This window comes from Hemiscyllium ocellatum, chromosome 1, assembly GCF_020745735.1.
Source record: "Hemiscyllium ocellatum isolate sHemOce1 chromosome 1, sHemOce1.pat.X.cur, whole genome shotgun sequence".
In the NCBI taxonomy this organism is placed as follows: domain Eukaryota; kingdom Metazoa; phylum Chordata; class Chondrichthyes; order Orectolobiformes; family Hemiscylliidae; genus Hemiscyllium; species Hemiscyllium ocellatum.
The window spans coordinates 30,503,637-30,575,725 of record NC_083401.1 but is presented as its reverse complement, the minus strand read 5'-3'; the positions used below and the strand labels follow the sequence as shown (position 1 = coordinate 30,575,725).

Below are 72,089 nucleotides of genomic sequence, written 5' to 3'. Positions count from 1 at the left end.
TGGTAACATCGTCGTAAGTCTTTTCTGAACCCTTTCAGGTTTCACAACATCTTTCCGATAGGAAGGAGACCAGAATTACACGCAATATTCCAACAGTGGCCTAACCAATGTCCTGTACAGCCGCAACATGACCTCCCAACTCCTGTACTCAATGCTCTTACCAATAAAGGAAAGCATACCAAACACCTTCTTCACTATCCTATCTACTTTCAAGGAGCTATGAACCTGCACTCCAAGGTCTCTTTGTTCAGCTACACTCCCTAGGACCTTACCATTAAGTGTATAAGTCCTGCTAAGATTTGCTTTCTCAAAATGCAGCACCTCACATTTATCTGAATTAAACTCCATCTGTCACTTCTCAACGCATTGGCCCATGTGATCCAGATCCCGTTGTAATCTGAGGTAACCCTCTTTGCTGTCCACTACACCTCCAATTTTGGTGTCATCTGCAAACTTACTAACTGTACCTCTTATACTTGCATCCAAATCATTTAGTAAATGACAAAAAGTAGAGGACCTATCACTGATCCTTGTGGCACTCCACTGGTCACAGGCCTCCAGTCTGAAAAACAACCCTCCTCCACCACCCTCTGTCTTCTACCTTTGAGCCAGTTCTGTATCCAAATGGTTAGTTCTCCCTGTATTCCGTGAGATCTAACCTTGTAAATCAGTCTCCCATGGGGAACCTTGTCAAACGCCTTACTGATGTCCATATAGATCACATGTATTTATCTGTAGTTCATGTAATAGGTCAGTTTGATGGTGCTAATTTGGTGCTCAGAGCATCTCAAAATATACTTTGTTGACTGCTAAGTTAATTTTGAAAGTTCTTAGTACATAGTTAAAAATGATATCAATGACTCTTCTGCACAGTTTATGTATTATTCAAAACTGAAGTCTCGATAATCTTCATCGTAACGAGAAAAATATGTCATTTCCAATATCCATCCATACCAAAAAGTCTGGATGTAGAGAAAGTGATGTATAGAAATATGGTTTGTAACTGCTTTCTTGTTGGTTTAAGACTGAGTAATTATGTCTTTACTCCTTTATGAAGATAAAATTCTAAAAGAAACAATGTTATCCAGTTGATTGCATCTTTTTCACCTTTTAGACTATTTCACTGCTTCAAATATTCACAGTTTAATGGTGGAATCAGAAAGTTCTTTGGAAAAAAGTACTTTATATAAATTAATTCTTCACTGTACATTAAACAAGCATTTTGTTTAGTTGGCAAACTGAGTGAACAAATTGCTTTTGTAGTACAGTAATGGGTTACTTTAAGGTTTAAATGGGAAGAAGAGTAATAAACTTTTTATAATATTTTGATCCAGTAAAATTTCTAAATTCTGCAAGTGGCCTTCATGTTTCTAAACTCTCTTTCTGTGGAATATTGACATTTCACTGGATCTTTCATTAAAAATCAAGATATCAACAAACATACAAATTGTGCTGAAGTAGAAGCCCCTCAATTCTCCTCTGCCACTTGATAAAACCACTTTGGGGTGGCATAGTGGCTAGCACTACTGCCTCACAATGCCAAGGACCCTGGTTTAATTCCAACCTCAGGCAACTAGCTGTGTAGAGTATGCACATTCTCCCCGAGTCTGTGTGGGTTTCCTCTGGGTGCTCTAGTTTCCTCCCACAGTTGAAAGATGCGCAGGCTATGCGGATTGGTCATGGGAAATGCAGGGTTACAGGCGTTGGTCTAGGTGGGCTGCTCTTCGGAGGATTGGTGTGGACTCAATGGGCTGAATCCTGCTTCCTTACTGTAGGGATTCTTTAAGACTAATTTAAATTATGGCATTTTCTCTCCTACTTACGCCTTATACCTTTGACATTTTGACAATCAATAATCTAGTAAGTCAGCCTTTAAAAAAGACAACCTCCATTGCTCTCAGGGAAAGAGAATTCTAGAATCCTCTGAAAGAAAGTATTTTTTTCTCATGTCTCTAAAATGGGAGAACTCTCATGTTTGAACAATGCCCCTTAGTTTTAGTGTCAGTCATATTGAGAAATGCTGGAAACTGCACAACCCATTCAAAAATGTTTCTATCAATTTCAAGCTGAGGGACCTATAAAAAGTTGAATCTGTTATAACTGATTTCTATCAACAGCAAATGAGTGCAGATATATAACTTTTAAAAATCCAGTGTATTTATAATTTATACTTTCTCATGATTAAAAATGAAGATTTCTAATCACCAAAGAAAGACTCCTCTTAAAAACCCAATGCACTTTACTAAAGCTTTAATAAAACTGAATTTGGAACACTGGCACAAGAGGGCAATGTTTTATACATCCCTGTGAGCTCATTAAATCAATTGGGTTTCTAATTAAAGTGCTGAAATCCATTACTTTGCACTCGCAGTAAAACCTTACTCTGAAATCCTTCTGCTAAATCCGCATTTGATATTTTATAAGAATTAAGAAATATAATGCTATGCTAAAATGTAAAAGTTCCCCAAAAATGTTGATTTATACGGACATCATTTCATCTTATTTCAGAGCTGATGTATTCAAAAGAAAATGGAAAAATACATTGTTTAATTAGTAAGAATAGCTGTTGTCAAAAAAAATCACCATCACGTTTCTATCCCTGTAAAACAGTGTATTAAAAATAACTAACATAACTGTCTACAAAAACAAATAAGGGTGGTGTGTGTTATTATTTTAAAGTCTGTATAGTTCTTAGGCATGGGGAATAGTTGACATAAATTCACAGAATCATAAAGTTCTACAGCACAGAAAAAGGTCCCTTCGTCCAATAAGATTATAAAAGAGAGGATTTCTGGACATTGAGAGAGGAAAAAGTTGATCAGGGATAGTCAGCAAGGTTTTGTGCAAGGAAAACCGTGTGTCATAAACTTGATTGGATTTTCTGAGGAAGTAACCAAAAAGGTGGATGCAGTCAGAACAGTAGACATTGTTCACTTGGACTTCAGTAAAGCCTTTGACAAGGTTCTACATGGTCGACTAATTAGTAAAGTTCAGTCACGTGGGATTCAGAGAGAACTTGCCAATTGGTTACAAAATTGGTTTAATGGCGGAGACAGAGAGTGATGGTGGAGGGATGCTTTTCAGACTGGAGGCCTGTCACTGGCAATGTTCCACAGGGGTCTGTCCTGAGCCCTCTTTTGTTTGTCATTTATATAACTGCATGCTGCAAGTTCACACATGTACTTAGGTACAGTGAAAAAATTTGTTATGCATGCAGTACGAGCAGATCATACCATACAAAGTGCATAAATGTGATAAAACAGAGGGAGGAATACAATGTTACAGCTGCAGAGAAGGTGCACAGAGAGCGAGGTCAACATTAAATTTAAAATTTGAGATGTCCATTCAGAAGTCCAGTAACAGCAGGGAAGAAATGGCTTTTGAATCTATCAGTACATGTGTTTAAGCTTTTGTATCTTTTGCCTGATGCAAGAGGTTGGAAGAGATTATAGCCAGTCCTGCTTCACTTTGTAGCCCGTTATGTCATGATGATGTTAGCTGCCTTTACAAGGCAACAAGAAGCATAGGTTGAGTCAATGGATGGAAGGTTGGCTTGCGTGAGGGACTGGGCTATGTTCACAACTTTGTGTAGTTTTTTTATGGTTCTGGGCAGAGTAGTTGTTGTACCAAGCCATGATGCCTCTGGATAGAATGCATTCTAGGGTGCCTCTATAACAATTGGTAAGAGTATTTACAGACTTGCCAAATTTCCTTAGCCTCTTGGGGAAATACAGGCATTGTTCTGCCTTCTTGACCATCTATTGAAGCGAGTGGACCAGGACTGATAGTTGGTGATCATCACTCCTGGGAACTTGACGCTCTTCACCATCTCAATCTCAGCTCCATTGACGTAGATAGGAGCATGCCCTCCCACTGGCTTCCTGAGGTCGATGCTCAGCCCTTTCATTTTTCTGACATTGAGGGCAGGATTGTTATCTTTACACCATACCACCGATCACTCTATCTGTCTCCTGTATTCGGTCTCGTCATTGTTTGAGATCCAGCTGACAATGGTGGTGTTGGGAGTGAACTTGCAGATGGAATTAGGACAAAATTTGGCCCCACACTCATCAGTGTACCAGAGGTATAGTAAGGAGCTGAGTACGCAGCCTTGCAGGCCACCGTGTTCAGGATTGTCATGGGGGAGGTGCTGTTGCCTATTGAGACTGATTGTGGTCAATGGGTCAGGGAGTCAAGGATCCAGTTGTAGAGGGTGAAACAGAGACCTGGCTCTCAGAGTTTGGCAATTAGTTTGTTTGAAATTGTAATCAATAAGTAGTGGCCATTGTTATTCAGATGTTCCAGGGATGAGCATAGGGCAAAGGAGGTGGTGTCTGTGTAGACTTGCTGCAACAGTAGGCAAATTGCAAGGAATCGAGGCAGGCAAGTAGGTTAGAGTTGATATGAGTCATAACTAACCTCTCAAAAGACTTCATAATTATGCTGGTCAGAGTCAGTGGTCAGTGAGGCACGCTGCATGAATTTTCTTTGGTACTGGGATGATGGTGGTCTTCAGATCACAGTAAGGATAGGTTAAAGATGTCAGCAAAAACTCCCATCAGCTACGCATAGGATCTGAATGCTCAGCCAGGGACGTCATCTGACCCAGGTGCTTTCTGTGGGTTTACTCTGAAAAAGGCCAATCTGGTGTTTGCAGCAGTGACTGAGGGAACAGGTGCATCCAAGGCTGTTGGGGGGCTGGTGACACCGTTTCACTGACCTTCTGTTCAAAATGAGCATATCAGGGAAGGATGGCTTTGTGTCCATTATTCAGTCCTGCTTCACTTTATAGCCCGTTATGTCATGACATTACCACAAATGGCAGGCGACTGTGTCGTTAGTTTGGGGTCCAGCTTAGTCCAGTATTGACTCTTGGTGTCTCTAATGACCTTACTGGATTTCCTGTAAAGGTCAGTATCATCAGTCACACACCAGGACTTCAGTTGGCAGCGGATGTCCCAGTTCATCCATGGTTTCAGACTGAGGAATGTTTGGATGAACGTCTTTGGCGTGCAGTTCTCTATGAACTTGCGAATGAAGTCTGTATTTGTGGTGGCATTCTCGTTTAGGTTGGCACTGAGTTCTTGAATATTGTCCAGTCCACTAAATCCAAGCAGTCTCAGAGAAGTTCTTCTGCTGCCTCAGACCAGCACTGCACGACTTTTCATACAGGGTCCTCATCTGTCAATTTCTGCTTGTAAGCTGGGAGGAGGAACACAGCGTTGTGATCTGATTTTCCAAAATGTACATGAGGTATGGAGTGGTAGGCATCTTTGATAGTTTTGTAGCAATGGTCAAGGATGGTCAGACATCTAGTGGGACAGGAGATGTGTTGATGGTATTTTGGTAACATTGAGCTTGGCCTGGTTGAAGTTACTGCCTACAATGAACAAGGCCTCAGGGTATTCTGTCTCAAATCTTTTTGTAGTGGTATAAATTTTATTAAGTGCACTCTTCATGTTCGCACAGGGTGGGATGCAAACTGCTGTCAGGATGGTGGAGGTGAACTCACATGACAGGTAGGAGTGACTGCATTTCACTGTTAGATATTCTGGACCCGTGGAACAGTAACTCACCAGGGTCACCATGTCAAAGCACCAGGAGGTGTTCATTAGGAGAGGGACCTCACTGCCATTTACCTTACCTGATGACACTCGGCGGTCCATGCAATGTATAGAGAAACCTTCAGGTTGTAAGGTGCAGTCAGGTGTAGCAGGAGTGAGCCATGTCTCTGTAAAACAGACCACACAGCAGTCTCTCAGTTCCCATTGGAAGGTAAGTCTGGCTTTAAGGTTATCTCATTTGCTTTCAATAGTTCGGATGTTTGCCAGGATTCAGCTGGGGTGAGGTGCAGTGGTAGTGGTAGGGACGCTTGAAACACTTTGTTTCATTCTCATCTGCAGGCCAGCATGTCTCCCACATTTCCTGGTGAGGTGTCTGTTTCTGGTCGATCTGAGGCATTGATGATGGACATCTGCTGCACCAAGAGGTAACTGTGTGGGGTCCTTAACACCACTCCCCCCATGACCTCGGGCACCCAGGGGGTGTCTTGGAATCAATTCCAACAGTCAGTACGTGGTGTCAAACTTTTGTATTGTCTGCCTGATGTCACGATAGGAGAGAGCTTGCTTTTAGTTATAGATAATTAAGGATTGTTTTCAGCTCAGAAAAACACAGGGATAGAAAAGTGTTCGGTTTAGTTTGAAGGAAACCTAACTGAAATCAGGTGTAAGTACAGTGACTCCCAGAAAAAGGACTTTGTTCAGAGCAGTTAAGGGAATAAGCTCCCTCAGTGCAAGGATCCCATTTGTGTCAATCAAAAGGAAAGATTTTACAGTTTGTAGGATCAGAACTGAGAAGAAACAAAGTCAAGCATACAGATGTGACAGGGAAGGAATGTTTCTCTGGAGTTTTGAGTAATCGTGAAGTGATGATGTTGAGGAATAGATGGGAATTTGCTTTTAGAACATAGAACATAGAGCAATACAGTGCAGAACAGGCCCTTCGGTCCTCAATGTTCGGCCCTCAGCTCGTCCCTTTACACTATCCCATCATCATCCATGTGCTTATCCAAGGATTGTTTAAATCTCCCTAATATGACTGAGTTAACTACATTGGCAGGTAGGGCATTCCACGCCCTTGCCACTCTCTGAGTAAAGAACCTGCCTCTGACGTCTGTCTTAAATCTATCACCCCTCAATTTGTAGTTATGCTCCCTCATACAAGCTGACGTCTTCATCCTAGGAAACAGACTTTCACTATCCACCCTATCTAATCCTCTGACCATCTTGTATGTCCCTAGCAAGTCCCCCCTTAGCCTTCTTCTTTCCAATCAGAACAGACCCAAGTCTCTCAGCCTTTCCTCATAAGACCTTTCCTTCAGACCGGACAACATCCTGGTAAATCTCCTCTGCACCTTTTCCAATGCTTCCACATCCTTCCTGAAATATGGCGACCCAGAACTGTACACAATATTCCAAGTGTGGGCGCACTAGCGTTTTGTATAGTTGCAGCATGATATTGCGGCTCTGGAACTCAATCCCTCTACCAATGAAACCTAACACACCGTATGCCTTCTTAACTGCACTATCAACCTGGGTGACAACTTTCAGGGATCTATGTACATGGACTCTGTACATCCCCACTACCAAGAATCTTTCCAATGACCCAGTACTCTACCTTCCTGTTATTCTTCCCAAAGTGCATCACCTCACATTTAGCTGCATTGAACTCCATTTGCCACCTCTCAGCCCAATTCTACAGTTTATCCAAGTCCCCCTGCAATCTGTAACATTCTTCCAAACTGTCCACTACTCCACCGACTTTTAGTGTCATCTGCAAATTTACTAATCCATCCACCTATGCCTGCATCTAAGTCATTTATAAAAGTGACAAACAGCATTGGTCCCAAAACAGATCCTTGTGGCACACCACTAGTAACCAGACTCCAGGCTGAATATTTTCCATCAACCTCCACTCGCTGCCTTCTTTCAGAAAGCCAGTTTCTAATCCAAACTGCTAAATCACCTTCAATTCCATGCCTCTGCATTTTCTCCAACAGCCTACCATGTGGAACCTTATCAAAGGCTTTATTGAAATCCATGTATACCACATCAACTTACCCTACCCTCATCTACATGCTTGGTCACCTTCTCAAAAAACTCAATGAGGATTGTGAGACACGACCTGCCCTTGACAAAACCATGTTGACTATCTGAAATCAAATTATTGCTTGCTATATGATTATAAATCTTATAATCCTTTCCAAAATTTTTCCTAAAACAGAAGTAAGGCTCATTGGTCTATAATTACCTGGGTCATCTCTCCAGCCCTTCTTGAACAAGGGCACAACATTTGCAATTCTCCAGTCCTCTGGTACTAAACCTGTCGACAATGATGACTTAAATATCAAGGCCAAAGGCTCTGCTATCTCCTCCCTAGTGACCCAGAGAATCCTCGGATACATCCCATCCGGCCCAGGGGACTTGTCTACTTTCACTCCTTCTAGAATTGAAAACCACCTGTTTGTAACTAACCTCAATCCTTTCTAGTCTAATATCTTGTACCTCATTCTTCTCCTCAACAATATTCTCCTTTTCCTGAGTGAAAACCAATGAGAAATATTAATTTAGCACCTCTCCGATCTCCACAGGGTCCACACTCAATTTCTCATTTCTGTCTTTGACTGGCCCTATTCCTACCCTAATCATCCTTTTATTCCTCACATACCTATAGAAAGCTTTAGGGTTCTCCTTTATTCTATTTGCTAAAGACTGTTCGTGTCCTCTCTTTGCTCTTCTTAACTCTCTCTTTAAATCCTTCCTAGCTGATCTGTAACTCTCCATCGCCTCATCTGAACCATCTTGCCTCATCAATACATAAGCCTCCTTCTTCTATTTAAAAAGAGATGCAATTTCTGTAGTAAACTATGGGTCTCTTACCTTATCATTTCCTCTCTGCCTGACAGGGACCTACCTATCAAGGACATGCAATATCAATTCGTTAAACCAGCTTCACCTTTCCATTGTCTGTATCCCCTGCATTTTGCTATCCCATTCTATGCATCCTAATTCTTTCCCCATTGATAACTCTTGACCTGTGGCATGTACCTATCCCTTTCCATCGCTAAACTAAACATAACTGAATTATGGTCACTCTCTCCAAAGTGCTCACCTACAACTAAATCAAACACCTGGCCTGGTTCATTACCAAGCACCAGATCCAGTGTGGCCTCCCCTCTTGTCAGCCCTTTAACTCACTGTATCAGGAATCCCTCCTGTACACATTGGACAAAAATTGATCCATCCGACGTTATAGCATTTCCAGTCAATATTGGGGAAGTTAAAGTCCCCCATACTGATCACTATATTCCTTTCACTCTTACCCAGAATAATTTTGCTAATCCTCTCTCCCACCTCCCTGAAACTCTGCGGAGGCCTATAAAAAACTCCAAGAAGTGTGACCTTTCCTCTCCTGTTTCTAACCTCAACCCACACTACCTCAGTAGACAGATCCTCATCAAAAGTTCTTTCAGCCACCATTATACAATCCTTGACTAACAAGGCCACACCTCCCCCTCTTTTACCGCCTTGCCTGTTTTTAATGAAAGATCGAAACCCTGGAACCTGCAACATCCATTCCTCACCCTGCTCTATCTATGTCTCCGAAATGGCCACAATATCAAAGTCCCAGGTACCTATCTATGCTGTAAGCTCACCTACCTTATTTTGGATACTTCTGGCATTGAAGTAGACACACTTCAAACCAGCTTGCTGTCTGCCAGCACATTCCTGTGACTCTGAAATCCTGTCCATGTTAAATCCATAAGACATAGGAGTGGAAGTAAGGCCATTTGGCCCATCGAGTCCACTCCGCTATTTAATCATGGCTGATGGGCATTTCAACTCCACTTACCCACATTCTCCCCGTAGCCCTTAATTCCTTGTGACATCAAGAATTTATCAATCTCTGCCTTGAAGACATTTAGTGTCCCGGCCTCCACTGCACTCTGCGGCAATGAATTCCACAGGCTCACCACTCTCTGGCTGAAGAAATGTCTCCGCATTTCTGTTCTGAATTTACCCCCTCTAATTCTAAGGCTGTGTCCACGGGTCCTAGTCTCCTCGCTTAACTGAAACAATTTCCTAGCGTCCACCCTTTTCAAGCTATGTATTATCTTGTAAGTTTCTATTAGATCTCCCCTTAATCTCCTAAACTCCAATGAATACAATCCCAGGATCCTCAGCCGTCCCTCGTATGTTAGACCTACCATTCCAGGGATCATCCGTGTGAATCTCCGCTGGACACGTTCCAGTGCCTGTATGTCCTTCCTGAGGTGTGGGGACCCCAAAACTGGACACAGTACTCCAAATGGGGCCTAACCAGAGCTTTATAAAATCTCAGTAGCACATCTTTGCTTTTATATTCCAACCCTCTTGAGATAAATGACAACATTGCATTCGCTTTCTTAATCACGGATTCAACCTGCATGTTTACCTTTAGAGAATCCTCGACTAGCACTCCCAGATCCCTTTGTGCTTTGGCTTTATGAATTTTCTCACCGTTTAGAAAGTAGTCCATGCTTGTATTCTTTTTTCCAAAGTGCAAGACCTCACATTTGCTCACATTGAATTCCATCAGTCATTTCCTGGACCACTCTCACAAACTGTCTAGATCCTTCTGCAGCCTCCCCACCTCCTCAGTGCTACCTGCCTGTCCACCTAACTTCGTATCATCGGTGACTTTTGAAAGGTCTCAGCCAACGCCTCCACTATCTCCTCAGCCACCTGTCTCAGAACTCTAGGATGTAGCCCATCAGGGCCAGGAGATTTATCAATTTTAAGACCTTTTAGCTTTTCTAGCACTTTCTCTTTTGTAATGGCAACCATACTCAACTCAGCTTCCTGACTCCCTTTAATTGTTGGGATATTACTCATGTCTTCTACTGTGAAGACTGATGCAAAGTACTTATTAAGTTCTCCAGCTATTTCCTTATCTCCCATCATTAGGCTTCCAGCATCAGTTTGAAGTGGCCCAATTTCTACTTTTGCCTGTTGTTTGTTTATTATGTATTGAAAGAAACTTTTACTATCATTTCTAATATTACTGGCTAGCCTATCTCCATATTTGATCGCCTCCTTCTTTATTTCTCTCTTTGTTATCCTCTGTTTGTTTTTGTAGCCTTCTCAATCTTCTGATTTCCCAGTGCTCTTGGCCACTTTATAGGATCTCTCTTTTTCTTTAATACATTTCCTGACTTCCTTTGTCAGCCAAGGCTGTCTAATCCCTACCCGGGTAATCTTTCTTTTCTTGGGGATGAACCTCTGTACAGTGTCCTCAATTATACCCACAAACTCCTGCCATTTTTGCTCTACTGTCTTCCCTGCTAGGCTCTGCTTCCAGTCTATTTTTGTCAGTTCCTCTCTCATGCCCTCATAGTTACCTTTATTTAACTGTAACACCATTGCATCCGATTTTGTCTTTTCTCTTTCAAACTGCAGACTGAACCCTACCATATTATGATCGCTGCTTCCTAAGTGTTCCCTTACTTTAAGATTTTTTTATAAAGTCTGGTTCATTACATAGCACTAGGTCCAGAATAGCCTGCTGCCTTGTTCTCCCTCTCCTCATCCTCCTGTGTACTGCAACTGCACAGTTTTTCCAGCTGTTTAAATTCCTTTAAACTGTGTTATATACAGATAACTTGGTTTGTTTCATTCTATTTTTCTTTCTTTTGCATATTAAACCAGATCTACAGCCTTGTGTCTTTATGTTTTAGTGGATGGCCAACATGTTAAATTTTTAAAAATGATCTTTCAAGCTAAATATCTGGATCCCACTCGACCAGTTTTGTCATCAGTTGGGATCATAATAGGTTTGAAAGTTCAGGATCAGGACAGGATAGTTACAATTCCCACAGGATGTGACCATCATCCTCTCTAGATGTCATAGTCCTCATATGCATCCTGTCCATATTCCCAACTTGTTCTTCATGAATGAAGCCTGGCCCTCCACACTGAGCAGTTTAATTGCTGATATCCGTAAATGGAAATTCACAAAGGTATCCAGTGGAGAAGACAACTGTACCTGCCTGTTAGCTTAGAGTGCCTCAGTGTTAGAGCAGTGAGAAGGATACACTGAGGATGCACATGACAGTATGAAATGCTGTCATTGATGTGTAAATGATGGCAGAGGCTGGGTTGGTAATGGCAAATAGAGTAGTAGATCCAAAGTGTAATAATCCAGAATATTTGAGACCACGTTATTTCTGGATTTCAAATTATCTGATGTATACAGAATGACATTAGATTGTTGAATGGAATATATTTTAATGCAAGGGGCCTGAAGAGTGAGATTGATGAGCTAAGGATAGGCACATGGGAATATGCTATCATAACTTTAAGTGCTAGACTACCTCCAACATTATTCGAGAAGTTTGATACCATCCAGGACAAACAGCCCATTTTATTGGCACCATATTCACAAGCATCCATTCCCTCCATCATCAACACTTAGCCTTATTGAAATTCAAGTCTTTGACAGCACCTTCCAAACCAACAACCGCTTTCCTCTAGAAAGACAAGGGCAGCAAATACATCAGAACATCAACACCAGCAAGTCCTTCATTGCCCTTGAGAAGGTGGTGCTGTGTTGTCTTCATGAACTACTGCAGTCTACATGCTATAGGTACACCCAGAATGTCCATATGGAGGGAATTCCAGAATTTTGAGTCAGCCATAGTGAAAGAATGGTGATATACTTCCAAGTCAGGATGGTGAGTGGCTTGGGGAGAACTTTTAAGTAGTGATGTTCCCAGGTATCTGCTGCCCTTGTCCATCTAGATGGAAGTGATCGTGGGTTTGTAAGGTGCTGCATATGGATCTTTGGTGAATTTCTACAATGTGTCTTGCAGATGGTACACACTGCTAATACTGATTGTCAGTGGTGGAGTGAGTGGATGTTTGAGATTTGGTACCATTCAACTGGGCTGCTTTCTCCTGGATGGTTTCAAGCTACTTGAGTGTTGTTGGAGCTGCACCCATCCAGGCAAGCGGGCAGTATCACTTTGCACTTCTAACTTGTGACTTGTAGATGGCAGATAGGCTTGGGGGAATCAGGAGGTGAGTTACTCACTGCAGTATGCCTAATATGTGACCTGCTTTTGTAGCCTTTGTGTTTATGCAGTGAATCCATTAGTTTCTCTTCAAGATTGTTGATAGCAGGAAATTCAGTGAAGTGACTCTTGGATAGGCACATGAATGATAGTAAAATGCAAGATATATATGTTAGTTTGACCTTAGAATAGGATAAAAGGTCAGCATAACATTGAGGGCCGACGGGCCTGTACTGTGTTGTACTGTTATATGTTCTGTGTTCTATGAAACGCATTAAGTGTAAAGAGGTAGTGGTTGGATTGTCTCTTATTGGAGCTGGTCATTGTCTGGTATTTGTTACGCAAATGTTACTTGTCACTTGTCAGTCTAAGCCTTGATATTGTCCAAATCTTATTGCATTTGATCATAGACTGCTTCTGAGAAGTCATGAATGGTGCTGAATGTTAAGCAATCATTGGCAAACATCCCCACTTCTGACATTCTGATGGCAGGAAGGTCATTGATGAAGCAGCTGAAGATGGTTGTGCCTAGGGCACTACTCTGAGGAACGCATGCAGTGATGTCCGAGAGCTGAGATGACTGACCTCCAACAACCACAACCATCCTCCCATGTGCCTGGTATGACTCCAACCAGAGGAGAACAACCACCTGATGAAGAAGCAGCGTTCTGAAAACTAGTGCTTCCAATTAAACCTGTTGGACTATAACCTGGTGTTGTGTGATTTTTAATTTTGTACGTCCCAGTCCAACACCAGCATCTCCAAATCATGACAACCAAAGGAGAGATTGCCCTCTGATTCCAGTTATGCCAGGGCTCCTTGATGCCACATTCAATTGAATGAAAGCTTGATGTCAAGAGATGTCACTCTCACCTCTGGAATTCAGCTCTCTTGTCCATGTTTGAACCAAGGCTGTAATGAAGTCAGGAACTGAGTGGCCCAAGTGGAACCCAACCTGGGTGTCACTGAATAGATTATTGCTGAGAGGTGCTGCTTGGTAGCACTGTTGGTGACACCATCCATCACTTTATTGATGATTGAGAGCAGACTGATGGGGTGGTTATTGGCTTGTTGGATTTATCCTGCTTTTTGTGTGCAGAACATAAAGTAAAGGAGAACCAATAGGTTTTTTTTTCAATTATAATGAGCAAGAAAATAAGTAAGTGTTGGAGAAGTTAGCCCAATAAAGCAGAGACCACACAAACCAGATTCGGTGAAAATGACAAGCTGTTTATTACAAGAGAAATTGACTAAGAAACGGCGCAGACAGTCTTTTGAGGTAGCTGAGAATTCTCTTCCTCAAGCTGAGGATGAAGCCAGGGTTTTATAGGAATCTTGTACAATGAGGTTAATTAAAATGTGGAAAGAGACAATGTATTTGGAAATTGAGTAATCCAGTTGCAATGATGATAATTGAAAAGCAGTTATCAGAAGAATGTCCTGATTGTCGATACAATGCAGCATCCTGACAGTATCAATGGGATCAGCCGATTCCAGTTCTCTTTACAGGTAGGTGAGAATGTCTCTTTTGAAACAGCAAGGTGCTTCCATTGTTCCTGCCCTGGGAGCGAGGTCCTTGGTGGTGCCTCTCAGTCTGATCTGCCCTTTGTGTGGCTGTGGTATTGCTGTATTATGAGGCTGCCCCGGGGCTTTGGGACAGCTGTGTTGACCTGGCATTGTTTGTGTGTTTTGGGAAGTGTATTCCCTTGTCTGCGCGTGCTGTCTGGTTTCACTTGTCAGTCTGTTAGGTCACTGCTGAGGCATTCTAGGTGTTTCTGATATAGTTTGGCCAAGTTTGCTTTCCTATGTTCTGTGTGGAGGTATTATGGGTAGGCACGGTGGCAGATCTTTTCCCACAGCAGGGAAAGATTAGGGTGCATGAGAGACCATAGATGTGATTGTTTGTAGACTTAGAAGACACCAACATAGACCTCAATGAATACTTTGTGTCATTCTTCAAAATGGAAAAAGGATGATGCAGGTGTCAGGGATGAATGCCAATTAAATATTAAAATAAATGAATGGAGGGAAAGAGAGGAGGTACTAACATGTTTAGCAGTCTTAAAAGTGCATTAATTTGCAGGTTTGGATAAGATATATCTCTTTTGATGGAGACAAGGGAGAAGATATTGGGGGCCCTGGCAGTAATTTCAAATCGTCTCTGGCCAGAGATGAGGTGTGAGAGGACTGGAGGACAAAACGAGAAAGAGATAGACCAGGAAATCGAAGGCCAGTCAGTCTGACCTTGATGGTGTTAAAGATACTAGAAAGAATTCCGAATGTATGGAGAAACACCGATTAACCTGGGATAGTCAACGCGGATTTGTTCAGGGAAGATCATGCTTGATTAATGTGATTGAATTTTTTGATGAGGTAAGCAGGAAGTTAATGCATTTGATGGGGTCTAAATAACTCAAAGTTTTGATAAAGTCCTTCCTGGCAGATTGGACAAGAAAGTAATGGATCCAAGGCAAATTGGCTGGGAGGCAGGAAGCAGAGGGCGATTGTTGAGGGATGTTTCTGTGATCCCTATTGGGGTTCCTTAAGGCTTGGTGTTGGGGTTATTGCTGTTTGTGGTGGACATCCATGATTTGGACAGAAAGGTAGGGGTGTACGATCAGGATGTTTGTGGCTGACACAAAAATTAGTCGGGTGGTAAATAATGATATGGATAGCTATGGACTGAAGGAGGAGATCAACAGTGTTGTCAGGTGGGCACAGAAGTAGCAAATGGAATTCAACCTGGAAAAGTGTGGGATGATGCACTTGCGATAGGTTAACAAGGCAAGGGATCATACTAAGAATGATGAACCCTGGAAACTACTGACAATCAGGGAGACCTTGATGTGTTCATCCATGGATCCCTGAAGCTAGCAAGGAAGGTAGATATGGTGTTAAGAAGGCATATGGAACATGTACCTTTTTAATTATTAATTTTATCTTTATTACCTGAGGCATAGAATATTGTGGAAGGGAGGTTATGTTGGAACTGCCTAAAATGCTGGTTAGGCCACAAATGGTAACTGTTTGCAGTCCTGGTCACCACATTATAGGAAGGATGTGACTGTAGTAGACAGGGTAGAAAGGAGAATTATCAGGATCCTGCCTGGACTGAAGGGTGTGAGTTACGAGGAGAAATTAGAAAGGCTGGGATTGATCTCCATCCAACAGCCAACTTTGAGAAGGCACCTGATGGAAGTGCATAAAATTATGATGTACATTGAAAGATTGGATAGGAATGTACTTTTTCAATAGTACAGTGTCAATAATCAGGAGCATAGATTTAAGGTAAGAGGTAGAAGGTTAAAGGAGAGTTGAGGAGAATTTTTTCATCCAAGTCTGGAGTCTGGCTGTGTCAGAAACTCTCCTAAGATTTAAATGCTACTTACATATTCACTTACATTTCTGTTGACTCCAAGGCTATAGACCAAAAGCTGGAAAAGAAGATTTGTGTGGTCAGATCGTTATTGGCCAGCATGGACACAATGGGCCAAATGGCTTCCCTGTGCTGTAAATGTCTACAAGTGAAAGTGAATAAAGTGATGCAGTCTTCATCAAGTTCGCTGACATTAATTTGCTTTATTAAATGCGTTCCATTGTCCAGGCATATAGAGAAGAAATTGTGCATCTGTGCAAGTATCCAATGGAATGGAACTCTCCTCCCCTCCGTGAGACATTTTTTCCCAACAAAACTCTCTGTGGGAGCCATCTCAGTATCCAACAACTGATAGCAAACTATTCAGAGGTAATTGCTTAAACGAGAACTTCACTCTCTGCATGTGCCAATCAAGCTCCAATTGGAAGTGACAGTCATGTTTGAATTACTGGAAGTTGGGGGGGGGGGGGGGAGGAAGAGAGAGAGAGAGAGAGAGAACATGACAGAAAAAAGTTTGTTGTGTGATTTAAACACATTCCTTCAGAGAATGATTCAAACCACTGTTTTACCTTTTATGATGCACTTTGATGGACTAATCCCCTTCTCTGTAACTGGTTCACTAATGTCCTTTATGGAAGGAAATTTGTCACCCTTAGCTGGTCTGGCTGATATGTGACTCCAGACCCACAGCAATGTGGTTGACTCTTAACTGCTCTCTGGACAAATAGGGATTTGCAATAAATGCTGGCCTAGCCAGCGATGCCCACAACCTGTGAGTGAATAAACAATATTGTACTTGTGGGCTTCAAATATGTGTGTGTACGTATGGAAGTTGGGAGAATATTTTGCTTAGATCAGTTTAAGAATACATAACCTAATCTGAATTATGGTTATCCCAGAAAAAGTGTCTGATTGATTTGTTTTACGATTACAGTATGTAAACAGTTAATTAAACATTAAACTGATAAAGATATCCTTGTGCAAAATTAAAAAAAAGATTGTTACAGTCAAACAAGGAAGGGAAAAGAGGCAACTCCTTCACCTATTGTCTTCTCTAGTTGCAACATCATCCAAATACCGTATGCTCCTTTTTTTATTTCTCAAAATAATATACTAAAACGAGTTGAGTTGCTTGGATTTGCTCAATACATTTCCAGACAACTGGTGTTTCCAGACTTTGGATTTCTGGATTGGAGAGGCTATTAGGAGATGAAAGTGATCCAGTGAAGTTTGTTGGAATGATTGAAAATTGAGAGAGAGAAGTGTGCTGGATACTGAAGCAATAGGTTGTTAAGTAGAGCAATAAGAGTTACAAGTTGGAAAGTTTACCTGGGTTATCTTGGTTATTAAACATTTCCCTGACTTGCAGTCATATCCTGGAGGGTTATGACAGGGAAGCTTCTGACAGGGACTAGCTTTGCCACCTTTGACCACTCATACCAAGCTGCTTGGAAACCTTATCCTGCCACCTGGTGGATACCTGTATCTCCTCTTACCGACCTTCTCGATCAATAGGGTGTAGCTTTGCTCGCTGAGCTGTAGGTTTGATATCCAGACGTTTCATTACCTGGCTAGGTAACATCATCAGTGGCGACCTCCAAGTGAAGCAAAGCTGTTGTCTCCTGCTTTCTATTTATATGTTTGTCCTGGATGGGGTTCCTGGGGTTCGTGGTGATGTCATTTCCTGTTCGTTTTCTGAGGGGTTGATAGATGGCATCTAGATATATGTGTTTGTTTATGGCGTTGTGGTTGGAGTGCCAGCCCTCTAAGAATTCTCTGGCATGTCTTTGCTTAGCCTGTCCCAGGATAGATGTGTTGTCCCAGTCGAAATGGTGGTTTTTTTCATCCGTGTGTAGGGCTACGAGGGAGAGAGGGTCGTGTCTTTTTGTGGCTAGCTGGTGTTCGTGTATCCTGGTGGCTAACTTTCTTCCTGTTTTTCCTATGTAGTGTTTGTGGCAGTCCTTGCATGGAATTTTGTAGATGACGTTGGTTTTGTCCATGGGTTGTACTGGGTCTTTTAAGTTTGTTAGTTTTTGTTTGAGAGTGTTGGTGGGTTTGTGTACTATTAGGGTTCCGAGGGTCTTAGTAATCTGGCTGTCATTTCTGAAACTTCTTTGATGTATGGTAAGGTGGTTAGGATTTCTGGCTGTGTGTGGTCTGCTTGTCGTGGTTTGTTCTGGAGGAATCTGCGGACTGTATTTTTTGAGTATTCGTTCTTCTTGAATACGTTGTATAGGTGGTTCTCTGTTTTCTCCATCAATTTCAACACAGATAAATGTGAGTTGGTACACTTTGGTAAGAACAACAGGGAGGTCACTTCATTCTCAGAAGGTGCTGTTTGAGGTGGAGCCGAGGAATAAAAGATCTCAGAGTACATATATACCAAACTAAAGTTAGCACTATTGGTTAGCAAGGTCATTTAAAAAAAAACAAACTAAGCTCATTATTTCCAGGGAGACAGAATTGTCGAGTATGAACATTGCACTAGACGTGTATTGAAGCTTGTTTAAACCACATTATAGAATACAGTGTGTAGTTCTGATAACCATATAAAAGAAAGGGGCAGTAGAGAGCAGATTCACAAGGATGATTTCAGAATGTATGGGTTTATATGTCAGGATACAATTGTCAGGCTGTGCCTTTTTTCACTAGAAACATGAAGGTTGAGGGGTCCTACTAAATAGATGCCTTTAAAACTGTGAAAGGTTTTAACAGAGTGGATTCAGAGAGACTGTTTCCTTTAATGGAGAAGAGCATAACCGGAAGTCATCAGTATAAGATAGTCACCAGGAAATTCCACAGGGAATTCAGATTATGAATGTGTAGTGGCTACCACAGAGACAGTGGTTAAAGCAAATAGCAAGGATGCATTGAAGACAAAAATGTCAAATATTTGAGTGAGATGTATTTGATACTTATGTTGGTAAACTTAGATAGGAGGAGGCTTAAGTGAAGCCTGTTTTTGTGTTATATATTCTATGTTATTCTGTTTAATATCTCACAAATTGGAGGAGATGGACCTTGCAGTTTCTATGGTGACTGTCATTGTCTGTAATCATTAAGGATAGTTTCCTGTAGCTAAAATGTACTATTGTTTTGAGAGATGCAGGCTGCCTTTAAATGGCTAAACCAACACCGATTTAGTCCCCCTCCACTGGGGAAGAAGCTGATTAACAACATAGCACTAACTTCATTTTAATTCACCACAGGGAGCAATTTGAGAGACATCATTGTGCTCATGTAGTTAAGCAATTGTTTGGTGGACTCCATATTCTGTGACAATTTCAATGTCGTAAAGTTAGATTACACAATATAGCTCCCTATAGAGTCAGAGAGATGTTTAGCATGGAAACAGACCCTTCAGTCCAACCTGTCCATGCCAACCAGATAGCCCAACCCAATGTAGTCCCACCTGCCAGCAATAATGACAAGGTCAATATTTTACACAGTAATCCCAATAAGTCAGCTTTAAAACCCAGTAATCGATAGGAAATGAAATAATTTTTAATAAGATACAGGAGATGGAGTCATATAGCACAGGAACAGTCCTATGAGTCCAATTTGTCTTTGCTGACCAGATTTCCTAAACTGAACTATCCAGTTTGCCTGCAAATACCTCTGTACACATTTCCTATCCATGTACCCGTCCAAATATCTTTTAAATGCTGAAATTGTACCTGCCTGTATTACTTCCTTTGGCAGTTCATCACACATACGTACCACCCTGTCTGTGAAAATGTTTCCCCTCAGATCCCTTCTAAACCTTTCCCCTTTTACCTTAAACCTGTGTCCTCTAGTTTGGACTCCCCTACTCTTCGTTTTTTTTGTAAATATATTTATTTATTAGCAAAAAAAATTTTTTGACTTTACAAGTTTTTAAAAATGTAACAAATAATTTAAAAAGCTCAAATTATAATGCAACTAACTACTAACCTACCCTATAAAACAAAACAAAACCAAATACTGTGCAAAACAACAATAAATAAGTAAGTGACGAAAAAACACAAAAGGACACAGAATAACAATGCTTAGTACAAAGCTCCCAAACAAATAAACAAGTGGGTGCATTCAGAGGACGTTTACCAGGATGCTGCCTGGACTGGAGGGCTTATCTTATGAAGAGAGGTTGACTGAGCTCGGACTTTTTTCACTGGAGAAAAGGAGGAGGAGAGGGGACCTAATTGAGGTGTACAAGATAATGAGAGGCGTAGATAGAGTCAATAGCCAGAGACTATTTCCCAGGGCAGAAATGACTAACAAGAGGGATCATAGTTTTAAGCTGGTTGGAGGAAAGTATAGAGGGGGTGACAGAGACGGATTCTTTACACAGAGTTGAGAGAGCATGGAATGTGTTGCCAGCAGCAGTTGTGGAAGCAAGGTCATTGGGGACATTTAAGAAACTACTGGACATGCATATGGTCACAGAGATTTGAGGGTGCATACATGAGGATCAGTGGTCGGCACAACATTGTGGGCTGAAGGGCCTGTTCTGTGCTGTACTGTTCTATGTTGTATGTTGTATATAAACTAGTATTCACTCAGGAGCCCCCCTTCCAGGGCCCAGGGCTCATCAAACCTAACCATCATGGTTAAACGAATGCCCTAGTTAAGATAGCAGATAAATCTGCATCCAAATAATTCAAAAAGGGCTGCCATGTCTGATAAAAAAATAAGTCTGTTGTACAGAGCTCCATATTTGTGAGAAAATCCAAGGGAATGTGCTCCATAATTAATTTTCGCCATCCCAGCAAATCCGGCGGGTTCTCAGACACTCAATTCATGAGAATATTCTTCTGTGCACAGTAAGAATAGTAAATAGTTTCTTCCCATTCCAGTCTAAAGATGATAAATTCGAGAGACCTAGGAGAGATGTCAGGTCCACTTTAACTTCAGTTCTCAATATCCTCCCTGCCTCTGCCGCCACAGCGCTCCAATAATCACAGAGCCTATGGCAGGTCTAGGAGCAATGGGTATGAGTACCTACATTTGAGGCACATTGGAGATGCCCCTTTTTTAAACTTCACCAGATGGTCTAGTGCCAAATGAACCTTGTGCAGAACTTTTAACTGCACAGCGCATGTCCTATTACAGATTGAGATCTTTTGCATGTTCTCCCATATGTGCTTCCACATTTCAGAAGAGATCTCCACACCTATCTCTTGCTCCTAGACTTCACATAGCCAGGTAATATCCTTCCAGACCCTGCCACCCAGCAGGTGATAGAGGGCACTAACCGAAAGGATGTTTGTGGCCTGTAGCAACAACCTCTCTGTATTGGGCTTCTAGGGCTTAGTGAGAAGCGTAGTCTTCTTCTGGACGAAAACCCTAATCTGAAAAAAAAGTGATCTTGCTGGGCAGCCCGTATTTGCAGCTCAGTTGCTCAAAGGACGTCATAATTGCCCCCTTAAACAAGTCTTCTAAATTAGAAACTCCTCTCACCGCCCATTATTTGAACCCGGAGTCCATCATCCCTGGTTGGGAGTGAGTGGCAAAGTCTTGGATGAGCAACCCTCACTCTGACACACTGTCCTCCATGCCTTGACAGGACTAATAACAATGGGGTTCCAGCAGTGGTCCATAACTGTCCTCATTTTATCTATGAACAACAGGTTAATAAGAGGGTACTTTGCCTGAGAGGCTATATTGAACCCGGATTGTTACTTGTCCAATTGCACACAAAGGATAACAGGGGACTCGGTCAATATCTCCTGATGTCTGGGAATTCAACTCCTCCCCATTCTTGAGACAACTGCAATTTATTAATTTGATGAGGGGTCGCCCACAACACCAAATGAAAGAACTAAGTCTCTGCAACGTTGACCTGAGGAACATTGTAGGGAGCATCCGCATGGGATAAAGCAAATGAGGAAGTAGATTCATCTTAATAAAGGCTATTTGGCCCAACCATGGAATTGGAAGAGCCTCCCATCTCTGGAGATCCCACCTAAAATTGTCTAGCAGGTGAACAAAGTCCAAAATAACTGGTCAAACATGGAGGTAATAAAAATGCCTAGTTATCGGAAACCTACCCGTGACTACTTAAAGGGGAACCTAAGGCCAAATTCAACCTCTGGCACTTCCTTATGGTCCCTAAAGTCATAGCCTCCAACTTTGCAAAGTTGATCTTATATCCTGAAAAAGCCCCAAATGAATTAATAAATTGTACCACATGGAGTACAAAGGTCATCAGGTCCAATAAAAACAGAAGGACATCATCTGCATACAGTGTAATCTTGTGTACCCTCGATTCCACTTCCGGAGCAGTTATGTGGACGTTCTGACGAATGGCCTCTGTCAGCAGCTCTATCACCAACGTAAACAACAACGGTGAGAGGAAGGGCAGTCTTGATGACTACCCCTACCAATCCTAAAGTTCCCACACTTCACCCCATTGGTCATGACCACGGCCAGAGGGTGGTGATATAAAACCTCCACCCACCTAGCAAAGATCCCACCCAATCCAAACCGCTCTAAGGCATAAAAGAGATACAGCCATTCTACTCAACCAAATGCTTTCTCTTCATCTAAGGAACTCTCCAACCCCTGGGTCGATTGTTGCTGACATGCTTGGACCATATTCAGCAACTTTCTCATATTATTAGAGGATTTACGACCCCTTTTAAAACTTGTCTGGTCCTCTTTGACAATATAGGACAACATCTTCTCCAATCTCAGCGCCAAAATCTTAGAATCTTGAAATCTGAATTTAATAGAGAGATGGGCCTGTATGAAGCACAATCCTCAGGAACCTTCCCCTTCTTAAGAATGAGAGAAATATTAGCTTCGCTCAAAGATGGTGGTGAACATTCATACATATAGGAGCGATTGTACATTTCCAGCATCGGACCTGACAGAATCCCTATGAACTCCTTATAATGCTCACCCGGGACACTATCAGGGCCAGGCACTTTCCTATGTTGAAGTTGCCCAGCTGCCTCCTGTATTTCCTGAACTATCATGGGGGCATTAAGGAGAGAGGCCTGTTCCAAGGTTACCCCTGGGAGGTCCAGGTTCTTAAAAAAAAGTTTCCATTTTGACCCACATGTCCTCGTAACTTTTAGTCCAATATAATTCAGAGTAAAAACTGTGAAAAACCTCATTAATCCTTTTGACATTGTACGTAAGGACTGTCTCTGATTGCAGTAACGGATTGGGGAGCAAGCTTTTATGTAGTCAGGTACGCTAAATACTTCCCTGGCCTATGTCCATAATCAAACAGTCTTTGTCTCGCAAAAACAAGTTCTTTCTTTGCGGTTTGTGTAAGTACTGAATTCAGGGCAGCCCGGAGGGCCGTGATCTGCTGTAGCTCAGTCACTGAAGGCCTCGCAAAATGTGCCACCTCAGCAGCTTTCAGCCATGTCTCAGTTAAACGCTTGTGTTCCCCCTTCTGTCATTTCTGGCTAGCCAAATAGGAAATAGCTACTCCACTAGCAAAGGCCTTAGCAGTCTCCTATAGCGTAGATGGGATACTATCCGTGATCGGATTGATAGTCAAAAACTCCTGAAACTCCCTCAAAAAGTATTCACAAATTTGGAATCCTTGAGGAGAAAAGGATCCAGACGGCAGTGCCGTGAACCTAGCCCCTCACTCTTGGCCTTACACTCCTGCATGATCAGAGATAGCTATAGTCCCAATTTTACAACCCATAATCGAATCCAGAAGGGTCAAGGGTGCCAGAGAAAGATCAATCCTCGTGTGACATTCATGCAGATTTGAAACAAAAGTGAAGTCGCTGCTGGTAGGGTGAAGACATCTCCAAATGTCCACCAGCCCCAACTCCTCACCTGCTTGGCCTGCAAAGAAATAGTTGGGAGCCCACCGGGCATTCTGTCCACTATCAGATCCAAAAGGCAATTGAAATCTCCCTCTATAATAATGTGCCACATTCCAAAGGCACTCAGCTTAGAGAAGGCATTAATCAAAAATTTGAGTGGATGCACCGGAGGACAGTAGACATTTAAAATGCCATATTCCTCCCCATGTATCAGGGCCTTAAGTATTATCAACTGCCCTTGCTCATCTTTCACCTGTTCTAATAATGTGAACGGTAGATTGTTCTGGATAAGTATAGCCACTCCCCTACTTTTGGTCATAAAGGATGAAAGGAATACCCTGTAATAACCCCCCCTGTTGTAACTTCAGGTGTTCCCCATGGTCAAGATGGATTTCCTGCAACAGGGCAATATCAACCCTTTCCTTCTTAAGGCTAGAAAGCCCTTTTTACTTTTAGCAGGTGAATGACTTCCCTTGATGTTCAGGTGCACCATTAACAAGACTCTTAGCCATATCCCTTCAACCCTCCCAAGGAGGGAGAACCCTGCTTGCAATGCACCGAGTACAAGTAAATGAAGACTCAGAGTCGTAAAATTGTGTATACAGAAACTACTCTAACATAACTACAAACAACCATTGCTACCAAAAAAACTACAAAGAAAACCAACTGGAAAGCCTTGAACGGGTGACCCCCCCCCGCCCATAGGGTGCACTCACAACTCCTTCAATCCCAGGCTGTGCCCCAGTCTTAGGCAAAATTAAATAAGTAAACAAGGAGATGATCCTTAAAATCAACAAAAGACAACAAAGTCAGGATAAGCACGCCACCCATCCCCAGCTCCACGTCAACCCCAATTGTGACTAAAAGAGAAAAAGAACAAAAAAGGGGAAAACAACAAAAGACACCCATAAACCTTCCCGTGATAAAATCCAGTTATAAAAATATAATAGGAACAACATACTCCAAGATTCTTTTTCTTAAAAAAATTATTAGGGAGAGAGGAGAAAAAAGGAAAAGGGGTAAAAAACAGGGAAAGAAGGAAAAGAGGACAAACATTAACCATATTTTTCAGATCAGTCGGTCTATTTTAAAGTGCCCACAAAGTTCTTGACTCTATCCGCCGAGTCAAACGTATAAATCGAATCCTCGTGGCTGAAATGGAGCACCACCGGGTACCTCATGGAGTACTGGATGCCCAGGTTCCACAGCCTCTTCTTAACTTCATCAAAGGACTTCCTCTTTTGGATTACAACTGCTGAGAAATCTTGGAAGAACATAACTTTTGATCCCTTGTGCAGTAGTTTCTGAGAGTCTTTCCCAGTGATCTGGAGGCTATCGCTCCTTGCTTGCCCTTGTATGAGTGGAAGTGCACTAGGACCGGGTGGGGGTGCTGTACTGGCCCAGACCTGCGCACTGCCATCAGGTAGGCCCTTTCAATCTGCAGATGGCCAGACCTCGATTTGAAGGCCCAGGAACTGTGACAGTCAGTCAGTGTTCAAAGAAGCTGACTGACTGCCCACCTTCTTCACCCTCCGGGAGCCTGACAATCCGTAGATTCGACCTCTGAACTCAATTTTCGAGGTCGACCTGATCTCACAAGGCCCGCACTTGCTGCTCCAGTGTCTGGATCCGTCCAGACGAGGACTCGATTGCCACTCTGAGGCCGTGGTTCGACCCTCCACATTTTCCATCCACTCCCCGATGTCCCGGAGCTCCCATTCATGCTTTTGCAGCAGAGACACGATGGGTTGGATCTGGGTTCAAACCTCCTCGAACACAGCCTCAACCTCCGCAGTAAATCTCGCCATCGCCGCTGACAATTCCTGCGGATCCGTAAAGTCCCTCGGGGGTTCGGGAGAGGCCGCTGCTGTGGTCTCTAGCGTGCCCAGTGCTACGGGGAGTGTCCTCCCTGCTTCTGTTTGCTCACTCCCTTTCCCTTTGGCATCTTTCCCTCTCCAAAATGTGAACAAGCATGTGTTCTCAAAGTTTTAAATTAACAATTCTTTCATAGAAGTCAGCCAGGGATGGCAATAAACACCAATAAACCTTGGCTGTTAGGCAGAGTCATGCACGGCAGTTCTCATGAATTGCCGCCATCTTGCCAAGACCCCCAACTCTTTTAAATTCTTGTAATTTTAGAACACATAATGACTGTTTATTGCAGCTGCAAAGTAAACATTTTACACTTTCTGTATGATCCAAGCAGCAAATGGAATAAGCAAAGTGAACATTATTGAACAATAAACACAAGGGGAACATTGCAGGGAGACAATACTTTTCATCCATCACAGTAACATTAATCTGAAGAGAATTTTGACAATGTCACAGGCAGGAAAATCACAGCTGGCCCACTCACCACAATTGCCAAAATATCATGGATAGCTAAAAACTTCTTTGTATTCTACCCCCAACTTACCCCTCACTTCTATGGTCATGTAATCTGAGGAGGCAATGGCTCATGCATGTGTACACTGAGTGCAAGTTTCATCCCAGTTTTCATAACCAAAAGAAATTTAAGAGCAATGATAAAGCAGGGTGAAATGTAGACGAGACTGCGTTTAACAATATAAAGTTCTGACTACGACTTTCATAAGTTCAAAATTGGTTGAAATAACATTCCAATCTTTCCTCCAGTTATTGGTCTTGAGTTGATGTGTTAATTACCTGGAATAAATGTGAACACAAAAAATGTAAAACATGGTAATATAGTAAACCATACTTCAATGCTAACAAACAGGTAAATTAAGTAGCACCTTTAATATAATAACATTTCCTAACGTGTTTCTTAAAGCATTATAAAATAAAGCACTACACAAACAAAGTTAGATCAGATCACCTAAACCTTGGGCGAAGAGGTGTGTTGATAGGAAAGAAGAAAGCAAGGAGAGTGTTTGGGACCTTGACAATTGAAATAGAGTCCAATGTGAGAAAGAGTGAAATTGTCAATTGTGAATAAAAAAAAATTTAATTATCTAAATAATGAGAGGTTGTAGAGCTCAGAGATGCAGAGACAACTGCGTGTCCTGGTTTATGAATTACAGAAGGTAACGATGCAGCTACAGCAAGCAGTTGTGAAAGTTGATAGAATGCTATGATTATTGTGAGTGTGATTGAAAAGGTAGGGAGGATACAATAAATGGAAGAGCCTTGGGAAAGGTTGATGAGCAGAGAGATCTGGGAGTTCAGGTCCATTGTACCCTGAAGGTTGCTGCACAGGTGGATAGAGTGGTCAAAAAGGCATATGGTATGCTTGCCTTCATTAGACAGGGTATTGAGTATAAGAGCTGGCAGGTCATGTTAAAATTGTACATGACGTTGGATCGGCCGCAGTCCTGTGTACAGGTCTGGGCGCCACATTACCAAAAGGAAGTGGACGCTTTGGAGAGGGTGCAGAGAAGGTTTATGAGGATGTTGCCTAGTATGGAAGGTGCTAGCTATGAACAGAGGTTGAGTAGGTTAGGTTTGTTTTCATTAGAAAAAAAAAGGAGATTGAGGGGGGAACCTGATTGAAGTCTACAAAATCATGAAGGGTATAGACAGGGTGGATAGAGATAAGCTGTTCAATAACGAGAGGTCATGGTTTCAAGGTGAGAGGTGAAATGTTTAAGGGGGATACACGTGGCAAGTACTTTACACAGCAGGTGGTGGGCATTTGGAATGCATTGGCAGCAGAGGTAGTAGAGGCAGGAACGGTAGATTCATTTAAGATGCGTCTGGACAGATGCATGAGTAGGTGTGGAGCAGAGGGGTACAGATGCTTAGGAATTGGGCGACAGGTTTAGACAGTAGATTTGGATTGGAGGGCCGAAGGGCCTGTTCCTGGGCTGTAAATTTTCTTTATTCTTTGTTCTTTCTTTGATATGCTTCAGTTGTACAGGGCATTTGTGAGACCACCTATGGAGTAATGTGTACAGTACTAGTCACCATACTTGTGGAAGGGTGTTAAAGCATTGGAAGCAGTTCAGAGAATGTTTATTAGATCTAGTCAGGAATGAACGAGTTGCCTTATGCAAAAAGGCTGGACATGGTGGGCCTTTATTCTCCACAGTTTAGAAGAATCAGAGGTGATTTAACTGGCTGGATATTGAAAGGATGTTCATCTTATGGGCGAATCCAGAAATGGGGGTCAAACTAGGAAAATGTGGAATTTAGGAGATAGTGAGGACTGCAGAGGGTGGAGAGTCAGAGTCGATAAAGTGCGATGCTGGAAAAGGTGCAGCCAGTCAGGCAGCATCTGAGAATCATGGTTTTGGACATAAGCACATCAGGATTCCAGGTATACAAGGAATTTCCCATTTAAAACAGAGGTGGTGACTTCTCTCTCTCGGTGTCAGAGGACTATGAGTCATGGGAAAAATAAAAGCTGAAAGAACTGTGGATGCTGTAAATCAGAATGAAAACAGAAATTGCTGGAAAAGCTCAGCAGGTCTGGCATCTGTGGAGAGAAATCAGAGTTAACATTTCAGGTCCAGCGATCCTTCCTCAGAATTGAGCTTCCTCAGAATGAGTCTTTGGAATCCTGTCCCTCAAAAGGCAGTGTTTCAGAACTTTAAATATTTTTAAGGCAGATTCTTGGTTACCAAGGGGATGAAAGATTATCAGAGATATGCAAGAATGGAGAGTTGAGGTTAAAATCAGATCAACCATTAAATTATTGAGTGGTAGAGTAGCCTAGAAGGCTGAGTGATCTCTTCTCTGTTGTTCATATGTCCGTATTGAAGGCCTGGCTATCAATGCTGCAGAATTTAAAATTGGGCTGCAGTAGAGGCTGGAATTAGAGCAGTACAGATATCTTGGAGGCTGTGGAGCAAATGAAGTGTGGTGGGGATTGAGTAAAATGATAATATAAATGTGCAAATAGACTATCAGAGGAACAGTGCATATCTTTGAAAGAAGAGACAAGCCAAGTAAGATAATTAAACGATGAGGAAACTTCAATGTGACTTCTGAACAACCTGCCTCTGCAATTTCATTAAAGAAGATCGACAACTTAATTTTAGGCAGTGTAAATTAGTTTTACTCTCTAATGAAATGTGGGTATTTGTTATCATAACTGTCCTTGAACTGACAAGTTTGCTAGGACATTGAAGAGGGCAGTTAGGAGTTTACAACTGGTTGACACATCTAGGGCTCTGTGGTACATGTAAGAATGACAGATTTCCTTCCATAAAGGATGGTAGTGGAACAGACTTTTTCATATAAAGCTGTCGTGCTCATCATTACTGAGGCCATATTCCAGAATAACTCATCAAATTAATTAATTAGCTAAATTTAAATTCAAGCAGCTGTAATTCCAGAACTATATATTACCTTCTCCGTTAAAGCTTTAACAGAAATAATGCCAGGGCATGTTTCAAGATAGCAGGTGGCACGGTGGTTAGCACTGCTACCTCACAGAGACCCGGGTTCAATTCCCGCCTCAGGCAACTGACCGTGTGGAGTTTGCACGTTCTCCCTGTGTCTGCGTGGGTCCCCTCTGGGGGCTCCGGTTTCTTCTCAGTCCAAAAATGTGCAGGTTAGGTGAACTGGCCAAGCTAAATTGCCCGTAGTGTTAAGTGAAGGGGTCTGGGTGGGTTAGATGTCGGTGTGTACTTGTTGGGTCCAAGGGCCTGTTTCCACACTAACTAATCTAATAAGATAGAATCACAGCATTCATATGGTGAGGTGGTGGTATCCCTGGAGTAGTAAACCATGGTCAATGGTCTGAAGACTTGGGGTCAAATCCCACCAGGGAGGTAACATGTTGGTGTAATGAAGACAATGTAACCATTGTCAATTGTCATATGTTTAAACAACATTTGATTCACTGAAGCTCTTTAGGGACCATCCTTACTTGGTTGGCCTGCATGGCAATGTGGTTAACCCTTAACTGCCCAATTAGGGATGGGCAACAACTGCTGGCCAATGAAATCCACATCTTGTGAATGACTTATTTTTAAAAATTGTAATGGTGTATGAATTGTAACAGGCAATCAGCCAGTATGCCTGCATCAGCTTTCTGAACATTTTTACTTCATGCCAGTCTCCTGTCTCATCTGATCAAAAAACTTTACAGTGCAGAATGAGACCATTTGGCCCATTGTGTCTGTACTAGCTCCCAAAAGAGCTATCCAGCTACCTTTTAATCTTCTCTGTTCACGGGAAAATAAGCCCAACTTTTCTAAGCTTTCGTTGTACCTAAAATCCCTCATTCTAGTAAATTTCCTTTGCACTCTCTCCAGGGAGAAAGTGAGGACTGCAGATGCTGGAGATCAGAGCTGAAAATGTGTTGCTGGAAAAGCGTCCACCTGAAGGGCTCATGCCCGAAACATCAATTCTCCTGCTCTTTGTATACTCTCTCCAGGGCTTCAATATCCTTCCTGATATAAAGTGCCCAGAACTGAACGCAATACTCCCAATGTAGTCTGACCAATGATTTGCCTTTATACACTATGGCTTTGTTTATAAACCCTGCACTCTATTTCTATTTAAACAATCTTTCACTTAATTTCGTTCAATTCCCACACCAGCTGAGGTAATCATGAAATACTCCTATGAACCTCACTCTAGCCTGAGGGTGTGCGGCGACCCTCAGGTTAAACCACCATCATTTGTCTCACTCCAATGACACCGAAACCCTCTGGTGCAGTAGGGCTCCGGTGACTTTTCTTTTACCTTTTAGTTTAGTTATGATCACACACAGTATATTCATAAATTAATTTAATGTTATATTATTCCACTAACTGTAAGCGACATAGATTTTAATTATATTATGGGACTCTCATTAGCTTCAATTGACAAGGAAAAGCACCCAGGATTGAAAACAGAAGAAAGTTCACAAGATATAGGAGCAGAATCAGGCCATTCAGCCTATCAAGTTTACTCTGTCATTCATCCTCATTTTCCTGCCTTCTCTCCATAACCCTTCAACCCTTTACCAATTAAAAATCTGTCTAACTCCACCATAAATGTACTCACTGTTCCAGCATCCACAGCACCTTGGAGTAGTCAATTCCACAGATTCACAACCATTTAGAAGAAGGAAATTCTGCTCAGCTCTGTTTTAAATTTCCGTACCTCTTATCTTGGAATGCTCCACAAGAGAAAGCATCTGCAACGCGTCTATTTTATCCATACCTTTTATCATCTTGAATACCTCAATTTGATATCCACTCATTCTTATAAATTCCAGAGAGTACAAGCCTAAATTGTTCAATCTCTTGCAAGGTTTGTGAATCAAACCTACAGCTAAATGTTCAATCTCTTTTCATAAGAAAAACCTCTCATATCTGGGATCAGTCTAGTGAACCTGCTCTGAACTACCTCCACTGACACTACATCTTTCCTCAAATAAGGGGACCAAAACTGTGCACAATACTCCAGGTACAGTTTCACCAATGCCTTGTTCATTTGCATCAGTACTTCCTTACTTCTATTCCTTTTTAGCTATAAAAGGCCCACGCTCCATTTGCTTTCTTCATGATCTGTTGTACCTGCATGCTAGTTTTCAGTGACTCATGAATGAGCACACATAGATATCTCTACACCGGAGCCACCCCAGAGTCTCTTCCCATTTAGAGAATTGGTTATCTTACCATTTTTTAGACCAAAATGCATGACCTCACACTTATCCATGTGAAAGTCCATCCGCCAAATTTTGGCCCATTCTGCACTGCAATTCACTGTCCCACTTATTTTTTTGAGTTGTGAAATGTGGCTATTGAGCCTTTGAGCCCTGTATCCAAGTTGTTAATGTAAATTGTAAACAGCTGGAGTCAAAGGGTTGAATCCTGTGATCCCCACCTAGTTACATTGTGCCATCCAGAAAAAACACATTTATCCTGACTCCCTGTCTTCTGTCCATCAGCCAAGTTAATAAATTACCACTAAGTCCACATGATCCAACCTTGTGAATTAACATTTTTGTGTGGCACCATACCAAATTCCTCCTGGAAGTACAGATATATTACATTTACAGGATCCCCACTATCGACTCTGCTTGTTACATCTTCAAAGAGCTATTATTTGAATGGTAAAAAAACTGCAGCACGCTGCTGTGCAGAGGGACCTGGGTGTCCTTGTACATGAATCACAGAAGGTTGGTCTGCAGCTGCAACAGGTAATTAAGAAGGCAAATAGAATTTTTTTCCTTCATTGCTAAAGGGATTGAGTTGAAAAGCAGGGAGGTTATGTTGCAGCTGTATAGGGTGATGGTGGGACCATGCCTGGAGTACTGTGTACAGTTTTGGTCTACGTACTTGAGAAAGGATGTACTGGCACTGGAGGGGGCACAGAGGAGGTTCATTAGGTTGATTCCAGAGTTGAGGGGATTGGCTTATGAGACATGGAGTAGACTGGGATTATATTCATTGAAATTCAGAAGAATGAGGGGGGAATCTTATAGAAACATATCAAATTACGAAGGGAATAGATAAGATAGAAGTAGAGAGGATGTTTCCATGGGCAGGTGAAGCTAGGACAAGAGGGCATAGCCTTAAAATTAGGGGGAGCAGATTTAGGACTGAATTGAGAAGGAACTTCTTCACCCAGAAGGTTGTGAATCTATGGAATTCCTTGCTCAGTGAAGTAGTTGAGGCTTCCTCATTAAATGTTTTAAAAGCTAAGGTAGATAATGTTTTGAACAGTGAAAGAATTAAGAGTTATGGTGAGAGGGCGGGTAAGTGGAGCTGAAGCCACGGGAAAGATCAGCCATGATCTTATTGAATGGCAAAGCAGACTCGAAGGACCAGATGGCCTATCCCTGCTCCTGGTGCTTATGTTCTTATGTTCTAAATTAGTCCAACATGATTTTCCCATCATAAAACCATGCTCTGATTGATAAAGATAACATGGTAGTGTTTCAGAGACACAAGAAAAATGCCACAAATTCCTGTTTATTTATTTTCTATTTCACTGATTCAGATTGCAAGAACGTGTCATCTTTTAGCTTTAATAAGGTGAGTTTAAATCATCCAAGCCCTTTGGAAAGATTTGGTGATATCAACAAAAAAGGTTTTGTGAGAGTTACTACAGAAAGGGCAAAAGGTAAGAATTGTACTCTACACAGGCTATGTTTTAATGTGGCCTAATACAATTTCCCTGCCTTTGGCCATATCCTTTAATATGGTTGCTAAACAAAAATTTATCAGTATCTGATTTTAAATGATAACTGATCCAGCATCCATTGTTATGTGTGGAAGAGAATTCCAAACATCCACTAGCCTTTGAGTATAGAAGTGCATCCCAACATCTCTCCTGAATGGTGTCAGCCTAGCTCTCTGACTGTGCCCATTTAGTTCTGGAATCCCCACCCACTGGAAATAATTTATCTTCATTCACCCTGTCTTTTCCTATTAATATCTTAAAGACTTTAATCAGATTACTCCTACACCTTCTAAATTCTAGAGAAAGCAGGGATAATGTAAGTAATGCCTCCTCATAAATTAGCCCTTGCAATCCAGGTATCTAACAGTACTCCCTCCAAGGTCAATATATCCTTTCTAATGTATGGTGCCCAGATCTTCTCACCCAGATAACAACACCCATTAATAAATACCTAATCCATCCGAACTCAGTCTAAAATGGATAACATCACACTTGCCTACTTTGAACTCCATCCACCAGTTTTGCCTATTCACCTCGTCAACCAACATCCCTTTGTAACTTTATGCCTGTTATGTCACCTAACTTTGTATTAGTAAATGGATATATGACTTCTATGCCATTATCCAAGTTATTAATAAATAATGTGAATAATTGAGGCCCTAGTTCAGATCCTTGTGGATCACTGCAAATCACATCCTGCCAATTTGAGTACCTACCCATTATGTTGCCTGCCACTCAGTCAGCCTTAGCAGCAATTTGCCCTCAATTCTTCAGACTTCTAGTGAACCATGTCTTAAATGGGACGTTATCAAATGCCTTCCAGAAGTCCAAATAAATAACAGAATTCTCCAGTCCACTACTTTATTCACCTCTCCGAAAAAAATCAATGAGATTACACAGGCAAGACCTACCTGTCATGAATCTATCAGAGTTCTTCTTTATTAACTGAAAACTTGAGATGTGTTCAGTTACTCCTTCCCTGATTCTGACTCCAACAATTTAACCACCAGGTATTAGGTTAACTGGCCTGTAATTCCACGGTTATCCACTTACATTCTTCTTAAAAAGTACAGTGACATGTGCAATTTTCCATACCAGAGGGACAAAGCCTAAGGAACTCTGAACGATGATAGTTAGGACAACTATAACATGCTCCCCTACCTCTTTAACACCATTAGATGGAAATCTTTAAGTCCTGTGCCCTTAGATCACTTTTTATTTATTTTAACATTTGCATTGTCAATGTTCATATATGTAAATTTTATTAAGTCTCTGTTCCCGGTCCATTGTTAATTTCCTCTGGACTTTTGGCAAGCTATCCTCTCTCTCTACTGTAAATACTGAGGCAAAGTAATTTCTCAACATGTTTGCCATTTCCCAATAGCCATTGAAAACACCCAGTTTCCAGTTTTTCATGCCCAACATTGCTTCTAACCACCTGCTTTTCATTTTATATAACTATAAAATATCTTCCTGTTGATTTTGATGTTTCTTGCAAGTTTCCTTTCATGGAGTCATAGAGTCATAGAGACGTACAGCACAGAAACAGACTCTTCAGTCCAACTTGTCCATACTGACCAGATATCCTAAACTAATCTAGTCCCATTTGCCAGCATTTGGCCCAAATCGCTCTAAACCCTTTCTATTTGTATACGCATCCAGATGCATTTTAAATGTCATAATCCACCACTTCCTCTGGCAATTCATGCTATACACACACCACCCTCTGCGTGAAAAAAAATTGCCCATAGGTTCCTTTTATATCTTACTCTAAACCTATGCCCTTCTAGTTTTGGACTCCCCCACCTCAGGGAAAAGACATTGTTTATTTACCCTATCCATTCCCCTCAAGATTTTATAAATCTCTAATAGATTACCCCTCAGCCTCCAATGCTCCAGTGAAAACAGCCCCATTTTATACAGCCTCTCCCTGTAGCTCAAATCCTCCAACCCTGGCAACATCCTTGTAAATTCTTTCTGAACCCTTTCAAGTTTCACAACATCTTTGAGACGAGGGAGACCAGAATTGCATGCAATATTCCAAAAGTGGCGTAACCAATGTCCTATACAGCTGCTACATGACCTCTCAACTTATATACACAATGCTCTGACCAATAAAGGAAAGCATACCAAACACCTTCGTCACTCTCCTGTCTACCTGTGACGCCACTTTCAAAGGACTATGAACCAGCACTCAAGGTCTCTTTGTTCAGCAATACTCCCTGGACCTTACCTTTAAGTGTACAAGTCCTGCTGATTTGCCTTTTCAAAACATAGCACTTCACATTTATCTAAATTAAACTCCATCTGCCACTCCTCAGCCCATTGGCCAATTTGATCAAGATCCTATAGTACTCTGAGGTAATCTTCTTCGCTGTCCACTCATCTCCAATTTTGGTATCATCTGCAAACTTACTAACTATACCTGCTATGCTCACATCCGAATCATTTATACAAGTGACAAAAATCATTGGACTCAGCACCGTTCATGTGGTACACCATTGGTCATAGGCTTCCAGTCTGAAAGGCAACCCTTTTTCCTCACTGTCTTCTACCTTCAAATGGCTAAAGCCAATGGCTAGTTCCCCCTGTACTCCATGAGATAGAACCTTGCTAACCAGTCTACTATGAGGAACCTAGTAAAACATTTTATTGAAGTCCATAGAATCACTGCTCTGACTCATCAATCCTCTGTTATTTCTTCAAAAAGACTCAATCTAGTTTGTGAGACATGATTTCCCACTCACAAAGCCATGTTGACTATCCCTAATCAGCCCTTGCCTTTCCAAATACATGTAAATCCTGTCCCTCAGGATTCCCTCCAACAACTTGATCACCACCGATGTCAGACTCACTAGTCTATAGTTCCCTGGCTTGTCCTTACCATCCTTCTTAAACAGTGACACCACGTTAGCCAACCTCTAATCTTCCAGTACCTCACCTGTGACTATTGATGGTTTAAATATCTCAGCAAGGGACCCAGCAATCACTTCACTAGCTTCCCACAGAGTTCTAGGGTACATGTCAACAGATCCTAGGGATTTATTCACTTTTATGCTTTATGTTTTAAGACATCTCATCTTTTTCCCATCCTATGTCATTAATTCCAATGTGCATATTGACTTCCTGCTGGTCCCTCTCCTCTTTGAGAACATCCTGCACCCTCTCTGAGGTATCCTTGATCCTGGCCCCAGGGAAGCAGCACACCATTCTGATTTTTTGCTGCCAGACGCAAAAGCATCTGTCTGTGCCTCTGACTAGGCAGTCCCCTATCACAATTGATTGTTTGGAACCTGACATACTCCTCACTACATTAAAGTCATTCTTGGTACCAGAAACATGCTGTTCATGCTCCACTCCCCTAAGAATCCATCAACTCTACATTTTCCAAAACAACATTCCTGTTTGAAATGGGGATTGCCACATCTCAACCTGCCTCCTGCCTCCCTCTCCTGGAGTTAACCCATCTACCTTACTGTATCTGCAGCTTTTCTCTTTTCCTATAACTGCCATCCATCACATCCCCTTGCCCCTGTAATTTCATTATTGCCAAAAACTGCAGCTCCAACCAATCCATGCGATCTGATAGGATTCTCAATCAAAGACATTTCCTGCAGACATAAAAATCAGTACATTGTCCCTTTAGTAGTTCTTATAAGTTGCTTTGTGGCTCTTTGCCATTTGGCAAGATCTGTGCTGTTTTTCACAATTTTGTCAGCCTTTCACTTTTAGTTTTATTCCATCTCTTGTAATCCTGACATAGAACCATATTGCCATTCCTGCACTATCACTAGATCAAATCCCTGGAATTCTCAGACATCACCGCTGGTTGACCTATCCCGATGATTAGGCAGCATCTCAGGAATAGAGAATTCGACGTTTCGAGCATAAGCCCTTCATCAGGAATAAGCCGAAACGTCGAATTCTCTATTCCTGAGATGCTGCCTAACCTGCTGTGCTTTGACCAGCAACACATTTGCAGCTGTGATCTCCAGCATCTGCAGACCTCATTTTTTACTATCCCGAGGATTGCAGTGACTCAAGAAGTGACTCCTTCTCAAGGGCAATTGGTGTGAGTCTATCCAGTGATTTTCACATCACATTAATGAAAAACAGAAAGCTTGATGCTTTATGCTTGGTGTTTGTATTGATCTAGATAGTCAAAATCTCCAGCATCTGCAGTCCACACTTTCTGTTAGTTGCTCTAGATAGTACCGTTCTGAGGAGGAATTCTTTCTCTTACAGAATAGTGAATATCTGTGAAATTCTTTACCACCATGGGCTGCTGAGGCTCTATATTACCTGTATCCAAGGCTGAGATGGATAACTCAGAAGGAGACAAGGGTTATAGATAAAAGACAGAAAAATGGAGTTGAGGATTATCAGACAGCCATGATCTCATTGAATGACATTGCAGAGTAAATGGACTGAATGCTCAGACTGAATACCCTATTATTGCTCCTACTCCTTATGATCCTCAAACCATTTAAGTAATTTGTAAGAAGACTTTAAATCACCTCAGAAAACATTTAAACTCGATATAAATGGCAATTATTTCCTTTACTGCACTATTTACCTGTTTTAACAAAGCGCAAATGTAGTCTTGGTAATGTTATTTGCTGTTATGAGAAAATTATAAATCCCAATATCCAAATACAGAGAATTTAAAAACAGAATGCAATGAATAGAAATATAGTTTGTAATATATGGTTTCAGTTTCAGTAATTATTTCCTTATAGCACCTCATTTTTTATGAACATAGACATTCTCAAAAATAATATTTTCCAGATCATTGTATTAGTCAAAACATTTTGTTTCTAGATTTTTTTTGTTTGAAATGTTCATACATAAGATAGTGGATTAATAGGTTAATTGGCAAAAATATTTCGCATGAATCTGATATATAATGAAGAAATGTATTTTCAAGTTACAAACCAAACAAAGAAATACTTTCAATGCTCTGTAATGGAATGCATTCTAGTTTAAGAGACGAGCAGAGTGATAAAACATTTAACTATATTTTGATCCTGTAAAACTCCTGAGCCATTTAATAGGTTTCTCAGTTAACATAGTGTCTTTCTGTGGGATTTAGCACATTTACTGTCTCAATCATTAAAAAGAGCAATTAAGTTATTGTAACAAAAATGGAAACTTCGTAACACCTTTTAGATTTCTGTTCTCAATTTCACATTGAGGTTACAAGTCATTTTGAGAAAGTGGGACTGATTATAACAGGTATCATTCAACTGCAATCTTGTTTCATGATCAAAAATGTTATAATTTCCAGAAGATAGCTGATGCACTGGCATTTTAAAAATTCATTTTATATGTTATTTAAAATGTACGTAGGAGTGTATTTTGAACGCAGGCAGGTGATAAATCCACTTTTACCTTAAGAAATTATCAATTATTAATTTAAAATATTGCTATCATTTAAATAGAATGCAATCAGTATTTTAGTGTTAAATTCATTACTAGCTATTTTACAGAATTAAGGAATGTCATGGAAAAGAACAATGTTTGACAGATTCATGATATTAACATGTGTATATTGGTCAACTGAAACTCACCATGTAGGTGTTCCAAGCCTTGTGAAACATTGCATAATGCTAATTTATGTAAACATATTAGAGATTCATATATAATGATTGCTATTATTGTTTCAACCTATGTGCAATTTTTAGTCACTGGCAGCAGTCTGTTTTCAATGAACCTGTACTTTATGAGATACATGAGTTCTTCTGTACATGACATAAACCCCATAGCTGATTTAATCAGTCAAATGAGATCACTTATGTGCCTAATTGTGGAAAATTGTGTCAAAGTTTATCGTAACATGACAATGAAATAATTATCTTTGCAATGCACAAGAATCGATTTTTCAAAAGATAGATGTTAACAAAGCAAAGCCAATCTTTTCAAAGTGCCTGCTACCACAACGATGGAAACTACATATAATAACTTGCATACAGCACGTTATCACACCAGAACATCTCACGGTGATCCATACAATTAACTATAATTTTGTAGTGACTGCAATGTGACAGTACAGTACTGAATATATTACTTAGACACAAAGTAAGCATTGAGAGTTAAGTTCAATTCTGCTTTCTGTCACGGAATTATGATTTTTTTGAAAGCTGGTATTTTATAACTGTCTCCTTCACAACGGAATCAGTTAATGGAAAGAAAATGCAACCATTCAGAGAGCAACTGTTTTAACTGTCAGCTTTTTGTAAAGGTAAGAATCAAAGCAAAATGGTAGAAAAGAGAATGAAGGAAAACAGAATGGAATTAAAAAGGGCAAATAAGAACAAAAATGTGAAAGTAGAGCTTTAAGTTAAAACAAAATTGTTGTTCTGTGTTTCCTTTGGTAGTTTGAGATTACTACTTCAGTAATAGTTCTATGTGTGATATCAGAACTACATTATGAATAAGTTATAATTAAACAAATATAAAATACTTACTTAAAATACTTTAACTACACTTGTCATGCTGATATTCTTTTTACCCTTAGACAGAACAATAGTTAACCTGTATCTTCTTTCATGATTAAAAAACAAATTGTAAGCAACTCTCATTAATCCCAGAAAAATTATGAGTAAGGCCCTTGATATGTTGGCCTATTGATCTCAGGTTTTAGTGTTTATTGTGTGTAGAAATATATCCAGAACATAGTAGAATCACAGAAATTTCTGAGTAGGAAGTCATGAAACGCAGGGTGCCTATGCTAAAATTACCTGAAATCGCTTTTAACCACGTCTTTTTTATAATTAAAAAGCTGCTATTGTATACATATATATGTGCTCTACACTTTATGTTTGCTCCTCTTTTAGAGGATGATATCTAACTATAATAACTTCATTTCCTTATCGCTATGTGATGTCAGCTAAAAATGAAATACAAGCAACATGAAGATAATTATGAGCAAGTTCAAGAATTCTTACATACTATTGTCCCTCTCATTAGAAAGGCATCTCTTACATGGGTGGGTTTCAGTGCTCATAAAGTGATAAGTTTTGGCAATGAAGTATTCTGGTAGCCATAGGGACAAGATCACTAAAATATACTTTACTTCACCCTGTTCAGAAACCATATGGTTGTTGAATTAGAAAATAATTATGATGGTTTAATCAGAATAAAATGTATCTTTAATTGAATGATCAAAGTACTTTAAGCATAGTTATAATTTCAAGATGATAATATTATAAAAAGTGATCAGTAGATTCATAATCAATTTTGTTGTAAAATAATTTGACAACTTCTGGCAAATACTGTAACAGATATTGAGCTGAGATAGTATAAACCAACTCTGTAAAAGTCAACATAAGATTGCATTTTTACATCAGCTACGGTACTAGTGCAGATTTTATTGTATTTAATTTAGTTTCTGGTGATAACAATAATGTTTAGGATTTTATTAATGCTATTAAACTCCACCATATGAACAATTTGCTCCTTACAATTTGATTCAAATAAATAAAAACAGGGCTCAGAGTGTAGTATGAAAGAATAGAAGAGAATGCAAGCCTGGAATTTTTTTTTACAGATAGCAGGCATGTTGAAATCTACTAATAGACAAGATTCATACTTTATTGTGACAGAAATAATACTTACGAAAATAACATTCATTATTCCTCACAACTAAGATATTAGCTCTTGCTTTGACAAAATTAATTGTTGAAGGAGGACATCTAAACATGGGAATTAGAAGTAAGAATAGACCGAACAGCCCGAGAAGCTTGCTTTGTTATTTCATATGATTGTGGCACACCCTGGAAATTGGTCAATTTCCAGTACCCTTCCCTATATCCCTTGATTCCTGGAGAGTGCAATACTCTTAAATATGTTCAACATTGGAACATCCTCAGTACAGACATTTCCAAAGATTCACAGCCCTGTAGTGAAGACATTTCTCCTGATCTCATGATGATTGTAGCTGTAGCCTGAGACTGTCTTTTTAGGTTCCTCCGTTAGCAGATAAAGCCTCTTAATGTCAATCCTGTCACACACCATCAGAATCAAGAATGTCTCAATCTTTCATTCTTCTGAACACCACAGAATATTGGCACCATTTACTTAGCTTCTCATCAGAGGACAGTGCTCTCATCCCAAGGAGCAATGTAACAAACCTTCAGTGCACTGCCTTCAAACTAAGTACATTCTTCCTTAAAAAGGGAGATCAAACCTCCACACAGTGGGCAGAATTAATGACCCCCTCTGCAGAATGCATTTGGGAGCAAGAATGCATTTAGCAAATTAGGAGGCCTTGCCAGCACTGCCACAATTATGTCTGTGGAGGGAAGGCTTGTGGACAGCCCTTCCATCTTGTTGCCAGTTGAAGCCTTTAATGAGCCGATTAATGCTCACTGAAAGGGTTCATTCCATCCACTCAACGTAGCAGCCTCACCATGTGTGGGAGGTTTGAAACATAAATGCTGGCATATTGGTTGCTGGCTTCCAGGATGGATTGTTGTGGGGGAGGTTGTGAAAGAGGAGAAATGGGGGGGGTGTCCGATTGCTCATTTGAAGGCACCTGGTTCCAGTAACCAGCTCCACTGGTGGGAGAACATGGGTCCTGCCTTTGCTGCCAAATCTCACTCCCTAGACCAAAATCCAAAGTCACCGTATTGACCTTCCTTAATGGACCTAGACCAACTTCAGCTTGTCTTGAATGGCTGAAGCTTTCAGCATTTCCACCCCTATGCTCCTTGATCTTGTGGAAAGCTTGCCCCTGACCAGTTAGTTGTCTGAGTTATCCTTCATTTGTTAGCTCTTCTCAAGAAAAGGTGATGTGGGATGCTGCTAACCAACTTTGCCCCCATTAAGTGTTCTTCAATAATGCAGCCATGGTCACACAAAAGCACTGAACAAATATAACAAGATTCTTAATTCCTGTACCCCAATTGGGAAAAAGGTTTACATGCTATGGACCTTCCTAACTGTTTCTGCACCTGGGTTTACTGCATTCCCTGAGTTAGCATGACCAAGTCTCTCCAAACATCAACATTAACACATTTCACACCCTTTCAAAATATTCTGTTTTTCTGTTCTTGTGAGCAAGTTGAATTAGCTCGCCATTCCCCATCTAAAACTAAATTTCATATAATTTCACACTAAAATAATCCCTCTCCCAATGTCACTAATATCCAAAATAATGATCTGGCCTCAAGTGGAGTGTGCTGTGTGGGCAGATCAGCTGACCCACCCCGTTACAAAAATGATTAACCTTAAAAGTACCACATTGGCTGACACTCAGAGCATTAAAGGTACAAATACATGTTTAATTTGTGCACTGGGATCCACCTGACCATAGTAAAACCAGAAGTCACGGTTAGCTCCCTCAGCACTGAAAGGTCACCCTGCATTATGTGCTGAGAGCAGGGCATTTCTCCTCCAGTTTTTGGGATTCTAAGGGGTCTCTCCCCAGTCTCCTGGTTAAACATTTATCCCTCAATCTGACATACAAGTGCTCTTCTTTCTAAACAACCACATACATGTTTATAATCATGAGGAGCATGGATAGGATAAATGGCCATGGTCTATTCCCTAGGGTAGAGGAGTCCAAAACTAGAGTACATAGGTTTAGGGTGAGAGGGGAAAAATGCAAAAGGAATTTATGGGGCAACTTTTTCACACAGAGAGTGGCGCATGTATGGAATGAGCTGTCAGAGGAAGTGGTGGAGGCTAGTACAATTATAACATTTAAAAGGCACCTGGATGGTTATAATGAATAGGAAGGGTTTAAAGGGATATAGGTCAAATGCTTGCAAATGGGTCTCGATTAATTCAGGATATCTGGTACGCATGGGCGAGTTGGTCGGAATGGTCTGTGTCGGTGCTGTACATGTTCATGACTCAATAATTAGAAGTTATTGTAAAAACTGAATTCTGAAGAAGGGTTATTGGATCTGAAACATTAATTCTGATTTATCTCCATAGATGCTGCTAGACCTCAAAAGATTTGATGATTAAATTCCCTACAGTGTAGAATCAGGCCTTTCGGCCCAACACGTCCACACCAACCCTTTGAAGAGTAACCCACCCAGACCCATTTCACTATCTTATATTTACCCCTGACCTAACACTATGGGCAATTTAGCATGGCCAATTCGCCCAACCTGCGCATCTTGTTTACTGTGGGAGGAAACCGGAGCACCCGGAGGGAACCCGCACAAACTCCACACAGACGGTCACCCGAGCTGGGAATCGAACCCGGGTTCCTGGCACTGTGGTGCTAACCACTGATCCACCATACCGCCTCTTTTTCCAACAATTTCTGTTTTCGCTTGTGATTTCCAGTATCCGCTCTCCTTTGTTGTTTTTTCTTTAAACATAATGACCTCGATGTTAAATTTCTAACAGACCGAAACCGTTCAGACTAGACATGAACAACCTCCAATACAGAGTGGGGTTAGAACTTGGAATCGGTCTCCGCATTAGAATAAAACGGCTCCTGAGCTGACCCTATCTTACTGAGTATAAACGGCGTCTCCGCTTTAAGGTGCTCAGAGTTTCTCATTCTTGTCTAATTAAAATCAATGTTCAATCGGGTTTGAAACAGCAATGCTGCAAATGTGTTGCTGGTCAAAGCACAGCAGGCCAGGCAGCAGAAACAGCAATGAGCGGGTATTCGCGTCCGTTCCTAACCAGCACAACCCGAGACCACACGGGACCAAGCCTGACTCAACGTGTTGCCGCTCGGTTTAAGGGAGCTATCGCTAACAAAGTGAAGCGAAGCAATGTCCATGTTTACACTTAATCAGGGCAATCCGCTCTGGCCCACTTTCTGAGCCTCCCTGGTAAACTGTGACAACAAGAAAGGATTGTCTTTACCTTTTCCGAAACTGGTGGGGACATCGCCTCCGTGATTCTAGAAAGGGAAGAGAAAAAGAGGCCGCCCAATTAAATAAATAACTAAATACTCCACAGGTGAGTACAATGTAGTAATGGCGAAGTTAACACATACACTCACAGAGACAATCACACATACTCACAGACACACACTCACTCAATCACACACACACTCACAATCACACACATACACTCACAGATAATCACATACACGCTCACAGACACACACTCACTCAATCACACACATACACTCAGACAATCACACACACAATTACACACACAGACAGACAGACAGACACACACACACAGAGGAGACTGAACTTTTGGCGCTTACTCTGGATCTTGTGTTTGATGACAACAAAGGCAATGGAGGACAGGAGCAGGAGGTTGCAAGCAGTCAGAGAGCCCCAGATACTCCAGCTACACACGTACCCTGCAAAGGAAACAGCAGCACATCCCTTACTCGGTGCAGCACAGTGTCAGGGCCACAAGACAAAGCACCCCTGAGCAAAACTAACACATTATCCACGCAACACCACAAGGCAATCCCATGGTTTGGGGATCTTTGAACTCCCGGTGAGAAAGTCATTGCCTTTGGATTCAGATTATTGTCAGTGAGCTGTCAGCCTGGATGTCAGTTCCTATTTGCACTCCTTTCCGTAATGGCTCTGCCATCTTCCAGAGTTTGAAACCATCCAGGGTCAAACCAAAGCGAGAGCAAATAAATGCAGACGTTGGAATCTGTATTGAAAACAACGAACGCTGGAGATCACGGTGGATCAGACACCATCCGTGGAGAGAAAGCAAGCTAATGTTTCAGTCTAGGTGGGCTCCGATGATGAGTCACCTAAACTTGAAACGTTAGCTTGCTCTGTCTCAATGTAAGAGCCCGCTGTGATCTCCAGCATCTGTTGTTTTCAGACCAAGACGAGGAGAGCCTGAAAATGTGTTTGTTCCTGATGACCGCTACTAGAACTCATGGACAAATTGGATCGAAGGGTCTGTTTCCATGCTGTACGTCTGTATGACTCCATTTAGGTTCATGTTTCTTAGAAAAATACGAAATATGATAGATTTTATAAACCTTTAGGAATAGAGGAAAATGAGAGCATGAGAAAGACTAAGGCTAATTACAGATATAATGCCCCTCACTCGTGATTAATATTATTGTCATTTTTCAGATTCCACATAAATTTCTACTGTTGACTCTCTTGCTCACTTCACCTGATGAAGGAGCAGAGCTCCAAAAGCTTGTGGTTTCAAATAAATCTGTTGGACTACAACTGGGTGTCCTGTAACTTCTGACTCTCTTGCCAGACAGAGCTCTAGCCTCGAATTTAATTAATTAAATCAAAACTTGAACCCTCTCACCACCCCACCCTCAGATCAGGCATCTACCTCTTGGTCGAAAGGATTCTACCTGTTTATCTGTTCACAGATTTGTTGACACATGTGGTCCCCTTGACTGTCAGGAATTTATTGCTGCAGACACTCTCTAAGTTTGTTTTACAGGCAATGAAGGAAGAAATATTCATGTCACTGGGCTGGTCATCCAGGTTAATGTTCTGGGGACATGAGGTCGATTCCCACCCTGTTAATGTGGTGAAATTTGACTTCAATAAAATTTGGAATGAAAAGCCATCCTGCTATCAACTATATAACCACTGTTAATTGTTCTTATATACGTTTAAAAAACTGGTTCACTAAAGTCCTTTATGGAAGGAAATCTGCTATTGTTATCTGGTCTGGCCAATATGTGAATCTAAACCTACAGCAATATGGGTGACTCTTAACTGCCCTCTGGACAATTGCAGATAGGCAATAGATGCTGCCCTATCTAGTGATACACACATCCTGTGATGGTTGTTTTATTCAAAGAAGTGTGTTAAAAGTGTGGTCATAGAGTCATAGAGCTGTACACCACAGAAATAGACCCTTCAGTCCAATTTGTCCATGCCAGCCAGATATCCTAAATTAATCGAGTCCCATTTGCCAGCATTTGGCCCATACTCCTCTAAACCCTTTCTATTCATACACCCATCCAAATGCCTTTTAAATGTTGTAATTATACCAGCCTCCTCCACTTCCTCTGGCAGCTCATTCTATACATGCACCGGCCTAATCTTGAAAATACTGCCCCGTAGATTCCTTTTAAATCTTTCCCCTCTCACCTTAAACAATGCCCTCTAGTTTTGGATTCACTGGTAAGGGAAAATACTTTGTCAATTTACCCTATCCATGCTCCTCATGATTTTATAAAGTTGTATAAGGTCATCCTCAGCCTCCAAGGCTCCACGGAAAATAACCCCAGCCTATTCAGCCTCTCCCTCAAACCCTCCAACCTTGGCAACATCCTTGTAAATCTTTTCTGAACCCTTTCAAGTTTCACAACATCTTCCCTGTACTAGAACCAAATGCAGTATTCCAAAAGTGGTGTAACCAATGTCCTGTACAGCCTCAACAGGACATAACTCTGATACTCAATGCACTGACCAATAAAGGCAGGCATACCAAACGCCTTCTTCACTATCCTGTCTACCTGTGACTCCATGCCTCCCCCTCTCCTCTCTGTCCAAGGCCCCAAAGGATATTTTCACATCCAGCAGAGATTTTCCTGCACATCCATCTACCTCATCTGCTGTGTCTGTTGCTCTTGATGTGGTCTCCTCTACAACGGGAGACAGAACGCCAACTCGTGAAGCATTTCAGGGAACATCTCTGGGACATATGCACCCCACTGCTCTGTGTCTAACCAGTTCAAGTTTGGGCATCATGGTGGCTCAGTGGTTAGCACTGCTGCCTCACAGTGCCAGGGTTCCAGGTTCGATTCCAGCCTTGGGCAACTGTCTGTGTGGGAGTTTGCACATTCTCCCTGTGTCTGTGTGGGTTTCCTCCGGGTGCTCTGGTTTCCTCCCACAGTCCAAAGATGTGCAGGTCAGGTGAATTGGCCACGCTAAATTGTCCATAGTGTTAGGTGCATTAGTCAGAGGGAAATGGGTCTGTGGACTTGTTGGGCTGAAGGGCCTGTTTCCCCACTGTAGAGAATCTAAACTCCCCTTCCCACTCCACAAAGGACATGCAAGTCCTGGGCCTCCTCCACCATCAAATCCAAACCATCTGACACCTGGAGGAAGAACGCTTCATCTTCCATCTTGGGACCCTACAACCACACAGCATCAACATTGACTTCACCAGTTTCTAAGTCTCCTCTCCCCCAACCTCATCCCAAATCCAACCCTCCAATTTGGCACCGCCTTCATGACCTGTCCTACCTGTCCATCCTCCTTCCCACCTATCCACTCCACCCTCCCCATCAACCTGTCACAATTACCCCCAACCTGCATCCACCTATAGCCATCCCGGCTACCTTCCCTCCAGCTCCAGCCCCACCTCCACCCCCCCCATTTATCTCTCAGTCCCCTCTACATTCCTGATGAAGGCCTTATGCCCTAACCGTGGACTCTCCTGGTGCTAGCATGCTGCCTGACCTGCTGTTCTTTTCCAGTGCCACACATTTCGACTGTGACTCCATATCCAAGGAATTATGAACCTGTACTCCAAGGTCTCTTTCTCTGGCAATATTACCCAGGACCTTACCATTAAGCGTAGAAGTCCTGCCCTCATTTGCCTTTCCAAAATGCAACACCTCACATTTATCTGAATCAAACTCCACCTGCCACTCTGGGGCCCATTGGCCCATCTGATCAAGGTCCGTGGTACTAAGATAACCTTCTTCGCTGTCCACTACACCTTCAATTTTGGTACCATTCGAAAACTTACCAACCATTCCTCCTATAGTCACATCCAACCCCCTTATACAAAAGACACGAAGGTCATTGATGCATTGTTGGGAAGGCCTATCAAGATCCCAGAAAACAAAACACCAAACAAATGACCATAGACTTGTACAAATTCAGCATTGGGGCTTTCACTCGACCAAGGCAACTGCTCCTACTCGGAGTGATGCTGTTGTGTAGTCACTGCGTGTGTATCAGGAAGATTTCTATTAATTACAACCACAGATTTATGGATTACATCGCAAGATTGGCCGAAATCTGAAACGGCCATAGAATGCAGTGGGATTATCCACTGTCTAATTTGCTGAGTATTTCTCCAATCTGTGGCAGATGACGGTTTGGATTTATCCCGGCATTAAATAAATAATTTGTCTCTAATTTAATTCCTCGGGAAGTAGTTCAGACTAAAGCCCCAACTGACGGCATGTGTAAGACTTCAGAAATTGACAACACTATGATTTTATTCCAAGCGAGTGGAGAGAAGTGAAGAATCCCAGCTCCTTCAATATTAATCACCCCCTTCTCCCCATCACCACCCACAGCGAGTGTCGGGCCCTCATTTATTCTGCCAACACAGCCATTAAAACCAAGCCAGCCCCCGTTTTATAAAGATGCCTTCTGAAATGAACACTATTCAATTCAAACGAAAATCCAAAAATTACTGGAAAAAACTCGGCAGCACTTATAGAATTATAGAATCCCTACAGCGTGGAAACAGGCCCTTCGGCCCAACACGTCCACACCTACCCTCCGAAGAGTATCTCACCCAGACCCATTCCCCTAACCTAATACCCTACATATCCCCAAACTCATGCACCTAACCTACACATCCCTGGACACTATGAGCAATTTAACATGGCTAATTCACCTGACCTGCACATCTTCGGACTGTGGGAGGAAACTCATGCAGACATGGGGAGGATGTGCAAACTCTACACAGTCACCCGAGGCTGGGATCAACCCCCTTCTCTACCTAACCCGAAACGGTAACTGTTTTCTCTCCAGCGATGCTGCCAGAGCTGCCGAGTTTTTCCAGCAATTTCTGTGTTTGGTTCTGATTTCCAACATCCTCAGTTCTTTAGGATTTTTTGTGGTAAAATTGGCAGGCACAAGGGAGTTCTGCAGTTAACCAGTGAGGATTGTCAGTATTCATAGACGGCCCATTGCACCCTTTTCAGACAGGCGTTAAACGGGAAAGTGGGCCTACGGGGATAGTTTTGCCTTGTTTTAAGCAAATCCATCCACCAACATTCGCAGGGAACAAGATAAAAATGCTCAAACCAAAGCTATTTCATGTTTGCAAACCTCCGCGTTAACTAAACCCCCCCCCCTCCCCACTATAGGAGGACAAATAACACTGCATTTATGTAGCAGCACGCAACAACTGCCAAGGCGTTGTCAATGGCGCCCAGCCACATTGAGAATTGAGGCCTGAGTGTTGCAGGGCATTTGAGAGGCTGGGAGAGGATATTCCAGAGGCTTCTTACTGGAGAAAAGAGGGGGTGCAAGGAGAGGGTCACTAGGTTGACTCTGGAGTTAAAAGGAGAGATTCAGTAGAATGGGACTTCACTCATTAGCATTTAGAAGAAGGACCACAATCTTATAGAAACATATAACATTCTGAAGGGAATAGGGGGGTTGTTTCCACTGGCGGGTGAAACTAGATCTAAAGGGCATAGCCTCGGAATAAGGGGGAGCAGATTTAGGACTGAGTTGAGGAACTTTTTCACTCAGAGAGTTGTCAATCTGTGGAATTCCCTGCCCAGTTGAGGCTACCTCGTTAAATGTCTTTAAGGCCAAGACATAAGATTTTTGAACAGTAGAAGAATTCAGGGTTATGATGAACAGAGGGGTAAGTGGAGTTGAGTCCAGTAAAAGCCCGACCATGATGTTATTGAATGGCGGTGCAGGCTTGAGGGGGTCGGATATTATGTGTCCTGGACGGTCATAAATGGCGCTGCCATATAATAGGCCATAAATAAATGAAGGGACTGGGAGAAGGGGAACTGTAGAAAATACCATGAAAGGATTTCCAGTAAAGGTTAAAAACACAGGACGCCCTCCCACCATCTCCTCCAGATAGTATTTCCCCATAGTACGTGTTCAACTGAAAGGAGTGTTTCCCATTTGTACATACACCCCCCAGCACTTCAGAATTCACTCAGCTCTGCGCCAAAGCTAGATAACGCGGGCAGCTTTCTGACGGTATTTTCCAGATGCTGTCTGGGGCCTAAACTGAATTACCAAATATCCCAAACGGATTGTCTCCATAACAAAAAGGAAAATAACTTTTACAAATTAGGGGAAGCGCGGGAAACATTCAGCATCAGTGAGAAACATTTCAGATCGAGGACTTTTGAAGTTAAAAAAAACACACACACAAAGATATGAAGTTGGCTTCAGCTAGACAGTGGTTGAGAAAAATGCTGTGATGATTCCCCTGTCAATGTCGTGCTGATAACGAATCAGCACATTGGAAGGCAGGCTCTAAATAAAGCAGAGAACTGCTGGAAATCAGAAATTGCTGGATAAACTCAGCAGGTCTGGAGAGAAAGGAAAATCGACGTTTCAGACAAACGCCCTTCATCAGGAATGGAGAGCTTTGGCCCGAAACGTTGATTTTCCTGCTCCTTGGATGCTGCCTGTCCTGCTGTGCTTTTCCAGCACCACTCTAATCTAAACTCTGGTTTCCAGCATCTGCAGTACCCGCTTTTGCCTAGGTCTGGAGAGAAAATAGAGTTGACGTTTGTGGTCCTTCTTTGGACTGGACCCGAAACGTTAACTCTGTGTTTTCTCTCTGCCAGACCTGCTGAGTTTCTGTTTTCCATCAATGTGCGTGTACTGTTGAGATATTGGACTGTAACTAGCTGTATTGATCAGTCAGATTGACTGAACAGCACTAGTCTGTCTGTCTCAGACACAGTGAACACATTGACCTTACCATGATTCCACGTTTGCTTCTTGTTTCGCACCTTGGGGTAGCTGAAGTGATGGCTTCTGCGGCGTTTAGTAGTCGGAGGCGGAGAAGTTACTTTCTTTCGTTCTGGAACTGAAACAAGCAACGTTTTAATGGTCTACGGTATATCCACGGGCCGTCTGTCAACTCACAGAATGACCGACAGCAACTATTTATCACAAACCAAAGTCTGACTTTGTTAGACTTGATGTGGAGGAGCAGGTGTTGGACTGGGGTGGACAAAGTTAAAAATCACACAACACCAGGTTATAGTCCAACAGGTTTATTTGGCAGCAGTAGCCACCCGATGAAGGAGCAGCGCTTCGAAAGCTAGTGATTCCAAATAAACCTGTTGGACTATAACCTGGTGTTGTGTGATTTTTTAAAAACTTTGTTAGACTTGGCAGCTGTGGCGATTCATGTCACTAATAATCCCCAGGCCAACCAGCAGGACCCACACCAGCCAGAACTTTAGGAGGGAGTCAAAAATAAACTCCGACATAATCAGAAGGGACGGTCAGTCTCCCTTCAATAAAACACAGAACTGCTGGAGGTCTGAAATTGCTGGAGAAACTCAGCAGGTCTGACAGCAGCTTGGAGAGAGAGCCCAGTTCTAAAGAAGGGTCACTCACCCCAAAACGTTAACTATGTGTTCTCTCTCCACAACTGCTGCCAGACCTATAGAGCTTCTCCAAAACTTCCTGTTCTTGTCTCAATCGTTCAGCCAACAACAATTACTTATTTTTGTTTCTTAAAGTCGGTGCTTATTTTGAAATTGGAAAGCTTCTTACCTACTGTGACCACACTTCCACCTCCGAAAGATATGGAGTAGGAGCTGAGCATCAGGCAGTAATAGGTGCCGTTGTCTGACAGTTGCGTGTCTTTTATGGTTAAACTGAACGACAGTCGAAAGGTATCTCTGGTTAAAATGAACCGCCCGGTTATTCCCTCTCCTGAGGCCTGTCTGTTCAGGACAGAGGCAGACTTCAGAAAATGGACCTGGGAGTTTCCGTCCAGCCTGTACCAGAAGACCTCATTGAGCGCGCCCCTCTTCAGGTTACAGATAAGTTCGATATCCTCGCCTCTGGCCGCCAGTATTTCTCTCGGAGTCTGCTGGAGGATAGCCTCAGCCTGGGCACCTGCACGGACAGACACGGCGTTATTTTCCTGTTATCCCCCCCCCCCCCCCCCCCCCCGCCCCCTCCCCTAGCGAGATTCCACTGTCTCGTTTCAACATTCTCTTCCAGCCTTTAGAGGATGCGGATTCGTTCGGATTTTATACGTGATTGGGCCTCTGACTTTCTGTCCCCTTTAGAGGCTGACTCAATCCAAAAGGGATTTGGTTCCCTGTCTGGGTGGGAGGATTGGGAAGAAGTGAGCTGCCCGTGTGGACAGCCAGCGATGGGCCGAATTGCCGCCTCCTGCTCTGCTATCAGTCTCCGATTCACTGGAAATGGGATCTATTCTTCCAAAGAAAGCAGCTTCAAGGGAATTGCGTCTCTCTTTCAAAGATCAGGCACTGATAGAAGCGGCCGAACGGCCTCCCCCTCTGCAGTATGACTTTGGGGATGTTTTTAAACCAAGTCTCCCATTCAAAACTCGCCCAAACTGTAACGACAGGAATGCCAGCATTTTCACGCAGTGAAACTCTCAGCTGGAAATGTACTTACTTTTAGTCCAACAGCTCAGCATCCAGATGTAGCCAAGAAGGTGCATTTTGCCCGAGAGAGAGAGAGAGAGAGGGGGAGCGGGGGGCGGTGGTGGTGGTGGAGAAAGAGAAGCTACCATTTATTGATGGCGAGGCCACCGGGGTTGTGCTGAGGACACAGAGACAACCCAGAGCCCTCCCTGTGATCCGAGGCGCCACTCAGCTACTAGTACAGAGTCACGTCATTGGCACACCCATTAAATGCAGAGATGAGCCGAGCTCCTACCAAACCACCCCGAGGACAGGAGTCATAGAGTCATAGAGATGTACAGCATGGAAGCAGACCCTTCGGTCCAACTCTTCCATGCCGTCCAAATATCCCAACCTAATCTAGAGCTATTTGCCAGCACCTGGCCCATATCCCTCCAAATCCTTCCTATTCATATAGCCACCCAGATACCTTTTAAATGTTGCAATTGTACCAGCCTCCACCACTTCCTCTGGCAGCTCATTCCATACACGCGTGAAGAAGTTGCTCCTTAAGTCCCTTTTATATCTTTCCCCTCTCACCCTAAACCTATGCCCTCTAGTTCTGGACTCGCCCACCCCCAGGGAAGAAACTTTGTCTATGTATCTTCTCCATGCTCTTTATGATTTTATAAACCTCAAGAAGGGCACCCCTCAGCCTCCCTCTGATCAGGACTCTAACGTTAACCCTGGGCGTGTCTCCAAAGGCATGTTTGGTTTTAAGCGACTTTACGGAATGGGAGAGGGATGAATAGATTCTGGACTCTGTTTCCATAGACGCTTCCAGCTCACCACAAATCACTGATAAACCCATCTCTTATTGTCCAACTCACCTTGGTGTTAACCATGAACTGAATAACAAGCGGAAGTCGCGGGCCAGTGTAAAAATCCCATTGGGTGTCACAAACCTGAAATCTTAGCAAAGGGAATATTCAGCTGCATTTCTCCATCTGCTCAGTGTTTCCACCGTTTTCTGTTCTTAAATCCCAAATTTAACTTAATTTAAATCCCAAATTCTGACAGAAGTCACATTTGGACTGGCGGGGGCCGTTCAGTGCCCTGAATAGATGTTTTGGGAGGTTTTTTTTGAAAATAGAAACAAGCATCTGAGTCTCATAAACTTCAAAAAAACAATAGCGAAAGGTAGACCTTGATATATTTTCCTGATATATTGAGTCATAGAATCATACAGCATGGAAAATCACGAAAGGGAGACCCTGAATTACAGATTCTGTACTTTGAGTGAAAAAGACTAAATATCTTTCAAACGATTGGGTTGAATTATATAAACATAGTGGCGGGTTTAGCTAAATCTTTAACTCGCACTAGTCTGAAAGCACAGCGATTATGAAACTCAAAGCTAAGGAGGTCCCAGTGAGACGAACAAAACGAAAATAACATTCCAGGCAGAGACTAGCAGCCCAAGACTGACTCTACAGCGCATTCTGGATAGGAACATGTATTGTGAAAAATTGCATTCTGCTGCAGACAGACCAGCTGAGTGTTCAGCTAAAATAACTGCATCCCCAACTCAGAGTGTGTGTATTCGGCTGTGCTTCTTTTTGTGTGTAGTAGGTATGGTAGATTCAAACATTATCAGGAGAGCGAACTGCCCAATTCTCCAGAGAACAATATGCATTCATCTCCAAGGAGTCGCCTAGGAATTACTAATTTTAGGGATGTTAACGTCGCCGGCTGCGCCAACAATGACCGCTGTTGAGATTCTTGGATGTTCGGGTTGGATGAATATTTCGGACGCCACTTTAGGTGAACGCTTTGCAAAGTGCCCTCCGAGGATGGCAGTGGGCTCCGGGGTAAGTGAGTTTGCCCACTGCCCGTGGAAGCCATGTATCTGACACCTTTAACCGTCCCTTCCCATCTTTCTGAAATCTTGCTGAAAGTTAAAGAAAATTCCAGGATACCTGATGAATTTGACTTTCTACAATACATTTGGTTAATCGCTAATTTTGGCACCGCATTTACTAAATCGAAGAGTGTGGTGCTGGAAAACCCCAGCTGGTCAGGCAGCATCCCAGAAGCAGGAAGATGGACATTTCGGGCATATGTTCTTCAACATAAAATTCCTGATGAAGGGCTTATGCCCGAAACATCAATTCTCCTAATCCTCAATGCTGCCTGACCGGCTGTGCTTTTCCAGCACCACACTCTCGACTCTGATCTCCAGCAGCTGCAGTCCTCACTTTCTCCAGCCGTATTTACTAAGCTGTGATAGATGAACCTATTAAGTTCCATATGGCACCCCATTGTGTGTCAGATAAAATATCTTCACGGGACAAACACTCTTGCCTTAACTACTTCATTTGAGAATGTTTTCCACAGGGATTGCAACAGATAAAAAAACCATCATCCCAAGTGTTTGCTGAGACATGCTCATTTTATACCTGGAACAGTAAGAAATACTGCATTACACTATCACCTTTCTCATAAATTCACTCACTGCCTCACTGAAACAGATCATACCATTCTACGATTTTCCTGATATATGGAGCCATCGAGTCATACAGCATGGTAACAGGCCCTTCGGTCCAACTAGTCCACGCCGACCATGTTCCCAAAGTAACAAGTCCCACTTGTATACCGCGGGTTGTCTTTGTGATCTTCATAAACTGATTGCAATTACTATTAATCATGTTGCGCCAATATTTGTCATTTTATATACCATTCTGTCTGTATATATTCTTTTATTAAACTTTAATTGCTCTGCAAATATTCCACGGGCCACTATACTCGCCCCTGGATTTAATTGGCGAACTAATTCTAGTGATAAATGGTCTCCCCGTCTCTGGAGAGGGTCCTATTGCTCCCCACGCATGTTCTTCAGTCGGTCTTGAAGCGAAACACGCGGAGAAAGCTCAGTTGCCATTCTTCTGCAACTTACAATTATTGTAATGTCAATAAATACATTAAACTTCCACTAGTATAAAGATTTTCTTCAAACTTCTACTCGACTGTGTCCGAGCCTGATGTATCACCACATGGACATTGTTAGAGTCAGTTTGGAGCACTGACAGAAAGCAGTGGTGTGCAGCAATCATTACTCTTAAAGATACTCTCCACAGGGGAGGTGGTGGGGGTGATGGCACAGAAATAATAATCCAGAGGTGTAAACAGGTCGAAATCCCTGGTGTAAATCTGATTAATGAGTCTGGAATACAAGAACTTACAAAAATTGATTGGACTGGACTATTGGCAGGTGTAAGACTTTGAAAAACGTGATAAGAAGAGTTCCGAGGCATTATGTTCCTGTTAGAGTGCAAGGTAAGGCTGGTAAGATTAGGGAACAAGGAATAAAGATATTGAGGTTCTAATCAAGATTAAAAAAGAATTATATCTTAGATATAGACAACTGGGATCAAATGGATCCCTTGAAGACAATAAAGAGTGTAGAGCCATTCCACAGAGGGAAATCAGGAAGGCAAAGGGGGGCTATGAGGTAGATTTGGCAGATAAAATTAAGGATAATCCACGAGGTTAAGGGCAAAAAATCACTCCTTAAAGATCAACAAGGTTGTCTTTGTGTTGAACCTCAAGAGATAGGAGAGATATTAAATGAATATTTTGCATCAGTATTTTACTGTGGAGAAAGAAATGGAGGCTAGGGAACTCAAGGAAACAAATAGTTTTCACATTACAGAAGAAGAAACGTTGGAGGTCTGAGTGATACAGCACAGAAGCAGACCCTTCAGTCCAACCAGTCCATGCTGAACATAATCCCAAACTAAACTAGTCCCTGTTCCTGGCCCATATCACTGCAAACCTTTCCTGTTTGGGTACTTAGCCAAATTTCCAAATCCGCCACTTCCTCAGTTGATTCCATACATGAACCACCCTCTGTGCAAAAATAAATGTCTCTTAGTCTTTTTTAAAATCTCTCTCCTCTCATTTTAAAATTGTGCCTCCTGGTCTTGAAATCCCTCACCCTAGGGAAAGACACATACCATAAGCTCTATCTATACCCTTATGATTTTATAAACTTCACTCTCCTATGCTCCAGTGAAAAAAGGGTAGGACAAACAAGGGTAGGACTTATATAATTAATGGTAGGCATGGTGTTGTGGAACAGAGAGACCTAAGGGCTCAGGTACATAATCATTTGAAATTTGTGACACAAGTGGACAGGGTGGTTAAGAAGGTGTTTCACACATTTGCATTCATTGCTCAGATCTTTGAGTATAGGAGTTGGGATGTTATGTTGAGGTTGTACAGGACATTGGTGAGACCTCTTCTGGAGTACTGTGTGCACTTCTGGTCACCAAGAAGGATATTATTAAACTAGAGAGGCTTCAGAGAAGATTTACCAGGGTGTTGCTGGGTATGGAGGGTTTGAGTCATAAAGATAGGCTGGATAGGCTAGGATTTCTTTCACTGGAGTATAGGAGGTTGAGGGGTGACAATATAGAATTTATACAATCATAAGGGGCATCAATAAGGTGAAGTGCAAATGTCTTTTCCCTAAGGTGGGTGAGTTCAAAACTAGGGGGCATGTTTTTAGTGAGAGGAGAAAGATATAAAAAAGGAGATGAGGAGCGTTTGTTTTACACAGAAAGTAGTTCATGTGTGGAATGAACTACAAGAAAAAATGGTGGATGCAGGTACAGTAACAACATTTAAAAAACATTTGGATAAGTTCATGAATAGGGAAGGTTTGGAGGCACATAGGACAGGAGCAGTCAGGCAGGACCAATTTAGATTTGGAACACGGTTGGCATGGACTAGTTAGACCAAGGTGCCTGATTCCATGCTGTATGACTCTACGATTCTATGACATAGCCAGTCTCAGGAATGGTCCTTTCGTGAAGGAGATCTACCATCATTAACTGGTGTGGCCTTCGAGTGACTCCCATGTGATTGACTTCCAGCTGTTCCTTGAAATGACCCAGCAAGCTACTCAAAGGCGATTACAGATGGGCAACAAGTGCTGGGCTTGCCAGTGACACCCGTATCTCACAGAAGAAAACTAAATATTGAAGCTATCAAATGTTTTGTTATAAGACCAGATTTTCAAGTCATTCTTGCAGAGATGTTAGAGGAAACAAAATGCAACCACATAAAGCCTCCAAAAAGACAACAATTTATCTAAGTGTCTGATCAGCTTTCTCATGCCTGTCGGTTCCAGTTAAGTACAGATAAAGACCTAAATGTACGCTATCTATTGCAGAGCTTAGTGGTATAATCACCCAGTTGAGCTTTTGATCTTACATAGATAAAACTTACAGCACACAAACTGGCCATTACAGCCAACTGCCTCATGCTGTTGTTAATACACCAGAAGAGCCATATCCTTCTCAAAACTGAATAAACTATGGATGCTGGAAATTAGAAACAGAAACAGAAATTGCTGGAAAGACTTAGCAGCTCTAGCAGTATTTGTGGAGAGAAATCAGAGCTGACATTTCAGGTTCAGTGACCCTTCCTCAGATGCTGCCAGACGTGCTGAGCCTTTTCAGCAGTTTCTTTTTTTGTGAGCCATATCCTTCTATTCTTTTCTCCCTCATGTATTTCTCTAGTGTCCTCCTGAAAGCATCAATGCCATTAGCCTCAGCTACATCACATGGCAATAAATTCATGTTCTAACAATATCCTGGGTGAGGAAATTATTCCTGAAGTGCTCATGAAACTTACTGATGACTCAGCATCCCTATTATTGACTATGCACAAGTGGAGACATGATCTCTACGTCTGCCTATCAAATTGCCTCATAATTTCAAGGATTTCTATTGTATTACACCTTAGCCCTCTTCTCTTTAGAGAAAAGAACTCCAGTGTTTCCTTATAGTTACAACTTCATGGTTCTGTTTGCAGTCACTTTTCTTAACCCTTTTTGAATTCATTCAAAAAGGTAACCTGCCTCATTTTTGATGGGTTTTATCCAAAACTGCTTGCAACTTTGTTGTCTCACAGAACTCGTGATGAGCTTCTGATTATATAACTGCACCATCATGGAGATGGCTTATTTCCACCTGCATGACTTCACCCACCTCTGTCCTTTCCTCAACTCATCAGCTGCTGAAACCATCATCCATGCATGAATCTCCTCCAGACTTGACTATTCTAACATACCCCTGGGTCACATTTTACCCTCTATAAAATTGAGGTTTTTCAAAACTGCAGCCTCACAATGCCATTTCTGCTATCACCACTGTGTTTGCTGTTCCATAGTGCCCTCATTAAAGCAATGACTCATTTTTAAAAATTCTCATCCTTGCTTTCAAAACACTCCATGGTCTAGCTCTTACCCACCTCTGCAATCTCTCCAACACTACAATCCTCCAAGATACCTCCGGTCTTTTAATTCGGGATGTTTACAAATTCCCAATTTGAATGGCTCCAGCATTAATGGCTCTACCCTAAAGGTCCAAGCCTTAAGATCTTGAAATCTCTCCCCAAGTTCTTGATGTCTCTCTATCTCACTTTCCTCTTTTTAACTACACTGATTAATACCCTACCCTTTTGACCAAGCTTTTAGCCACTTGCCCTAATATCTTCCTCTGTGGCTGAGTGTCCAATGTGTTTTATAATGTTGCCATGAAGAACCTTGCCATGCTCTGCTACCTTCAAGGTATTTTGTAGATACATTATTGTTATTGAAAATAAATGTTAATTTAGGAAGAAATCCAGCCCAGGGAGTACAAACTATGTTTTATGTTACATAACAAGACCTACAATTCTAACAGAAGTTTATAAATGCAAGTTATCTTAAGCATCACATTGGCCCTTTTAGGTGAGTACAATTAAACCAGCTGGTCACCAAATAGCTATTTTAAACATAGAGTGCGTGCATATAAAAGCAGAATACTGTCAGTGTTGGGATCTTTTAAACATTGTAATTGCGCCCACTTCCATCGCGTCCTCAGGAAGTTCATTCCACATGCAAACCACCCTCTGTGTAAAAAAATTGCCCCCTTGTCTTTTTTAAATCTCTGTCCTCTCACCTTAAAAATGTGCCCCCCAGGCTTGAAATCCCCCATCCGAGGAAAAAGACACCTACTATTAACCCTATCTATACCCCTCATGATTTAATAAATTTATTTAAAGTCATCTCTCAACTTTCTACATTCTAGTGAAAAAAGTCTCAGATTATCCAGCTTTTCTTTATAACTCAAACCTCCCATACCCAGCAATATCCTGGGAAATCTCATCTGAACCCTCTCTAGATTAATAATATCCTTCCTATAACTGGACAACCAAAAATAGGCACAGTATTCCAGAAGAGGCCTCACCAAGGTCCTGTACAACCACAACATGACTTCCCAACTCCTATATTCATAGGACAAGGCAATGAAGGCAAGGTGTTTAGATCAGAGTGGTGCTGCAAAAGCACAGCAGGCCAGGCAGCATCTGAGGAGTAGGAAAATCAACGTTTCAAATGTGCCAAACACCTTTTTAACCATCCTGTCTATATGTGACGCTAACTTTAAGGAATTATGTATCTGAACCCTTGGGTTCCTCTGTTCTACAACACTACCCAAGGCCCTACCATTAATTGTATAAGTTCCACCGTATGTGTTGTACCAAAATGCAATACCTCGCATTTAGCCATCCAATCACCTCCTTCAAAACTCAATCAAATCTGTCTGACAATCTCCCCTGACAAAGTCATGCTAATTATCCCGGATTAATCCTTGCCTCTACATGTGGGGATTGATACTGACCCTCCAAATCTTTCCAATATTTTCCCTGCATACTGATTTGCCATTTCACCAGACCTCCTGCACAGAGCTATTTTGTTGTAGTGAGATAGAATGAAGCCTTTAAGGAACCCGTTCGATTTCTGAACAAGGATGAGCCAACCAGACTGGCGGTGAGTGAAGTGGGGTGGGAAACACAAGGCTTCATGACCATGATTGTGGAAAAGCTGGAGAGCAGCTCTCATTCGTTGTATTGTTTCAAACCCGGAGTACCATCACCCTGCACTTGCTGGGGTGAGTGTGCGGGGTGATGGGTTTGCAGGGGTAAGGGAGTGGAGTTTATATTGCTCTCTGGAATCCTTTTGGGAAAGGGACGGGAAAAAGGCTACATGCACTCACACAATTCACTGACTCACCAATTCTGCCCTTGCCTAGGAATGCGCGCGTTCTCGTCTCAATTCTCCAATTCGTTTTTTTTTGGTTTTTGGAATAAGTCTCAGGAAAACTTTGCTCTGAACTCCCGGGAGAGCAGTTTAATCAGTCAGGGTTAGATATCAGTTGGCTGTGCAGAGGATTCCGTTTTAATACCAGACTTCCATTACAAATGACCTCCAAAGACGTTACTACGATTTCTGACAACAACTTCTGATCATGTCAAGCTACAGGCAATGGAAAAGTTTATACACGGTGTAATTGGTCGGAATTGTTCACGGTTTCCTTTCCTGTTGTTTTTTGAACGGCTTCTTGTTCCCGAGCTGTAAGCCGCGTGGGCGAACTGGTACTAAAGGCACTAAGTGGGTGGAACTTCTTGAGGTAGCTTCGGAATTTGGTAAAAAGTGAACGCCTCGAAGCGAGCGACAAAAATATTTTCAAGAACCGAGAACGGTTAGTCAGGCCAGCTTTAACGCTGCGGGTTAGAGAGCCACTGGAGGTCTGGCAGACCGTCACAACATTTGAACCTTCACAATATCGAAGGTGACTGGGGAACTCTTTAAAGATCGGGGGGAAAAAAGAACTTGCATTTATGTAGCGCCTTTCATTACCTCGGGGCAGTTAAGACCTGACAGCTAATTGTGCATTTAAAAAGATATCATTCAGGTGATGTGAGAGTTCCCTCCCAGGCCAGCATTTTATTGCCCATCCCTAATTGCCCAGAGGGCAGGAAAGAGTCAACCCCAATGCTATGAGGCTGGAGTCACGTGTAGGTCAAACAGGGTGAGGACAGCAAACTTCCTTCTTGAAAGAAGGGGCTGAGGATTGGCAGGTGGAGTTTAACTTAGATAAACGTGAGGTGCTGTATTTTGGAAAAGCAAATCAGAGCAGGACTTATACACTTAATGGTAAGGTCCTGGGGAGTGTTGCTGAACAAAGAGACCTTGGAGTGCAGGTTCATATTTCCTTGAATGTGGAGTCACAGGTAGATAGGATAGTGAAGAAGGCGTTTGGTAGGCTTTCCTTTATTGGTCAGACCATTGAGTATAGGAGTTGGGAGGTCATGTTGAGACTGTGCAGGACATTGGTTAGTCCACTTTTGGAATATTGTGTGCAGTTTTCGTCCACTTCTTATTGGAAGGATGTTATGTAACTTGAAAGGGTTCAGAAAAGATTTATAAGGATATTGCATTGGAGGATTTGAGCTAGAGCTGTTTTCCATGGAGGATTGGAGGCTGAGGGGTGACCACATTATAGTTTTATAAAATCATGAGGGGCATGGATAGGGTAAAAAGAAAAGGTCTTTTCCCTGTGGTAGTGGAATCCAGAAGTAGAGGGCACAGATTTAGTGCGACAGGGGAAAAATTTAAAAGGGTCCAAAGGGGCAATATTTTCACGCAAAGGCTGGTGCCTGTATGGAATGAGTTGTCAAAGGAAGTGATGGAGGCTGGTACAATTTCAACATTTAAAAGGCATCTGGATGGGTAAATGAATTGAATGAGTTTGAATGAATTGGAACTATCACACCGTTCCTTCACTGTCGCTGGGCCAAAATCCTGGCATTCCCTCCCTCAGGGCATTGTGGGTCCACCCACAGCAGGTGGATTGCAGCGGTTCAAGAAGACCACCACCTTCTCAAAGGCAACTAGGGGTAGGCAATAAATACTAGGGATAGGCAATAAATACTAGGGGTAGGCAATAAACTAGGGGTAGGCAATAAATACTAGGGATAGGCAATAAATACTAGGGATAGGCAATAAACACTAGCCAGCCAACATGGCCACATCGTATGTTAAAAAAAACACACTGAAAAAATATTGGTCACAACTCCAGGAGAACTCCTTCACTTTGACAATGCCAATGCGTGGTGGAGAAGACAGGCTTGGCAGAGTGTCAGGAAGTCAGCTTGTGTTTGTGATGATCAGGCACACTGAAGAATGAATTTCTGTTCTTTGTTTCTGAAATTGAATTCTCAGCAAAATATATCCTTAGGCACAAAGTCTTTGCACATTTCATTATTTGTGAATTTAGCAGGGATAATTATGATAACTTGCAGTTCAAAAGAAAGCCATGAGGAATAAAGCAAGATGGTTCGACGTGGACAAACTGAGGTTAAAAATCACACAACACCAAGTTATAGTCCAACAGGTTTAATTGAAGCACACTAGCTTTCGGAGCATCGATCCTTCATCAGGTGACGTTCCAAAAGCTAGTGTGCTTCCAGTTAAACCTGTTGGACTATAACCTGGTGTTGTGTGATTTTTGACTTTGTACGCCCCAGTCCAACACCGGCATCTCCAAATCAAAACTAAGGTTAGACGCTAAAGAGGATGTAATTAAAAAGCTAACAAAGTACTACTGTATTCGAAATACTGAATGCTTCCAAAAGCAAATTAGCAATGCAAGATTCTGGTTAAAGAGAGAGCAGGACAACTCAGAGATGAGAATGTAATCATGGACAATAGAGTTAAGGTAATGGGATGAATTAAGTACTTTGTATTATGTTTTACAAATGATGAGGGCAGTGAGAAAGTTAATGCACTGGAGGAAAGTACAACATTGTTAAAGCTAGCTACAGAAATGCCTGTATCATAAAAAAAATCAGTAAAGTTGAAGGTGGATAAGTCACCAACTTTCAGATGGCAACCAACATCATTGAAGAAACTGAGAGAGGAGATGGCACAGCTACATTTTATTTAAATATGAAAATTGAGGATAACACCTAGATAGAAGCAAATATTGACACTATTATCGAAGTCATGGGAAAGGATAAGAATAGGTAAATTTCAGGAGTTTCTAATCTTTGGCTCAATCCTACCAGAAGGGTCTGATTATGAAATTTGCATTTGGGATTATCGTCTGATAAGAAAAAATGGGCAGGGTAAGGGCAAATTGGCAGCAACAATTTCAAGGCCAGTCAATTGCCTGTGGTTGCAGTAAGAGTGCTGCTGAAGACAATGGGTAAGGGGAGTGTGAAATAACTGCACAGAGGCTACCATCCCGACACCAAGGCCTCCTTTATTTACATGTTCACAGCAGATGGGTTTTGACCAGCCAGGTCAGAGAATGAGGACAGTCTCTGAAACCCCTGTTTATATCTGTCATCCAGGGTGTCCTGATTGACCTAGGTTACTAACCCCAGTCAAGGATGTCATAACTAATGAGGTCCACCTGGCCCTTACTCCAATCACTACATGGAGCATCAGCCTTCACAGAGAAAGCCCTCCCTGGAGGCTTTGCTAGAAGAGGTTAGGGCACGCAGCTACACCCTGTTTCCTGAGAGCAGCAGGGGGAGGCTAAGCAGCCTAACCAAGCAGGCTTGCTTGAGACCACGCAGTCGGTATGTCAGAAAAAAGAGGTTGCCATACTCAGAGGGTAGCCATGAATTTATCACTGGTGAAGGGCTTTTGCCCGGGTGAAGGGCTTTTGCCCGAAACGTCGGTTTTGCTGCTCGTTGGATGCTGCCTGAACTGCTGTGCTCTTCCAGCACCACTGATCCAGAATGAATTTATCACAGCCTGGGCTTTCTGATGCCTGAAAACCTGCTATAATTTCATGGGAAACAGACATATTCTCAGTAGTCCGGAAGCTTAAATATATAGCATTACCATAGCTGAAGCTAGCTCTGCCAGCATCCTGGGAAATCTCATTGACCAGAAAATGACTAGAACCAAGAGCATTTAGAATCTAGGAATTCTACACTTTCTGATTCCCAAAAGCCTGTCCACCATTTACAAGTCAGGAGTGTGATGGAACACTCCCATGTTGCCTGGATATGTGCAGCTCCAACCACAATTAAAAAGCTTGACACCATCCAAGACAAAGCATTGGCACCAAATCCACCACCTTCAATATTCACTGCCTTCAGGACTAATGCAGAGTGGTAGCACTCTGTGCCATCTACAAGGCACACTACAGTAACTCACTGAGGATCCTCTGATGCATCTTCCAAACCTGCGACCTCCATGATTTAGAAGGACAAAGGTAGCAGCTAAATGGAAACACTGCCATCTGCAAGTTCCTCTCGAAGCCACTCACCACCTTGACTTGGAAATATATTTTTTCAATGTCTCTATCAGCATTCCAGATCTCCAAAGCTAATAGCAGTGTGGGTGTTCCTACATCCCCAGGACTGCAGTTGTGTAAAACCATGGCCCATCACCTTCTCCTGGGTTACTAGGAACTGGACATAGAGGCTGACCTAACTGGTGATACACAGATCCCATGAAAAAGTTAAAAGGATTGCTGGTTCTTCTGCCCATCTTGGAGGCCTTAGAAAGCACCTGTAGAATTCTCATCTAAGTTCTTTTCCCGTAAAAAATGAGGTCTGCAGATGCTGGAGATCACAGTTGAACATGTGTTGCTGGTTAAAGCACAGCAGGTCAGGCAGCATCCAAGGAATAGGAAATTCGACGCTTCGGGCACAAGGCCTGATGAAGGGCTTGTGCCCGAAGCGTCGAATTTCCTATTCCTTGGATGCTGCCTGACCTGCTGTGCTTTAACCAGCAACACATGTTCAACTAAGTTCTTTTCCCACTGAGTGTTGATCCTGGATAATACACAGTCAGCAAATGCTTCCTCATGACATTCTGGTGCTATTCTAAATCCTGTTAGAGATGTTTCAGATGAGGTTTAACTAGAGAAATCTTTGTGATGAAACAAAAAAAATTTATCATTATTTTAATGAAAATAACCAAGATCTCCCCGAGTCCTGTCCAACATTTAACCCATAATCGGTGTCTCAAAACTGACAATCAGGTCATTATCTCATTGCTGTTTGCTATGTATGAATTAGCTGCCATATTTTGTTCCTTTGTTCTTGAGATTTGGACATTACTGGCATCTATTGTCTATCCTTAGTTGCCCCTGGAGACAGTGGTCAAGAGTTGCCTTTGCTAAGGTTGATTTGGTATAAGGGTACCCAGTGTGCTGTTAGAAAGGAAGCTTCAGACTTTTGACCCAGTGACATTGAAGGAATGAAGATATAATTCCTGGTTAGGCAGGTGTGCGGCTCGAGGACAACAGTTTGGTGATGACTTTCCCACTCATTCTTTGCCCTTATCCTTGAAAGGTGGTAGAGGTCGCAGATTTTAAAGAAGAGTCTTAGGACTCAGTTGAAGCAGGAAGTGATAGATGTAAAACAGTTGAGCTACAGGGAGAGGCTGAACAGGCCGGGGCTATTTTCCCTGGAATGTTGGAGGCTGAGGGGTGACCTTATAGAGGTTTATAAAATCATGAGGGGCATAGATAGGGTAAATAAACAAAGTTTTTTCCCCAAGGTGGTTGGGCCCAAAACCAGAGGGCATAGGTTTAAGATGAGAGGGGAAAGATTTAAAAGGGGCATATATGGAATAAGCAGCCAGAGGATGAGGTAGAGGCTGGTACAATTACAGCATTTAAAAGGCATCTGGATGGGTATATGAATAGGAAAGATTTAGAGGAATATGGACCAAATGCTGGAAATGGGATTAGATTTATTTAGGATATCTGGTCAGCATAGATGAATTGGACCAAAGGGTCTTTTTCTGTGCTTTGTATCTAAGTGACTCTATGATTGTATACAAAAAAAAGCAGGAAATAGCATCAAAATTAGTGGTCTTTACTTGAATGTGCATAGTATTTGGAACAAAATAAATAAATAATGGCATAATACAGTTAATGGGTATGATTTTGAAGACATTACAGAAATATGGTTACAAGGAGATCAAAACTAATAACTAAATATTCAGGAAGAAGTGAATTAAAGAACAGATAGGAAGGAAAAGGTGGTGGGGTAACATTGTTAGTGTGAGATGAAATAAGTACAATGCCAAGAAATGATTTTGGATCAGAAGATATAGAATCTGAGAGAAATAAGAAGGGAAGAAAAGACAGGTAGGAGTAATCTATCAGCCCCCTACCTGTAGTTATATTCTAGGACAGATAATAAGTCCATCAGGAGATTATAACAGCATGTTATAAAAATAGTGTATTAATCAAGGGTGACTTTAATCTTCACGTAGATTGGGATAGTCAGATTGGCAGAGGCAATCAAGAGGAAGAACAGTCACAAAGTGCATTCAGGACAGTTTCCTCGAACAATACGTTGTGGATTCAACCACACTCAAGAGGATTTTGTGTCTGATGATGTGTAATGAGGCAAGTTAATAAGTGATCTTAGAGTTAAAAATTCCTCAGGAACCAGTGAATAATGTAAAATTTGGTACTCAGTTTAAGGTGTGGAAACTTAGGTCAGAAACAACCGTGCTAAACATAAATAAGGGTAAGTACAAACTTATGAGAGCAGAGCTAGGTGGAATGGGAAAACAGTTTAGCATCAAACAACCATTGAAGAACAATAGTAGATGTTTGAGAAATAGTTCATGGCTTGCAACAAAAATATATCCCAGTCAGGAAGAATGATTCTCAGAAGCTAAGACAACTATAATTAACTAGGGAAGTTAAGGGGACAGCAACAAATTGGAAGAAAAAGCATACTAGATGGCAGAGATTAGAAATAAGGCTGGACAGTTTTAATAACCAAAAAAAGGAAAGAGATAAACATTGTTCTTAAACTTCCAACCAGACAGAAGAACATCTTTAAACATATAAAAAAGGAAGAGAAAAGCCAGAGTTAAAATTGGTTCCTTAGAGAATGAGGCTGTGGATGGGGAACAAGAAATGGCTGAGGAGTTGAATAAATACTTTGCATCATGATAAAAAACATGAACGGCATTTCAAAAAGGTTAAATAAACAAAGGAGGAGTGGAAATAAATATAGTAACTTCCACTGGAGAAAAAGGCTTTGGAACTGAAGGGACATATCCTGGGACATTAAAAGTAAGAGCTGCAGAGATGGTAGTTACACTGGCAGTAATCTTCCAACAATCCTTAGTATCTGGAAAATTCCCAGAGGATTAGGAAACTGCCAAAGTGACATCCTTAATTAAAAAGGGAAGGAGAAAAAAATGTCCATATAGGCCAGTTAGCTTAAACCGTTATTGGAAAACATTAAAATCTATTATAAAGGACGTAATAGCAGAACATTTAGAAATACATAATATAATCAAGCAGCATCAGAATGGCGTCACAAAGGGGAAACCATATCTAATAAATTTATTAGAATTCTTTGGGGAGGCATCAAGCAGGGTGGATAAATGGGAGACAGTAATATATTTGGATTTCCAGAAAGCATTTGATAAGGTAGCACATATTAGACAATAATAAGATAGGATGACATTGGTGGAGGTATATTAGAATAGATAGAGGATTATCTAACTAATAGAAGACAGTGGGTTGAGATGAGGGGACATTTTCAGGATGGCAACCTGTAATGAATGGAGTGCCATGGGGATCAGTGCTGGGGACACATTATTTACAATATATGCTAATGACATAAATGAGGATAGCAAATAGATTACAGGCAAATTTGTGGATGACACAAAAAATAAGCGATAAAACAACTGGTAAGGATGTCATAAAGAGTTCAGCAAAGGGATAAAGATCGGACAAGCAAATGGACAAAAAACTTAGCAGATGGAATACAATGTGGGAAAATGTAAGGTTATGCAATTTGGCAGGAAGAACTGAGATGTTAAATATTATTTAAATGGAGAAAGAGTAGCACAGATTTTCAGAAATCCTTATGTGTAAATCACATAAACTCAGCAGATAATAGGAAAGTCGGTTGGGCTTTATTTAAAAGTAAATGGTGTATGAAAATAGGGAGATTTTGTTTTAGCTGTACAAGGCACTAGTCAGACTGCAGCTGGAATACTGGGAAGTGTCATGGATGCTTATCAAAGAAAAGAAGCAATTCAGAGAAGAAGGCTGATCCCAGATTTGGATGGACTGCCTTATGAGGAGAGGATGAGTAGACTGGGCTTGTACTTATTGGAACTTTAAAGAATGAGACCTTATTGAAACATTCCCAATTCTTAGGGAACTTGAGAGGGTGTATGTGAAAAGGCTGTTTCCCCTGTGGTAGATTCTCTAAACAAAGGGCATAATCTCAGAATATAGGGTCACCCATTTAAGGCAGAAATGAGGAGGAATTTCTTCGCTCAGAGAGCAGTGAATTTGTGGAACTCTTTATCACAGAACAGTGTATGGGCTAGATTGATTAATATATTCAAGGTTGAAATAGCTTTTTAATCAGTAAGAGAATCAGAACTTATGTGGAAAAGACAGGAAAGTGGAGTTGAGTAGTGCCAGGTCAGTAGATAGTGGAACAGATCTGATGGGCTGAATGGGCATATGTTGATCTATTGCAGTACACCTTCTAGGCAGAACAAATTTTACATCAGTGGTGAAAGGAGTGAATGTTGAAAAGGGTGGATGTGATGCCAAACAGATGGACTGCTTTGTCCTGGGTGGTGTCAAGTATCCTGAGTGTTGTTGGGGTTGCACTTATCCTGGCAAGTGGGGAGTATTCCATCACACACTTGACTTGCTAAACTCCTGACTTGCACCTTATTGTCAGTAGACATGCACTAGGGAAACAAGTGGGGAGTTATTCATTGCAGAATTCTGAAAGTACAATAGTGACTACATTTCAGAACGAGTGGGTTCTGGTTAGCTCAGTTGGCTGGCTGGTTTGCCACTACAATACAAAGTCAATATTATGGATTCAATTCCTATCCCAGCTGAGGTCGCTATGAATGTCCTCTGCCCCTTGCCTGAGGTGTACTACCCTGCAGCTTAAGATCACTCACCAGTCTTTTTATTTCTTAAATTTCAAAGCACTTTTGGACATTCTGAGGTTAGGATCGTTACTAAGTGAATATAAGTACAATTTTTCATGCTGCTTAAATCTTTTAAGAAAGGGGCCAGAAGAAAATCATATCACAAATAATTTGAAAATACTAAGGTGCTTGGACAGAGATGTCTGAAAATTTAGGGAGTGGGTGATGTCCAACCAAAGTCTTGGGGGGGTGTCACTTGTGGAATATACTTGGTTAAAATTCCATATTGTCAAGAGTAATGTTGATATCCCACAGTATAATCAGAGTGTCTTGGGTCAAGGAGAACTTATGGCATCTTAACGATGTGTATGTTTTACTTGTTCGAATACTAAAATATGAAATAAACTGATGGGGGCCAGAGTGTGTTCCTTCTGATTGCTGTCAACAGTTTTTAACGACACAAAGATAAAGAGACATGGAACTTTAAAGAAAGTGGACCTTTTTTCAGTATTTTTGTTTGGTCTTACAAATTGTTTACGCTGTTTTCATTCTGTGTGTAATTGATTTGGATCTTTCAGGTTATGGTTGCAACTAAATAATGAGAATGGAGTGAGATACTCTTAGAGTAGCTTTGTTTGACTACACCATTTCTAAAATCGTTGAGTATTTCTGTAACAGTGTTACTGAAAAGCATTCAGAGCTCCAGTGATATTGCATTACAGTCTGAGTGTTGGTTTGAGGTTGGGGAGATTTGCATGAAATCATCCTAACACTTTGTGTTACTCTTTGGTGGGGTTTGTTGAATTGCATCTTAAAGCAGTAACTTTACCTTTTTTGTTTTCTTCCTTTTTTTATCACTGCTCCTCAATCTACCTTGTCAGTCTCCTAAGCTGTTCAGGTTTTGAAGCTTTACGTGTTGGTTTCAGTGTTTCACAACCCCAATTCTTTGCTGATAATGATGTGGTTTGATGAGAAGATACATTTTTTGTAGATAAGTTATTTCATAGAATTAAATAGAATCTTTCAATAAGAGGCTGAGAGGTGACCTTATAGAGGTTTATAAAATCATGAGGGGCTGGGATTTGATCTTTTCCCTGGGGTGGGAGATTCCAGAACTAGAGGGCACGGGTTTAAGGTGAGAGGGGAAAAACAAAAGGGACCTAAAGGGCAACGTTTTCAAACACAGGGTCATGCGTGTATGGGTTTACCCTATCCATGACACTTATGACCTGTCCTTATAACCTGTGCCACCTGTCAATCTTCCTTCTTACCTATCCGCTCCACCCTCTGCTCTGACCTATCACCTCTACCCCCACCTCCATCCATTTATTGCACTCTCAACCACCTTCTCCCCAGCCCCACCTCCCTCCATTTATCTCTCCACCCCTGAGGCTCCCAGCCTCATTCCTGATGAAGGGCTCCCGCCCGAAACGTCGATTTTCCTGCTCTTTGGATGCTGCCTGACCTGCTGTGCTTTTCCAGCAACACACTCTCAACTCTGATCTCCAGCATCTGCAGACCTCACTGTCCCCTACCATCTATACCTGACCTATGAAAATTGTGCAGAATGAAACATTCTACATTCTTCCTTTTTTGATAGTGTACATCAAAGTTCCAAATATAATTTTTTCAGTATTTCTAGTACTTTCTTTGAGCTCATTATTTTCTTTGTAAGGCAATCAGATAGCTGACTGCTGTGTCCACACCATTTCAATTTGGAGATGTGTTTCAAAATTTCTAATTTCTAAATTCCTGATGCAAAGTGACATTTGACTCACTTTGCCGGATTTCCAATCCAATGTACTTAAAATTTGCTTAAGCATGACTGACTTCCAATTTTGAATTTGCTTTAAAACCTTTTATGGCAATGTGATAATGTTTTCAAATTCATTGTTCCCAATTACCAAATGTTACCAACACGCATCATAAAGATGCCAGCAAGTTGCCACTACGATGCCGGTAAAACATATCAAGGTCTGTTTTAACTTAAAGATAGCTCAATTTTGATAAGATGAAACAAAAACAGAAATTGCTGGAGAAACTCAGCAGATCTGTCAGCATCTGTGGAGAGAGAGAGAGAGAGATTTAATGTCTTGAGTCCAGTTACCCTTCTTCAGAACTCTCGGATTCCTTAAATTTATTTCAATCATTATTACTCAGAAGGTTTCGGTAGCATTTTAGCCAGGTCTACCCTGCACATAATAGTTCTCATCCAATGCAAAGATTCTGCCACCTTTATTGCTGGCCTGAAACTGAAGACCAATATAATGCCCCTTCTCTGATACAGATCATGATCTACTTTCTCATATTTAGTATAGAAACCTCTAATGTACCATTGGAACAGTTGATGATGTAGTTGGACATGGAATCGCACCTAAAACTTTGATTTACCATACACTGGGCATTTCTGAGGATCAGACTTTTATTGTAAGATAACAGATTCTTTCCACTTCTCAAAATTGCCAAAAAAAATCAATGCTTAGTTCTCATAGTTAAATCTTCTTTCATATTGTCTCCTGTGACCCGTATCTAAATGATCTCGTTATTCAGGTAATGTCTGCTTTGGTTTCTATTGGATGGCTGTCTGCCTAATTTACATTATGAACAGTGCTGGAATGATGTGTTTTCCAAAAGTTTTCTTATAGTGCTTCTGATGTGTTTGGCATCAGTTTGTGTCTTTCTGCAAATTTATCTCAATCAAAACTGGAAATCTGTGAAAATGTGATGCGTTGCTGCAAGCTAATAAGTGACTGAGGAACTTCCAGCCAGAAGTTCTGCGGTCATGGGTGCAATCTTCTGAAGTCCATTATGTGCTCTTCTATGGCATTACCTTCAATCTTTCTAAAACTGTTCAAATCTGACGATGCATAAGTATTTGGTAAATAATCTTTTTGATAGGTACCAGCAGCAAAAATTAAGCAGACAGTAAAGAAGGAAAATTACATATTCGCCTTCATAATGAGAAATGTTGAGTACAGGAACAAGGATGTTTTATTGGTGAGGCCATACCTGCAACATCGTGTGCAGTTTTGGCCTCCTTATCTGAGGAAACATGTTCATACTAAAGAGGGAATGCAGCAAAGGTTTTCTAAATTTTTTCCTGGGATGGCAGCACTGACATATGAGAGAAATTGAGTTAGTTCGGACTGTATTCATTGGAGTATAGAAGAATGAGGGGATACCTCATAGAAACATATACAATTCTAATAGGAATG

At 41.7% G+C, this 72,089-nt stretch overlaps 1 protein-coding gene across 1 annotated transcript; it reads right to left on the bottom strand.

The window, feature by feature from the left end:
- Positions 1–24,511: 24,511 nt before the first annotated feature.
- On the bottom strand, positions 24,512–52,174 carry LOC132820937 (T-cell surface glycoprotein CD8 beta chain-like). Its single transcript, XM_060833326.1, has 5 exons — positions 52,126–52,174; positions 51,247–51,594; positions 50,441–50,548; positions 44,037–44,135; positions 24,512–24,624 (listed from the first exon to the last, which is right to left on the bottom strand). Exons 1-5 carry the CDS (start codon positions 52,169–52,171, stop codon positions 24,512–24,514), a joined length of 714 nt encoding a protein of 237 aa, XP_060689309.1. The 5' UTR covers positions 52,172–52,174.
- Positions 52,175–72,089: the final 19,915 nt, after the last annotated feature.

Excerpts from the sequence above, each read along its gene's own strand:
- LOC132820937 (XM_060833326.1), bottom strand. The coding sequence starts at position 52,171 with ATGCACCTTCTTGGCTACATCTGGATGCTGAGCTGTTGGACTAAAA. Across the intron at positions 51,595-52,125 it reads GCTGAGCTGTTGGACTAAAA|GTGCCCAGGCTGAGGCTATC; the intron begins GTAAGTACATTT and ends CTGTCCGTGCAG. Across the intron at positions 50,549-51,246 it reads TGGAAGTGTGGTCACAGTAG|TTCCAGAACGAAAGAAAGTA; the intron begins GTAAGAAGCTTT and ends TGCTTGTTTCAG.